Source organism: Lactuca virosa, chromosome 7 (genome assembly GCF_052849685.1).
Source record: "Lactuca virosa cultivar CGN04683 chromosome 7, Lactuca_virosa_CGN04683_v6, whole genome shotgun sequence".
NCBI lineage: Eukaryota > Viridiplantae > Streptophyta > Magnoliopsida > Asterales > Asteraceae > Lactuca > Lactuca virosa.
The window spans coordinates 19,995,718-20,067,806 of NC_136432.1; the positions used below are offsets into that span (position 1 = coordinate 19,995,718).

Consider the following 72,089-nt stretch of genomic DNA (forward strand, 5'->3'; position numbering starts at 1 on the left):
TACTGTCTGCGAGAGGGTATATCAATAAATCATTATTAATCCTAAGATATTCTTAGTTGTTATAAAATTGGGTTGTTGAATTCTTCTTGATTAACAATAGGGTATGCCTTGGATTTACTGACCATCGCGATCGTTCTAGGGCATGTGATAGTTGTATTACGAAGAAATGTAGTTGATCAGGCTACATTCATCCCTAATACAACTGTGAACAATCCTGGCTTAACCGAGATGTCAGGTTCTCCCAATCGTTTTATTCGATTTGTTATTATGTTCATTTTTCTAAGTCGCACAAATAAGAGTGTTTATTAGTATATTTTATTTGTTTTGTTCAGAGTTATTTAGTCCCTCTTTGGGTTTATAGTTGCATATCAATGTGTGGTTAGATATGCTAGTTCACTATAAGCAGAGCTCTGATACCAACCTGTCACACCCCCGAACCAGATGGCGGAAACGTCCGGGGGCTGGCGTGACTAACAATTGAAATATCATTACAATGAATATACATGAAACATAACACATTCATCACCAAACATTACATAGTACAACTGGCATTGTTTACATCAAGTACAAGGTTTACATTACATGATTTCAAAACATAAAGTGTTTGGTGATTAGTAACTACTAAAGAAACTTTCAACACACTGGATGCTTCCTTGTCTAACGATTACCTGAGAATACAAGTTATTTTGAAAACGGTCAACATATATAATGTTGGTGAGTTCATAAGTATAGTTGATGTGAAATAATTTATGTCGCATGTAAATTCCAGAAAATCCGATATTTTCTGTAAAAAGACTGTTTATGAAAAATGTTGTGAAGATCCCATAAATGTATGTGTATATGATTTGTGAAATGATTAACTTTCAAATTTGTTTCATTTAATAGTAGATAAGTGTCTGTATACGTATTGAATATTATTGTTAACCCCAGGAAAACCCGATGTTTTCCATTTTGATAGAATAATGATTTTGTATTACCGAATAACCGCTTGTATGTTCAATATATATGAATTCGCTTTCCCAAGAAAATGAAATGAGCAACGGATCTCTACGTGATTCGTTATAACCATACATAATAATGACTATTTCGCCTGCCTTGGCATTTGTGAAAATGCCGGATTTTTGATCAAGGTTTTGTCACCCTAGACTGGCCGAGTCTAACTATAGCGAACACCTTAGGTGTAGGGGAGTCACCCCCGTATAGATCTATACACAAACTCTCGCTCTCCCTCCAGGAGACTCTGATTATAACTACAGGCTACGCCCAAACACTCGTTGGTGCTGAACGACGTTTCTCGCTAAATCCAAGCTAATAGTTTATGAATATGAATAACCTCGTCCATAATTGTTTAATGTTTTCGTGGATATGAAATGGGCCTAACAAACATGAGAGAGGACCATGACGGACCGTATGTCATGTATGTTATTCTAGGCCTTCGAGCATACGACGGGCCCATTAAGGCCCATTAAGCTCGTGATGAATATTTGAGACCGCATTAGTAATACAAATGGGCCACTAAGACCCAATAGTATTTAAAAGCTAATGAGGGTCTACCAAATATGAAATTGGGTCACCAAGGCCCATTAAACATATTTTAATTATAGTGGGCCCAAGAGATTATGAAATTGGGTCACGAAGGCCCAATAAGCACAAATAGGGAATAATGGGCCCAAATATGGTATTATGTATTTGTTTGTCTATATATTTAGTGATATAGAATTTATTTTGATACGAAACATTGTAACATTCCCTAATTGTTTTATAACGATATTTAGGTTTATGAAATATATATATATATATATATATATATATATATATATATATATATATATATATATATATATATATATATATATGTATATTTTTCATTCTAAATTTATAAGTTATAAAATTTTGTATTTTTGACCCAAGTATAATAATAGTAAAATATTTGACTGGAAAATGTAGGTTTGACCTATTCAGCCTTTCTCTTATTAAAAATGACAACTTTAGTCCCCTTTTTATGTAAAATGACATTTTAGGTCCTTAAACCATTATTCTTGACATTTTGGGCCCAAAGACTTATTTAAATAATACTTTCAGCCCAAACTTTTGTTCTTGAACAGTTTCAGCCCTTATTTGAAAAGATTTATATTTAAATCCTCAATTTTCGCAATCTTTACAATTTTTACCCAAAATCCAAAAACCTTGCATTTTTAGTCCATTTTGATAAATAACATTTTTAACCCCTGAAATCTGTTTATTTACGTTTCAAACCCCTGTTTTGAGAAACTTACAAGTTCAGCCCCTTAAAAATCATGTTTTTCGCAATTTTGGGCCTAAAGGCCGAAAAGCCCAAAAGTTTAGCCCATTAGGCTAAAATTTACACTTTTAGTCTATTAAAAAGCATAGTAGTCATAATAACTCCTACTTTAACTGTTTTGACCTATTGGCCCTTATAAAAATCGTGAATGGCATCTTTTTGCCAAACTTTTGTTTATTTGACAAAAATAGCCCAATAATGAGTTTTATGTTGTAATATGCTTATTATAACTCCTTATATGATATTTTTCTTAACTTGTTAAGTGTGATACTTCATAGATCACTTATTTTTCCTTTTTGAACTATAGATCTCGAAATATCTTTCATTTTAGCACATATTCACCACATAAACACAAGAAATCACACATATCATACAAATACACACAGATCTACACATTTTACTTGTATTCTCCCCAAAAAATTATATGAAAACCAAAAATAGAGGGGTATGAACTCACCTTGCTTTGATGTTTTCGATTTGGAGAAAGAAATGGGAGAGTTTGATGTTATCTTCGGCCCTAGAAAGCTTCTTGAGAAGACTTTGGCTTAGATAGGTTCTAAGAAGCATGATCATGAACTTTCATGAGTTAGAAGGAGATTTATAAAAGAATCAAGAAACTAAACCATGGATCTAAGTACAACTTACCAAGGATAATGATTTCTTATGGAAGAACCTCCTTGAAATGCCCTAGATCTCGAATTTTTGATGAAGGAATGAAAGTGTTCTTGAGGGAATTTGGAAAGAGTTTGAGAGGAATTATGTGTGTGTGTGTCTTCCTTCGGCCGAGAGTAGGAGAGAAGGGAAGGAGAAGAGAGAGATAGATGAAGGGATGGTTGCATGGAGACATGTGAACTTGCATGGAAGTCCAACATGTAATAAGGAGGTGGCTAACCCTCCTTAATCCCCTTAATTCCCCCTTTTTTTGTTTTCTACTTGGGCCGAGAGAGAGGGAAAGAAGAGAGTAGCTTGGGCCTTTTGTGTTTGAGTCCATAATATGAGGCCCAATTTGATGATTTTCGGCCCATTGGGCCTTTAGAGTAGTTCACGGCCCAATTTAGCATAAAGGAATGGATTTGAGTCTATTAAAGTTATTTGGATTTGTTATGGCCCAATAAAGAAATCCTAGTCCATAATGGACTTAAACCGGGATTTCTAGGGTTTTCAACTTTACTTGATGAATCTAAGTTTGAATGTGCTTCCATAGGTTGAATTTCAAGCATAACATAAATTAGGGTTTATGAGTTTACAGTAGATAATGTTTACAAGAGTACATAATTTTCTAGCTAGAATGCTAGTTGTGACAAGCGGCCAGTAGCTATCCTCGAAAGGAAGTCGAAGGATCTGAGGAACAAGAGGGTCGAGTTGGTAAAGGTGCAATGGCAGCACCGCATGGGTTCGAAATGGACTTGGGAGCCGGATTGGGTGTGTATCATGGAGTTACACTCCAGATCTAGAACCATTGAGGGTTCCCATGACATAAAGGTGCCAACTTTATGGCCATGGGAAGACTATGCACCACATAAACCCCATTTCATAGCCTTTTGAGTCAAAAACCCCATGCATGGACATCAAGGTTGTAGCTTTACGTATAAAAGGGACCCTAGGAGGTCAGATCTATGATTTGGATGCATTAAGACCCGCTGACATCGACTGTATAGTTTTGGACAAAGAGGGACTCGACGAATCGTTCTTGGGACTCAGCGAGCCGGGTCGTATTTTTCCATCAAACCCTTTCTGTTGATGGACCAGATGCTAAGACAGAAGAACACACAGTTGTCTAGGCTCATTAGGGACCTGGAAATCATGGAACTCGGCGAGTGGATGAACAAACTCGGCGAGTTCAAGGCGATGTCCCAACCCCATGGAGACGTACTCGACGAGTTCAAGGAGAACCCGGCGAGTCATAGACTGGACACATTCATGCGGATGAAGATGAACTCGACGAGTTCAAGGATGAACTCGGTGAGTCGGTTGAAGATGGTCCTGATGTTATGGTTGAAGGAGAACTCGTCGAGTTCTTGCTATACTTGACGAGCAGATTCGGGGTTGTAGCATTTTGTAAGGACATGGACTCGACGAGTTGGTGGACCGACTCGGCGAGTCGAGTCAACTGGATGTTGACTTTGACCAAAGTTGACTTTGACCAGGGTTTGACTTTGACTTTGACCTGGACTTGAGTTGACCTTTGTAAGGGAGGGTTGTGAGTATGAAATAATAATCGAGAAAGGTTGTTGTGTAGGGATTGAGGAGTTGAGACGAGTGGATTTCAGTACCGAGGACTGTGCAGACACTACACGATATCGAGGTGAGTTACCTTCCAGTAGAAGTGGGTCTAAGGCCACAATGCCGGCCCACTAGTAGGAGTTGTAGTTAGATAATTGTCTGTGTGATAATTATTTGGTATGCCACTATCTGTTATGTTTTATGTCCCAGTATGTTATGAATTTAGGTGGTAGTGGTAGGGGTGAAATAGTCCTTGGTATCCGGTTGAAATAGACCGAAGGGGAGGCCAACACCCATATATGCTAGGCAACTATCCGGTTGAAATAGATCGAATGGGAGGCCAGCACCCAGATATGTTAGGCAACCATCCAGTTGAAATAGACCGAAGGGGAGGCCGACACCCAGATATGCTTGGCTAGATATGTTATTGTATGGTATGTGGTATGATGGGGGAACTCACTAAGCTTCGTGCTTACAGTTTTCAGTTTTGTTTCAGGTACCTCTTCGTCGAAGGGGAAGGAGTCGGCTCGGTAGCAACGCATCACACATACACACCGGATTCCGCACTTTGAGATTCATGGGATTGTACTCTGATTTTATTACTATTTGATGATATGATTTTGAGACATGTTTATTATGATTTTATATCGACAATGTTTTTGGTAAACGATTTTATAAGTTACATAATTAAAAACGGAATTTTTGGCATTGAAAATTGGGATGTTACATATCATGTAAATGATATACAATGTCATATGTGGCATAGTGACAAACTCACATGAATCGCATAAGTTTCAAGTGAAAATTAGAAAATTAAGGAACAATAACAAATAAACTTTAACAATAAAAACAACAACAAACGATAAGTTTAGATTAGATATTAAAGAATTAAGAAAAAAAATATTAAAATGAAAAATACCAGCATAAACTCTAATAATAGAAAACAATATGTAAAAATCAAAAGAAGTTTAACATGAAGAAAGAAATAGAACGAAAGACATAATAATAATATATTTGACGAAAATGTCTATCAAACAACCGTATTATTGTTCATGTTCTATCCCGTTAAGTAGAATTTTGTATCTTCTTAGCTTTTTTTTTTTCAAATCTTTTTCTTGAAATCCTAACAATCTAATCTACATTCTTAATATATATATATATATATATATATATATATATATATATATATATATATATATATATACTAATACATCATAAGTTACAAAATATCTTGAGTTATAATTGTTAATTAGTTGAAAGCTAAATAGTTTTAGTATTAAAATAATATTTGATATAATTTTAAAAATCATTTTGATATGTAGTAATTAGATGATAAGTCAAAAAGTTGTAAGTTTTAAATAAACCATAATAAACTACTATAAATCATGTCATAATATCAAACTTTATCATAATATGTAAAACTTATGATTGCAATCATTATTATTTAAAGAAATTGAATGTTCATTAGAGTTTTATATGCATTAGAGTTTTATATGCATGAGGTTCAAATATTTTGACATTTATTATAATAGATAGATAGATAGATAGATAGATATACATATATTAGGAATAATACATCTACTTATTTGTTTCTACACCAAAAGGCTTTTGACCTAACGATAAGAAACGATCCTCTTATTTGAAAGGTCATGAGTTTAAGTATCGCTTGAAATATAAATAGTAATTAGGAGTAGATTTTCCCATTTCACAGAAAAAAAAAACTTATTTGTTTACTTTTAGAAACGAGATAATATATAAATGCTATATTTTGAGGTCCGACTCTCCATAATTATCCGACTCTCCATAATTAATGTGATCATGAGACTTTGATACGTCATATTATAACTGATTGAAGTACGTACAAGACACTAGGGGTGTGCAATATACCACATTAACCGTACGAACTTCCTGCACCACAACACACCGCACCGCATAATGCGGTTTTGGACGGTCACGGTGCGGTTTACGGTTTGTAACTTTTTAAACCGCACTATGTGGTGCAGTTTATGGTTTATATTTATAGAAGTGCGGTTCAAACCGTACCACATTATATATATATATATATATATATATATATATATATATATATATATATATATATATATATATATATATATATATATATATATATATATATATATATATAGGGGTGAGGTTCAATAGAGAACCATAATTAACCAATGAACCAATCTTTTTTCAACTTTTAGAACTTATTTTTTATAAAAAAAACTAAAAATACAGAAATTCATAACTTTTTATCATTTTTCCAATGATATCAAATTCGATAATTTTTTTTTTCGTCAAATTCACAATGTGAATCTTTGAAGATTCACAATGTGAATCTAAATTCACACGGTGAATCCGAAAAATATATTTAACATTCACAATGTTAAGTTATGAATTTAAATATTTTTAGTTTTTTTTTCGATAAAGAATAAGCTCTATTTTTTTAAAAAAATATTTGGTTCATAGGACAACCAATAATTATGGTTCTCTATTGAATTTATTTTTTATCAAAAAAAAAAAAAACTAAAAATACAGAAGTTCATAATTTTTTATCATTTTTCCAATGATATCAAATTCGAAAAAAAATTTATTTTTTTTTCGTCAAATTCACAATGTAAATCTAAATTCACACGGTGAATCCAAAAAATATATTTAACATTGACAATGTTAAGTTATAAATTTAGATATTTTTAGTTTTTTTTTTCGATAAAGAATAAGCTTTAGAACTAAAAAAAAAGATTTGGTTCATTGGAGAACCAATAATTATGGTTCTCTATTGAACTTTTCCTCTCTCTCTCTCTCTCTCTATATATATATATATATATATATATATATATATATATATATATATATATATATATATATATATATATATATATATATATAGGGAAGGGTTATTTGGAAAACAAAAAAACCTAAAAATTATAAAAATGCATAAAAAAAATACCAAGACATCACAAAACTTTTTTTTTTGAATTTTTTTATCAAAAAATCGCATCGTTTTTTACAATTTCGCTGAAAAAAAAATAAAAAATCAATTATTTTTTTTATTTTTTTTTTGTAAAAAAATAAAATTTTTTAAAATCTTTTTTCAGCGATTTTGACCTAAAAGTTGCGATTTTTTGATAAAAAAATTCAAAAAAAAGTTTTGTGATCTCTAAGTATTTTTTTTATGCATTTTAATGATTTTTAGGGTTTTTTGTTTTCCATAGAACCTAAACCTATATATATATATATATATATATATATATATATATATATATATATATATATATATATATATATATATAATGACCTCATATATTAGTATAATTTTAACATAGATTTTTATGACTTGCTACTCATAACATTCATTCTTGAAAGTTAATATATAAAACTATGGGAAAATGACACAAATGCCCTAAAAGCTTTCTAGGGTTGATCCATTTAGTCTCTAAACTATTTTTGTGGTTTTATGAGGGAACAAAGTCATATTTGTCGGGTCGATTATGTCCTTTTGCAGAAAATGAAGGGGTAACCCGGTTACCCCTTTTGCAATGTACACATTTGTTTGACCAGTTTTCTCTTAAACTACATAAACCCAGTACTATTCATCTTCTTCCCCAACTTTTTTCTCCTGTCTGCTCTCCATTCACATCCATTCGGGTCTCCTCCTGGACATCTCTTTTTTTCCTCTTTCCCAATCTGCTGGACATCTACTTTTCGTTGGAGTCAATAAAAGTCTTAAAAATCTTATAATCAAATCGACAAAAGTAATTTAGTCATGTGAGAAATGAATTGCAAGAGCAAAGGAATCTTTATGGAAAATATTGAATCACAACCACATGTGAAACAAATCCATGCGATGAAACAAGAAAGAAAGCAAACCGCTATCTGAAAACCTCTTAAATTGCCACTAACGAGAGAGACAAACTTTAAAAAGGCATAGACTTTTACACCCTACAAAAGGAAAAGGCAGTAAAAAAAAGTTCTAAATTGACAATCATCCTTTCAAGATTCCGATTTTAAAAACCCAATTTTGGTCGAAGACGGACTATCAAAACTGTTGGTGTTGAACTCGGAAAGCATGCTCTGATCCTAACCAGATAGATTAGAAGGGTTGTAATGAACAATATTAGACAGTTGCAAAATCTCATCTTCACCCATCACCATTTCAATATGCTCAAGCTTCTTGGCTACATCCGCCATATCCGTTGACCTCACCTTGTAACCCAACACCTCCAGAAGCTCATCCATTCCGCCAGAATCCGGCAACGACTGATGAAAATGTTTAGCCTTTCCAATTCCAACCGCCATTGAAGATGGCGACGATGGCTTTGCTTCTTTCTTATGCTCACGATCCCTTTTCATGTTTGATTAAATTTGTAGATTAATTAGAAGTCCCTCCATAATTGTTTAGGTTAATTTAAAGTGTGCTCAAATTAAATGGAAATCGATTTTAAGAAAGTCATAGTATGATTTTGACTTTTAATTGAAAAATAACTGATGTGTCCACTGAAACCGACTTAAAACAGGTTAGAAGGACTAAAAAAACAGTTGCTTCCAACCTTATGTCCCTATAAAGACTGAATCGGTCAACTTATAGGACATTTATGTCATTTTCCCTAAAACTATTCACAAACATATATAAAAAACTTTACTACTAAATTGTTTGTTAAACCCACAACTCAATTGGTTCATTCTTAAATTTACTTTAGAAATTATGATGAAATACTTCTTTACGATTAATATATACACATAGATCTACTTTTATTAGTTAATTGTACAATACATTCATAACTATGTTATAATTTTTAACTAATTTAAATTATCAACATATCATGATTGTAATTGTCTCTAAAAGAATAATTACAGCGTATGATTTATGAAATAGAACAACCGGTACCGCATAATGTTGAAAAACTAATCAAACCGTATTTAAACCGGACAAACCGCGTGCACTAAACCGCACCGCACAACGACGTTTAAAGTTTCCGTGGTGCGGTTTGCGGTTTCTAAAATTCTCAAACCGCATATGCGGTGCGGTTTTAACTATAAACCGCACCAAACCGCACCGCGCACACATTCATGATCCACAACATATATCGTAAAAGACAAAGATAATTGACAAACTTGTTGAAGCGTCGTTCAAAAGTAAAACCGATGTATCACACCCCACAATATGATTTAATGTGACAGTATTCTTGCTCAAACAATGAGTCGTAGTCGTAGAAGTCAAGATATCCAAAATGATCAAATGACTTGAATTTTCTCGAGTGCTCCTCATCAACTAACTCTTCCGGTACTGATATGATCCCTTTGTGGTATGTAAATAACCCTATTGAGTATCTATATGCATGCCCTTCCATGACTACTCGATGATAAGGAGAGTGCACTCTGTCATTACTCCATGCCTATGCATATAACACTTAATGTATCACGTATGTACCTTCTAATTAAGAGAAGTGTTGGATTTCATAGGGATAATCTTACCTTGAATGCATCACCTGCCATGACCAAGAAAGATGAAGGAGGATACTCCACATGGATCCAGTTGTTGTCCTTGTATTTAACCTCTAATCCCTTCACTTGGTTTTGGTTGAGTATGGATATGAATGTCTTGTCCGTGTGAGAAATGGAACCCATTTTTGTCTCGCCTCCATTCGGGGGTCTGTATTTCATTACTCTGAGAAGATATGTCACGGATTCATTGTAGGATTCATGGTACCTATGCATTCCATAGCTTTCAAACGCCATCTTCCTAACGCTTTGTTCAATTTCAGAAACTAGTTTTGCATATGACTGAATCATTCTACTGATCATAAGAGAACCAAAAGAAAGGATTAGTACGTAACCCACCGCATGGAAACCCAAGGTTAATTTTTTCGTCAAAATAAAGTTTCTTCTTGTTGTCTTTTATTTAGATGACAATATGGATGCATGCATGCTTGCTGTATATTTTTTATAGCATTAACTACATAATAATTACCAGAAATTGTCGTTTCCAGAGGGCCACATAACATTTGTGAAGTTATTAACTGCATTAACACTAGTAGCATGCTCAATTCCCATGCTTTCTAACAGTGGAAGAAACGGGATTTGGCCTACATAGCCATGGTAAGCCTTATCGGAAGTGTTTTTTATTTTTGTTTCCAGCGGAAGATCAAATAGGGTTTCTAAGGCATCAAATACTTCCCTACGTGCTTCCTTAGTAACAGTGTCACAAACGACCAAAAAACAACCATATTCTTCAAGTGCATGCCTCACTTCACTGCATGCCGAAGACCAGCTGGAACTACTAGATGTGCTTTGTTTCATATCTACCATGTCAATCACAGGAATCTTGAGAAAGCCCATGATGAGAGAGAGAGAGAGAGAGAGAGAGAGAGAGAGAGAGAGAGAGAGAGAGAGAGAGAGAGAGAGAGACTTCTTTCAGGTAATACCTTAACCGTTATACTGATGAAGTCTATATATAAAGAAAGACGTGGTTAATGAGAGATGCTATATATATTCTTTAAGTCCCTGAAATTAAGCTTGACTTCGTTTTATTATTATTATTTATATTTATTTCAAAGGATTCTTTATTATTGGATACAATGTTTCTTGTAGTGTCACACTTTTGCTGACGTATATATATGATAGCTTCGTTTCAACTAACATTTCCCTCAACCCGAAAATACATTGAGGGAAATCATGGTTTTCCATAGATCAGATGTTCTCTGTTATAAAATAGATCAGATGCAAATATTTCAGTTCATAACCGAACGATTTCTAAAGTATGGTGGAGGAAATATTTCAGTTCATTCCTTTTTCTGTGAAGATTTCCCAAAATTATTACACATTAAAAGACATTAATTGAACATTGCATTGACATATCGTCATTAGATTTCAACACAAATCAAAGCTTATGTATCCTGGTAAATAGTAAATTTTGATACTTGGTTACCACTTCGTCTCAGATATATGAAACTTTATAATGACTTCGTATCAAATTCGAGATTTAGGTAATTATACTGCATGGAATGATTAAAATTTGAAATAATTGAGTAAATTACAAGTTTCGACCATTTCTTAACGCTGTTTCAATACCAAAATGTCAGTATAAATAATTAGTTTATAATAATTTGGTCCTTTTCCAGCTGTTGAAGAGCTGTGTTGATGACATGTCGTCGCCACTGATTCAGCGGGAACGACGATATTTTTCGCGGTCTTCTGAAAACCTACACGACGACAAGTCGTCGATATAGGTTACGACAAATGTAATTTCCATTTAATTTTATTCCATGATGTGGAAAATAGAAACGACGTAGTTTTCAGAAAATTATCTCAACAACTTGTCGTCAGCATGCCACGTGGCGATCCGTGTGAAAAATCTATCTCGACGACTGATACAAACCTGTGTCGATGACATGTCGTCGCTATAGTTGGTATCTATAGCGACGACAAGTCGTCGCTATACCTGTCCTGACGATATCTCGTCGCCACATGTATTTAATAAAACATAATTTTTTTGAAAATCATTTTGGACGGACCCTATACCGACGGCTATTTCCACCTGGACGACTCCGTGCATGGGCATAACTTTACTAGGGCGAGGGGGGCACAGCCCCCTTGATTTTTTGGTTAAAACTAGTGTTTATACTTTAATTTTATACATATTATCACCAACTTTTATATATATTATATTTTCGACCCTCTCAAATCAAATGTTCAAGCTCCGCCACTGACTCTATGTCGACAACACCTATGCCAACGACTATGTGCTGACGACACGTCGTCAATATACCCTATCCCTATTACATGTCGTCGGTACAGGTTCATAAAATGTCGACGCCAAAGGGTGTTAATGTTGTAATGATTGTACGTTGATTTATTTCAAGAGCAATTTAATTTGGTTGTTTAGCTTTCTTCTTATTTGAATTTTGAACTTTATATTCTTCTCCGACCTATTATTCGTTCACATATCATTTTTTCCATAACATACATAAAACAAATTTTCAATCCTAAGAGTTGACGGAGAGCCGGGGGAAGGGCAGCAGGACCCTTTCTCGCTCACCAGAACACCGCATCCGGAGTGCGGGAAAGCCAATGTGGGAAAGGGTTGGGGGGTCCGGGTGCCGCACTCTCTCTCCTATTCCTATTGGCTGATTTTTTTTTTGTTTTTGTTTTTTATTTTTAACAGTAAGAAATCGGAAATGAATATATATATATATATATATATATATATATATATATATATATATATATATATATATATATATAATTTTGTTTTTATTTCTTTCCCCCATTATAAATACCAACCCAACCCAACATTATTTTTAACTTATTTCTACATATTCTTTCTAAGAAAAACATTAAAACACAATGTCATCATTTTCATCATCCGATTCGACGGCTTAAGAGGAGACATTATTTGTCGGTTCCGTCATGACGAAGACTGTTGTATATTTTTAAAACAGACGAGACAAATCTTCACGTTCACAATTTAAACAAAGAAAATTGCCGTTGCGTAGAAATCGCGAAGGTGGCCACAATCCTCTTATAGACTACTTTGCAGATGACGCCGTGTATGCTGAGAAGTTTCGACGGCGGTTCCAGATGAGGAATAAACTATTCTTACGTATTGTTGACGATTTGGAAGACCGTTTTCCATATTTCCAATGGAAACTAGATGTAATCTTTTAAATTGTGTTTTTTCAATATTTATTGTTTTCTAGTTTTTTTATTTTTTATTTTTAATTTTGCTTATTTAATGTAATTTTTAATTAATAAAGTGGTTTTTATTTTTAAGTAATTTTTATGTTTATTATTCATTTAAAAAGTATACATATAAATCATCAAATTCAATTATTTTTATTTGAAAAAAAAGTGGAAGAAACTTTCCACACACCCTGACTTTTGGTGAGGAAAAAAATGAAAGAAAAGATGACATAACAGACAAAAAGTAAAGTAAGCTACCCGGAAACACCCTCCGACCTAACCTAACATCATAAAATTACAATTCTAAATCAAATAACATAAAAAAAATTAATGGGGCTTCTTTATATTCTTAGGGCCAACCATAGTCTATTTGATCAGCTTTTGAAAAAAAAGGAGTTTCATACTTTTTTATTTTATTTTAAAAAGGCCGTAATAAAATAAAGTTTTGTGCCGTAAACTTTATTTTAAACAAAAAATCATAATCCAAAAATTGTTTTATACTACATACAAGAAATATGTCGTCGCTAAAAATCCTAAATGTCATTGCTATTGCCTTTAGTTGTGACATGCCACCGCTTAAAAATCACAGCTATTATACTATCGATGTTTTTGATCATATATATGTTGTTGGTAGTGTCGCCGCTATACATATATTGTTGCATTACTATCGTCATTAATAACGGTCACGACTAATGCCATCATTGTCGCTATTGATGTTGTCATTAAAGATGTCGCCGTTATTATTCTGTCACCGCTAGAGATGACGTTGTTAATACTATTTTTATAACATTTGTTGCGATGCCTAGTTGCAGCTATTGAGGTCACAAATATTTCCATAACGACTACGATCAACCCCATTGGATATATCTCATAGATGTACTTATTTTGATATATTATCTTCAATAATTTATAAAATTTATAATTACTGAAATTTATCCTTTTTCTATTTACTTATATTATAAAGTCTATATATTCAATAATTTATAAAATTCAAAGAAATATTATTATTATTATTATTATTATTATTATTATTATTATTATTATATAGCTAAGCATAAACAATCAAATAACAATAACCAATTTTCCCGGTAACGGTGCCAAAACTTGGTGGGATGTCAAGTTCACCAAGAAAATTACACAATTTGTTTGCAAATAAAACATAATATAATGGTAAAATGAGGTATCGATTATCGGAGAAATTGTTGTATTCAATCACCAATGCAATCCAATAGAACTAGTCGATACCATAGACCTTAACTGAATGGCTCAAAGTTGCAAAAACAAAAAAAATAAAAAAAAATAAAAAAAATAAAACAAATGAACAATTGTTTGTTAACTATCAACCTAAAGACTTCTTTGAATCCCTTATTTAGTGGGTGTTTGAGAGTGTTTTTTAGAATGACTTATTAACTTATTGGTTTTTCAAAAAGTCAATAAGTTAAAAGTGTATGACAAACTCTAACTTTATAGGCAAAAAAAGAGATTGTCCAAAAAGTCATGAGTCCTGGCTTTTCCAAAAAGTCAATAAACACTGAGAAGCGATCCCAAACACACCCCTAAATTTGCCTGAATGAATGATTTTTGACGTTTGAATCGAGTTATGATACAGTGATATTACACAATTGAAAAATTATCCGAAACAATTTTGTCATTTTTAGGAAGACGACATCTATGAACAAGATCTCCCCATCTTCAAATTGAAACCAATCATAAACCAAGAACTCAATACGGAATGGATTCTATCCCATCCTTTAACCCAACGAATATGGTATCCAATCCCTGAACCCAAAGAAAATAGGAGTTCGTCTATCTACCCATATACCAAATCTTTAATACCATAAAGAAAGGATCATATGAGTGTAATTTTCCACTAGGTTTGATAAATACAACGCTAATGATGGGAAGGGAGTCGATAGAAATCAAGAACAATCAGTGATTTTTAAAGGAGTCGAGAGGTGGAAGGGTGGTGAAAGACAAAAAAAAAGGAAGAGATAAGGAGTAATGATGGCAATGGCAGAAATGGGGGCACCATTAAACTCGAAATCATCGGATGTCCAATGATTCACACTGACGGCATCACCATGAGTGATTACCTTACGCAAGACTAGCGGTATTATGAAAATTTTAGGTGGTTGACGAAGGGCTAACAAAGTCTGTTTGTTAAGTCTTTGGACGCAGGCTTGATTAGCGGGGTTTACAGGTGGTGGCATTCTAGCTTATCAGATTGAGAGATAAGGAGAAATATTATGATTTGGGGATTAACCATGGAAGTCAACGGGATCAATAAGGAAAGGGTTATGATTTGGGGATTAACCCTAATATCTATTCTTCTTCCATCAAACACTAACCTCCATGAACTCACACTTATCACCAAAACCATCACTGTCACCACGACCAACGTCGCAACCTACTGTCGCCGCCACCACTGTCGACGTCACGTCTAACCACATAACCAACTTTTTAGCCATTGGATCATTAGATCAGTGGATAAGATTCATAAAGTAGCATTATTGTAAATCCTCTTAAAATTTCCACATATAAAAAATGAATACATATGAGGGTACAAAGTGGGATTTTGCATCCCTTTTTTTATTTTCCCTGGTATCTCTCAAAAACTCTTTCGCTACTAGCATCCAACATGAGAGTTGGTTATTTTAATATGTTTCTTTTTAAATTCAAATTTTAATATTGGTACTCATATACTATTTAATATGTTTCTTTTTAAATTCAAATTTTAAATTTTAAATTTCAAATCTAAAATTTCAAATTTAAATAAATTTTTTTAAACTTTTATATTTAATTTTTATTTTATCAAACTCGTATAACATACGGGTCTCACACCTAGTTTAATTTAATATAATATAATGATTATGAAGTTGGTTATGTGGTTAGGTGATCTTATTTGGTTCGTGTTAAACTATTGTATTAAGATGTATAATATGTTCACAAAATTATTTGATTTTTATATTAATAGATTAAAAACAAAACCTTAAAAAAATACAACATATTCTAATCTAATTATTAAAAAAAAACCATAACATATTCTAATCTAATTATTAAAAAAAACCATCATATTTTTAATGCATTAAAACCCTTATATTTTTCAGATAATTTAATTGAAGGCTTTCCTATTTCATCAAATCATTAAAAAAAACCACTGTATAACTTTTTTAATGCGGTAAAACACTATATTTTATGAAAATTTTAAATCTAAAGATTGTAACCAGTAAATATTTAAGAATCAGTTACCTAATATTTATGTTTCGAAAAATCTTAAATTAAATAAGTTTAGAAAATATATAGGTTTTAACACAGTAAAAAACTAATATAATGATTTTTTTAAAATCTGAATAAATATGTTAAGATTTTTTTAAAAGTTTTGCGGTAAAAACAAATTCGATATTCGATAATATAGGATTTTCGTTTTTTTGGAAAAAAAAGGGCACTAATACGGCAATACCGGTTAAGCCCAATATCAACCACACTAGGCCACCAAGGATTAAGGTGAGGCCCAATTCACTTAATCCATTAAATGAAATTCTTACATCATTTCACCTTCTATATATAATATATGTATATGTATGGCCGACTTGAACAGTAACACCCTACATTTGGACCTATCTGCACTACATTAACCAATTAATCGTGTATTTCTTCACAGAAAAAACCATTTAATCGTGACTTTGCAGTTTGCTCAAGGGAAAACCATTTTAATCGTGACCATATGTGGGGTCGTTGCTTGGCCGTTAACCTTGAAGAACATATTTCATCATTATTTCTACATTTAAATTGTGGGAAACCGATTCAATCCCTATAATTCACTGCGAATTCGCCGGGACAATTGAAATCTACCGCGCTGGTCGTTTTAAATCCATGCTTTTGGAGGTAAGCGAATCGATTGTCTCCTAGTTTAGGGTTCTTATCGGGGATTAAGTAATGAAATTTCCGATTCCTACGTTTATTTTGTGTTTTGTTTTATTGTATTTTGATAACGAATTGTATGATGAAGATAATATTGTGTTGGAGGTTGTTAAACGTTTCAAAATTCTGTTTGTGATTTGGGAAAAGTTGATGCCCCCGTCGTCCGGAAGAAAGACCTAAATTATGATTTTTTATGTCAAACTTACTACTTATAAAATGTAAAGGTAACGTTGGTTTAATTTTGGAGTTTACACTTTTAAGTTGTTGTGTTTGTGGTACTTGTACAAATTTTTCTTGAAAAGTTTATATTCCTTACCCATTTAGAAGTTTGAAAGATCCATTTTTGATGCCTAGAGGAAGTAATTCTTTTGGTGATTGAAATGTAGGGAGAAGTTCTTAGAATAAATGGTAAAAGCCACATTTTCCTTTACTTTTGCTGTCAATAGGATATTGTGTATGTTTATATATTTGAAGCAAGTTTAGTTTCTGGTTCATAAATCCTCCTTGTAATTCAATCATTTTGGCATTGATTTTCCTTGAAGTTTGTTAATAACTTGGTTAATATGTTGTAACTGTTAGTTGTTGCTCATTGAAGTTTAAAAGTTTATGCTGTTAATGCTAATGTGATGATAATTTGTTAAATGAATATCAATGATTGTTTATATAAATGTTACTAATGTTAATGTCAAAATTTGACCAACTAGGCTTGGTTATGTGATAAGTGTTATAGAATTTGTTGATATAATTTGGTGTTCAAGTTTGTGTAGATTAATTGTATTTATACATTTCTGATGTGGTGGTTGTTTGCCTATGTGTGTTTGCTAGGAGGTGGTGTCAGCTATGGATGTTACAAACACCAACAGGGAGGGAGCAGGGATTCCACTTATGGTAATGAACTTTTTCCCTTATATCTATTAAAGTACTACATGCAAAGATAAAAGGAGTTACATGTGATACCCAATCAAGAAAAGCAATGGACATGTGCAGAAATATCTATTGAAGTACAAGAAAGGATGGTTCACACTTAATTAAAACAAGAAAAAATTTACAATATAATATCACAAGATGTACTTCATAGATTATGGGAACATAAAAAGTTATATGAAACATGCCCAACTAACATATACAAAATAAATACAATTGTTTGCAAATACTCAGGTAAACAGCAATGTGATAAGGAACAACCAGACACCTCCCCCTTCATTTCCATCTGTAAATGGAGCTGCAACTTATCTTTCTGAGACAACTTCATATCTAACCAGTTGTTTCCCTGCTATTTCTGGTATGCACACATCCAAAAGTTTCTATATTTTTATTTATTTTTGAGGAGGAGATTAATGTTATAGCTTTATGCACAGATGATGTGCCTGGAGGTCCTGATGCTCCTGAAAAAATGGTACTTGCTTCTGAAGAACTGAGAGAGCCTTTGTTGAGGAACAATGGTGGACCCCCTTCCACAGTTTCAGGATCATTCACAGCTACTACTAATGCACCACGTATTCGTGAGGAAATAACAAGAATTACTGAAGGAGATCATGCTCAAAATAATGTTTCTAGTGTGCAATCTGATGAAACCAGGACACCCGGGATTTCCTTGTTTCAAGGGTAATCATTTACCTCTACTTAATTGATTTAGGTTTAGGAGCTCTTTCTTTTCTTTTACTAATTAAGTTTTATATATATATATCTGTCCAGATTAAATCATGCCTTCATTAGATCATTAAGACATGACCTTTGAATTTATAATTAAATTTAACAAAACATATATTTATTTACTTACATGATGTTATGTTATGTTATGTTATGCTATGTTATCATTCAGACTTGTTGACCGGGTTCGGAAGACAATGCATGGGTCATCTGATGACATTGGTTGGCTACAACGGGATCCGGAGATGCCACCTGTCGAAGATGGGACAGAACGTTTTAATAGTATTCTTGAAAATATTGGGTACAAGGGTTCTTTATTTTTTATATATATTATATTTAATATCACTTGATAGATTTACCTCAAAAATCTTTTATTTTATTTTCTTCTTCCTGCATCAGGCATGGTATACACGTGTTGCCAACCTCAGTGGTGTATCTCTTGGTTCCAGGTAATTTACACATTCCTAGACTTATAGCATTCCACTTTCAATTTTTTTTTCTTATTAAGGCATTGCATTTAACCCTTTCTGAAAAACTATATGTTTATTTGAAATTTTTGAGATGCTAACTAGACAATGTTTTTTTTTTTTTTTGACTTAATGGCCTTAATAATATTGGTACAGGTCTTTTTAGCAACCATGGACCACTTTATTTTACTACTACAAAGGCAACTTTCTCAAAAATGGGATTGACATGTCACATTGCTAAGATTCATAGTGAGGTATTATTAATATGATTATTATTATGACTATGATTATTAATAATAATGTTGTATTATACTATTGTTAACATGAAATATTTCAGGCATCGGTTGAGAAGAATGCAAGAGAACTAAAAGAGTACATAGAGGAGATCTATTGGGGTTCCAAAAAGCGTGTTTTGCTTTTAGGCCATAGTAAAGGGGGAGTAGATTCAGCTGCTGCTTTATCCATTTATTGGCCAGAGTTGAAAGATAAAGTTGCTGGGCTCGCGTTAGCACAAAGCCCATATGGTGGTAGCCCTATAGCTTCCGATATTATGAGAGAAGGGCAAATTGGGGATTACTTCAATGTCCGAAAACTTATGGAAATCTTGATTTGTAAAGTCATTAAGGTACACATCCTTTTCCCTATCTATGTATAGCTATCAAGATTAAGTGCTTAGCTTAACCCATTGAGTAAAAAAACAAACATATAAAACTTAAGTTCCTAAGACATATTTACCACCATTGGTTTTGAAGGGCGACTTACAATCCCTCGAAGACCTAACCTACGAAAAGCGTCGCGAATTCTTAAAAAAACACCACTTACCGAAAGAACTCCCGGTGGTGTCTTTCCACACGGAAGCCAACATCTCACCAACCGTTTTAGCGACGCTTTCTCGCGTGGCACACGCGGAGCTCCCAACATTCCCTCCTCTATCATCAAACCAAGCGGCGACTGTGTTACCGGTTGTTGTCCCGTTAGGAGCCACATTGGCCGCCTGCGCTCAACTTCTACAGAGCCGGTACGGTGAAAAGAGTGACGGGCTCGTGACGTGTCGGGACGCGGAGGTCCCTGGGTCGGTCGTGGTTCGACCCAAACGGAAGTTGGACCATGCGTGGATGGTTTACTCTTCCACTAATGATGACCCCTTGGAACCCGATGCTTCTCAAGTGTGTGAGGCTTTGTTGACTTTGGTTGTGGAAGTTGGACTTAGGAAGAAACATTATCTTAGTGTTAAAGAGGAATGAGGGGTATTTTTGTACATTGACACAACATCGTGGCCCCGATTCGCCTTTGAGTTGTGAAGATCATGTATGTTAAAGTTTCTTATAATGGAAATGATGTAAATGCTTTTTAGATGTGGTTTTTGTTTTTTTGGGGGGAAGGTTATGCTAGTTATTAACATTGAACATGCTAAATGTAAGAAATAACAATGCCTTTTCATGTTTATTATTGCATCCTAATTTTATGTTGCTTTGTTACCTAATAAATTTGTTTAGTATAGCAGTGTCATCTAATTACAAAACAATTTTGTATTACAATGTCTAAATAAGAAAAAGTTTAAAAGTATATTGTTATCATTGTATAGATTTTTAACATAAAATGTCTTGATAAAAAAATGAAAATACAATGCTGTAAAAAAATAAAGTTAAAGTAGAACGTTATGAAAAAGTAAATTAAGTTAAAGTATATTGTTATTTTTTGTATTTAACTCTAACAAACTTTAAAACTTTTTTACTCTAGACGAACATAGATCTAAATGTAAGAAATAACAACGCGTTTTAACTTTTTATGTATTTGTTTATTATAACATCCTAAAGCATAGAATGAAGAAGAAGATTACATTAAGTGTTTCTCAACTTGGAAATGATGCAAGAACTTGAAAGGAATCATAGTTTTCTTCTATAAGCTGAATGCCCTTAAGAAGATGAAGCTTTCCCTTATATACCTCCCTCAAATCGTTCACATGAATAAGAACACGATTAGAGCTTAAGTTTAATAAGGTTTAATAACTTACACAAGACTAGGCTTTCAACTTCATTTGTACCCTAGTTGGGCTTTTTCTTAACATTCAAATACTAAAACTTTTAATTTGACCTCAATATAAATTACGTATTCAATTAAATAAATTCCAATATAAATCAATGAGTGTCAAGTCAAAGAACTTAGTAAGTCACCACCTTCTTCAAATTTTATAAGACACCCACATTAGAATCTACAATATTAGTTTCCAATTTCATTATAATTATTTAGTTAACATTAAAAATCTACCCCAAAGTTGCATGTTACAACTATTTACCTTTTTAAGCAATGTAACTCGAATAGATACACATCCATTTTATAAATACCATTGAGTGTGAGGGTGTATTAATAAGATTGGAGTACCTACACCCAAGGTAGAAAAGATTAGACATGAGACTATTGATTGCATCTTTATTTGAATATCAATAAAGCAATAATATTATCGATTTCTTGTGATGAGTTAAATGCATTTGAGATTCACGAGAACATAACAGTAGAATCCAATAATGCATCATTCTTAGATTATATGTTTCCTTATTTGAATACAAGAGACATGAGTATCCCAAAAGCAATCGATCATGATGGACATTCACATGACGATGAAGTGTATGACAAAGTAGAGTCACAGCATAGATAAAGCATTTAGGAATGACTTCTATACTTATAAGGTTGATAATGAACCTCAAACAATCCAAAAGGTGTTGACTTCATTTAAAGGATTTCAATGGAAAGAGAAAATTCTATATGAAATGAATTCCATCTTGAGAAATCACACATGAGAGCTAGTGGATCTACCCACATGATGCAAATTACTACGTTAAAAATAGATTTTCAAGAAGAAAGTAAAAATAGATGGATCCATTGAATCGTACAAGGTCATGTCAGTATATGTAGAACAATATGGCATTGATTATTTAATGCATATTCTTCCATAAATCGTATAAAATCTATTACATTGTACTTTTGTTGCATCAATTGTAAATACAAAAGTACATCAAATGTAGCGAAAAAACCAAGTGACTACATCACTTCTTGGAGAATATTCCACTATGGTCTAAATCAATCATGCAATTTATATACATTAATTATGATAGTCAATTAACGAATGGATTATAAAAAAAAATGATATGTATATTGGTAAGTCATGACATAAATGAGGAAGACACAATACCATTAGAAAACTAATCTCAATTGGTGTTATCTCTAGTGATGATGTGAAGTCAAACGATAAAAAAAATCATCTATGTAAGAGAGAAATGAGGTCATATTGAAGGGAATTATGTGCAAGTGGGTGTAAAGACATCTGAGACGGTGTATTTTCGTATCAGTTTTGTCTAACATTGTAATTGGTTTTCTCTCCAAAAGAATCTTTATGGGGAGAACTTAGATTTCAATCGTAGGTAGAGACATCAGAGACAATATAACTAGGACATTAACACTCCCCTAGAGACGAAGGTTTGATGAGGATAGAATAAGGTCGTATTAATCCACAAAGGAGTCAGACGTCGACCAATGTAGGATATACGTGGAGCCTAGGTTTTCTTTCTAAAAGAGCTCTCATGAAGAGAGAGTAAACTCGGACATATATAGAAACATAAGGGACTATATGTAACCAATGTGTATAACTAATATAAACATCAATCGACTTTGCATCCGCATCTGTTGTTGTAGTACAAAAGGATGCATACGTATTCAAACTTACTGAAAGTTAGTGATGCTTTGTTATCGGTGCTATAGAAGTGCATTTAGTGTTGGGAATGGAGATTTAGTGACATCAATCCCCCAATGTTTAGCAAAGAAATTGATTATGACTCATTTAAGAGCTCATCGTCTTACAAACATATGGTGTTGAAAGACGAAGCCTTCCCTTGTTCAGTGCAGACTGGTTGTTATGGCGATGTGTGATTAATTTGTGAGGTCAGTCATGTTAATGTTTTTATTCCATTAAACAACCAAAATTTTATTAAATGCGAAAATGATGCGTGTTAAAGAAATAGGATCAAATCAATACACTTACACCAACCAAAAAAATTAAACTATAAATATTACAAAACCAAACAACTAATTACAAACTGTAATCACTTTGTCATATTTTTCTATTGTAATAAGATTTTATGATATGGGGCCTAGAAATCAAATCTTGGAATACCCATCTCTTAAATTCGTAATGACTTTTAGATGACTCTTTTTGTTGTTTTCATAAACAGCAAAGTTAATAATATGAACATCAATATTTTACTATATTTCTTTATGTTTGATAAAATATAGTCGGTATAATTTAACAAATATAAAACTTTATGTATTTGATAAAATTTTTTACATAAACATAGCGGACAAATGAGCAACAAGTTGCGTCGTTAATTATGTTGGACTCTATGGAGGAGCTCCACGTCATCTGACGTAAGGAAACCAAAACTACCAAACGTGAAAAGTATAAAAGTGTCTTGATTTTCCATTCACGTTTTCTCAGGTTTTGTCACTTTGCATCAAACAGCTTTTCAAGCAGTCTATTCCGCACTAAAAAACCCACGAAAATAAAAACTCATGTTAGATCCACACATGTGTTTCCCTCTTACCATCCAAAAACTAAAACTTCTTATTTTGTTTGTTCGCGTTTTTTCTTTTATTTGTGACAGTTGTCCTTGTCGAGGAGTAGAAACATAGGGTTGCTAGCCATAGCTATAAGAATTGAGAATCTAATGAGAATCTATATAGCTAATTTTGCTGAATATAAATCCTTGGAAATTCCATATATCAGCTTAACTGCTTTCTATTTGCAAGTAAAAGGTAAGATTTTATACTTCGAGTATGATTTTCCAAATATTTAAAAGAATATCCATGAAAGCAATTGCTAGCTGTTTTAAATAAAAATTTCAACGAAAAGGACAATATTATAAAATCTATATATTATTTAAATCACGAATAAATTAAAGATTGAAAATGACATTGTCTGATTTAAAAGCGACCCTTCACCCATCAACACAAGGAAAACAAGTTTAGTCGAAATTTACCAAAAGTAATCTTTGATAGTGGCAATTATATATTCCGTAAATAGAACAGATAAACTTTATCCTATAAATGATAAGTAACTTTTTATACAAAGAAGGTATGTATTTTTATCAAATTGTTATAGAAAATTTATCAAATATACATGCATTAATTGACGAGGAATTAACTTTGTTACTTATATTAGTAATTAGTAAAACTTGTAGTAAACTCAATGTTTTAAAAATCGGTTTTTTAGTTGAACCGGTATGGTGAACGGTTTCCGGTTCAACCGGTTTAACCGGTTCGACCGCCGAGTCAACCGGTTTCTATAATTTTCATATTTTTTCATATTTTCCTACACATACATACATATATAAATCATGAATTTGACGTTTACTAGTTCAAACATTAAAAATATACATAAAAATAAGTTGTAGATCAATCCAAATATACCTTAAAATAACACATAACCATAAGTTTTAGTGTTCTACATTAATCCATATACATCAAAAAGAAAATAAAATATAATATCGAAACAAAATATAGTTTTAGATGAATACAAACATATCAAGAAACATTATAACATTACCATATGTTTTTATTTAGAGAAAACTAAATAGATTTGAAAAAAATCACCAAAGTTTATTATGTAAATGATTATTTCCTATGTACTTTTATTCGGGCTAACCGGTTCAACCGGTTTATTTTGACCAGTTCAACCGGGTTTTTCAAAAAACCGGCCGGTTCAATCCGGTTCAGAAATCGACATAAAACCGGTGATAGTTGAACCGCTATCTCCCCCGGTTTCCGGTCCAACCGGTTCGACCGGCCGGTTCAAACCGGTTTTTAAAACATTGAGTAAACTGAAACACTATTGTATAGATTGATAAGAAATCAATTTCTTACAATAAAATAAGCAAAACATGTAATACGTTTAAAAACAATTAAGTCATTAGCTATTTATCACTTGTATTGTAGAAAAAAAAAATGCAATATTCTTATCGAAACTTATTTTTATATGTACATATCTTTTCATTAACAGTTATCTTAAAATGCAATTGCCACCTGAAAAGATTGAAAAACATGTATAAAGGCAGCCGAACATATATCAACTTAAATGTTGGACTTCAGCTTAAACTCACTTGATAGATGATTAGATTCTTTGGTCAATGCTAAAACACTTATATCCTTGAGCGTTAATCACATTTCCATATGTAAATGTTTTTTTAATGTACTCTGACTGACATAGACTTTCGAGTTTCAATATTTGCGGCTTTAATTTTATACAATAAATCTTCATTCGTTTTTCCCTTCAAAAAACTAAACAAAAAATAAGTGCACCACAATTCAAAACAGTCTTGAAATGATTTAATACGACCCTTAAAATTAGAGTTTAGAGAATGAACTAGAACTACTCAAGAAATTCCAGATACATACAGCCATGAGCGGTCCTACAGTGGGGGCAATTGCCCCCACAACAAAAAGAAAATCATTAAAAAATTAGTTTTTTTAAAAAAATATATATATTTTAACTCTTAAAAATTATATATTTTGACTCATCAAAAAAATTTGCCCCCAATAAAAAAAATTTAAAAAAATTTGCCCTCTCTTCGGAAAATTCTTGGGTCCGCCCAGCTCTTATTTCGGTTTATTTGTTGGGTATTTTACAATTTATTATTGTTGTCCATAGTTATTAGTTATATTGCCTAGAACCACATTGGACATGGAATTTATAGTTAATATGTACCTTATATCAAGGTTCTAAAATGTTCGACATGGCTCCAAGGCTTGTATGTGCCGCCAAGTTTTACCAAAACGCCGTCTTGACTCATATATGTGTATAAAAATAAATAATAGTTGAAAATACATATAAAAATATGAATTATATACAAAATTGCCGCCTTAAGTCACGCCTTACAAACAACGTGACTCGCCAAGGCTCGGAAAAGCTTGAGGCTTGACATTGCCGTCAAGTCACGCCTTACGTTATTTAGAACATTGTCTTATATCAATACAAAAATACATATGTGATCGGAGATTTGCTAGCAAAGCAAAAAGATTACCATTTTGTCTCCTTTCTAGCCACTATGGTTATATATATATATATATATATATATATATATATATATATATATATATATATATATATATATATATATATATTATAATGTGAATAAACAACTATTGTGCGGACGTATGGATAATGCTATTCTATGAGAACTACTAAAAGAATAAATTGTTTAGTAATGCGAATACGTTCAACCTCACACAATTATTGTAATTTCCATGCATTCTCACTAATTCTTATTCATTTTTGTTCTTACGCATCGTTTTTCACTTATTTTCATTCATACAGAATACGACTATATAGGGATGAGCATATGGACCGGTGAACCGGCCGGAACCGGTACCGGAACCGGAACCCGATGGAACCGGTCGGGCCGAGACCGGGACGATATTCTTATGGATTTTTGGAACCGGGAACCGGTAGAACCGGCAAAAACCAGAACCGTATGTTGCTATTTCTCAAGGACCGGTTCCAACATTTGAAGACACAGCAAGAACCGGTAGGAACTGGAACCGGTAGAACCGGCGGTCCGGATCGGTTCCTATTTTCCACCAAGTTCGGTTCCCGAGCCGGTTCCGGTTCGGGCCGGTTCCAGCCGAGTCGGTTTCTTTGCTCATCCCTACGACTCAATAAACATTTTGACAGAATGAGAATAATAAAAATGTAACAACCTAAAAATCCAGGTAAAATTTTTCATTTAATAATTAGAAATCTCATTCATATTTGTTTTCCAAAATTTCATTACATAAACACATTGTTCAAAAGATCAGAGTATCCAAAACAACTAGTGCGGATATACCGGAGAGTGCACGCTACGCCACCAAGTCGGGCCCTTGCCCTTAGAACCAGAAGTGCCTAAAACACCCAGCAAAATTGTAGCACATGCTTAGTGAGTTTCTCAAAATACACAAAACACATAACCACATAACCACATAATGTCATGCACATATACACATAAATCTGCCATGGACACCCTACATGGTCTTCAACTGGGATGCCATGGGCTACCTCCATGGTCTTATATCCAAGGGCCATGGGGTCCCCCTCATGGTCTTACCAAGTGTCATGGGCTCCCCCATGGTCTTCACGTAAATCAATACATACCAAATAACAAAACCATTGCATATTTATCTATAGAAATCTCATATCAAGTAATGGGCCGACATTGGTGCCTTCGACCCATCGGTATAGTGAGAAGATTCACCTCAGTCTGCTGAACACAAAAGATGCTCGACTACTAGCCCAAAATCTCACACTGAAAAATATACAAATAACCCTAGTTAGTATTGTGATTACATAGACATGGGGCCAAAATCCTAAGTCCAAGTCCCTTCATAATGGACCAAAGACGTTTCCTTCACTAATGGGCCTAACATTAAAATCCAATTCTATATCGGGCCATAAGGCCCAAAAGGCCCAACATGCCAACCTTGGCCCAAATGATAAATTCAGGCCCAAAACACCATCTGTCACACCCCCAACCCAGAACGGCGGAAACGTTCGGGGGCGGATGACGTCATGTACAGTATCATAACAGTTGAATAATAGTAATCAAAGCAACAACCATCATATTGATAAAGTAGTGTTTACATTGTGTTCGAATCATTGTATGTTTGACTCCAAAAGTATATAGCAACAACTAAGACGTGACGCTACTATGCTCCGTCTTCTTGAAACCTGTGTGTGTAACTGTCTACTGGTTCCCTGAGAATACAAGTGGTTTTGAAAGTGTATCAACATTTAAGTTGGTGAGTTCATAAGCATTTTATATGAAAAGGTATGTCCTTTATTCCTTGAAAATGTTAGTGTGTTCCTCCAGAAAATCCAATATTTTCTTTTGTAAATGAAATGTAGTCTTAGACCTTAAGACCAAAAATATACAAGTTTTCTTATGCTTAAAATTTGTAATACGAAGTTTGAATTCATGTCAGTAGTGTAAACCCTTACTGGTTCCTTCTATGATCACTTAGTGTATAAAAGTTATATATAATTAAGATCGAACAGACATTCGAATGAGTGGTTCTGCCCTAAGCCCACAACCAAACAAGGAACAGGAAGTAAAGCGAAAATCACACATTCGACTGCCTATCAAATCTTCATTTTATATAACCCTAACATATATACTAAGTAATTATAAAGTGAACAATAATGGTCCTATCAGAAATGTAAGTTGCACTGTACTAGAAAATAGTATACTGTAATTGTATTTGTATGTAATCCTTTTAATGTGTGTGCCTGGATTCACCAGTTGCAATGTAAAATATTGTATTGTAGTTTTATTATTAAATATAACTATTTGAGGTTATGTATGTATTCGTACACTAATCGTATTGTTAATACCAAATTGTGAGTTATTATAACCATGCTTGATGACCCTAGATGGCCTGATACGAAGTTCTTTAGGCGTCAGAATTGGTACGACATTTGTCACCTCAGGCATACCGGCCTAACTGTAGCTAACAGTTTAGGTGCGGGATTGTCAGTCCCATATAGATCTATATACAAGTGTCACGCTCTCCCTCCAGGAGAGTCTGGTTATAATTTCAAGTCTTTCGTTGGTACTTAGATAAGTACTTGAAGTGTGTCTCACAAAGCTATATTGACGGTTACGTGTATAATAATGAAAGGTCATTTTGTAATGAATAAACTATATGTATGTCTCATAAACTATACCTATTATAGTTTATATGTTTGTTTTTGTATTGTATTCTGAACTTGGTAAAATAGTACGTATGTTCCATAAACTATACCTATTATAGTTTAACGTGTATGTTCTGTTGAAATGAAAACCTTTGTACTTTTAACAACTTTGAATGTGTATATATGAAATCATGATGTTAGGTCATAAATTTTGGTTTATACTTTGCTTTTCATAAGCTATTAGAGTTCTCGATCTAGGACCGAAAACACCATGTTTTGGTGTTGTTTGGACCGAAATCACATGTGATTTCGGTTAGGTTTTATATTGTTTTGATTGGGTTTTGGGTTGGGCTTTGGTTATTAGGTCTAGGTATAAATAGTGTCATTTGAGCTTGTAATTAGTGTTGGACGTTTTTGGGGGCTGCCATAAGCTTAGAACGTGATTTGGAGAGAAACAAGAGAGAATCAAGTGTAATAAAGAATCTTATGTACCCAACTATTCAATAATAGTGTACATTGAAGATTAACCATCTTGTTCTTATTTTATATTCCGTCTTGTCTAATTCAATTGATTGGGATTCCACACCATCAAGTGAATCCGATTGATACATCATAGCATTTTGGGGTTTTACAATTGGTATCCGAGCTTGGATTGGTATCAATCGGTCATTGCAAACGGTTTTCCTTTGAGTTTCTTGGTGTTTTTATTTTATTTTTGACAAAATTTTGGCCATTGTTCTTCGTGTTCTTCATATTTTTAAGACTTTGATTGAGTTTGGCATTAAAGATTTGAAAATCCTGTGTTTTTGGCAAGTTTTGGGTGTTTTTGGTCAAGATTTGCGAGATCTCGGCGGCAGACTTCAGATCTCGGTCAAATCCTAGAGGTTTTTGGCGGCCAACAGCGTTTTCGGTTAGCAGCGTTCTCGGTCAGCAGCTTCGGTTTTCGGTTGCGAAGTCCTCGGCCTCGTTCTCGGCCCGAAGCCTCGGAGTTCTCGGTCCGTTGTCCTTGGTTCGCATGTTTTTGGTCTCGCAAGTTCTCGGTCTTCGCTTCTCGATCTCGCGATTTCGGTCCAATGTCTTCAGTGCGAGCCTTCTCGGTTAGGGTTAAGAGGCCTTGCAATTTCGGCGCTAATTTCATATTTTCAATATTTTGGCTAATTTTCAGTCTAGAAACTTCGTTTTTGGTCCTAAAGCTTCGTATTTGGTCAAAAATCCACGTATTCGGTCAAATACCCTCATTTTTGGTCAAATACTCTCGTTTTTGGTCTTGAAATTTCGTTTTTGGTCTAGAAACTTTTGTTTCCGATCAAGGTTATTGTAACATCCATAAAAATCATGCCAAATTTAAACTTTTTAAAACATTTTTAAAACCAATGTTTATTACAAAACTTGTTTTCAAGATAGTATAATGTCAGAGTATCCCAAAATCAAATCATAAAGTCATGAAATATGAGGAGTTGTACGATCACGTATTCGCTTTTCTGCGATCATCAGAAGTACCTGAAACAATAATCGATAAATGTAAGCTCGAAGGCTTAGTGAGTTACCCCCAAAATACCAGCGCCATACAGATATAATCATATCATATAAACAAACACAACATGCATAATGAGCCATCAACCTGACTGGACCGCCTCACAGACCATCAGTCTATCTGGACCGCTCTCCGAGCCATCGGCACGTCTGGACAGCCTCTCAGGGCCTTCAGCCTATCCGGACCGCTCGCCTACATCCACCAATGGTTCACATCCATAACTTCTCAAATGACCAAAATACCCCCAGAAGTCAAACTGGTCAACCTTTGGTCAAAGTCAAAGTCAACAGTCCACGTTGACCCGACTCGTCGAGTGCAACTAGCAACTCGTCGAGTTCCTCAAGAACTCCAGAAGTGATAAAACCCTATCTGACTCGTCGAGTCCATACGTGTCCAGATGTCGGGGAAAACCCTAACTGACTCGTCGAGTCCTCTTACTGACTCACCGAGTTCATGCAAAATCAAATACAGGCAACCTTCATCCGACTCGGTGAGTCGGCTAGGCGACTCGTCAAGTTCATGCAGTCCATTACGTATACAAATGATTTTAAGCCACCCCAAAGCTCCATATTGCAGATCCACCCTCCTAGGACATGGTTTCCACGTAAAGTTGCAAACTTAACGTACATGCATGGTTCTAAATGCCAAAACTAGGCTAAGGGAAAGGTTAACTCAAAAGGGAAAGCCCAATCTTGCCAAATCTCGTAGCTTTATAGCTGTAGGGACCAAGGGGAGTCCAGATCTGATGTTACAACTTCAGATCTTGCCCCAATACTCAAAATGACTCCAAAATATGCTAAAGATAGCCCTAAATCCAAACATAAAGAGATTTAGCTAAAGATAAGCCAAGGTAACGACTTGTTACCTTCAAAATGATGCCAAGATGAAGTAGAGTCAGATCCACAAGCTCCTTTTGCTCCAAGCTTCTTATACTTCACACCTTCTTCACACAAAGCACCAAAATCACTCTTTAAACCTCACAATCACTCAAGAACAAGGTTAATAGCGATTAGGGTTTCTCTCAGCCATCAAGGGGATGGTAAAGGACTGGAGGAAGGGACTTAAGGTCCTTTAAATAGGGTGCAAACCCTAAAAATTAGGGTTTCATTTCCCAGCTCCTACTCGTCGAGTAGGTCTAGGAATTCACGCGGGCTATCCTGCCTTTACACGACGAGTTAGGGGCAACCAACTCGTCGAGTAGGTCCATAAACATGTATTTTAATGCTTTAAAACTTATATCTGGGAGTTGGGGTGTCACCGTTATTTTTTGGACAAAAAGTTTGATTTTCATCTTTGACTTTTGACTTTTACATTTGACTTTTGACTTACAAATTTGACTTTTGACTTTTCAAGTTTGACTTTCGAGGTCTCAAGTTAAAGGGCATTTTTCTTGGCTTCACAATCAGTTCTATTTTTTGGTTAATTATCCTTTTTGTTGAATAATGAGTTCTTCAATCACCAAGGTTAATGAAGCTTCATGCTCTCAGTCTTGTAGTGATAAAATTAAACATTATCGTGATCAAAATGAACTATTAATTAGGGAAATTGAGGACCTTAAATATGAAGGCTATACTCTCAGAAAGGCCCAAAAACCTTTAAAAGAAAAAATTAGAGGCCAAGATAAGAGACTTTAGATAGCTTCAGGAAAACTATAGTAACAAATGTGAGAACTATAACTATGTTAAGAGACAGTTTGCCAGCTTGACTGACGAGCTTGACACATTGAAGACTAGATTTGAAAATGCAGATTTTAATTTTAAAAAATTTGATGTGTCAAGTAATAAAGTTGAGTCCATGATTGAAAAACAATTACAATTTAAAGATAATCAGAATAAGGGTCTAGGGTATCACAGTGTTCCACCTCCCTTCAATGATAATTATACCCTGCCCCTTGAAACCAATGAGATAAAACACCTGCACAATATGGCCAAACCCCGGTAACAAATTCAGTTAAGACTGAGCAATCTGGCCCTACTAGAAGTGTTGAGGTGAACGATTCTAATGTTTCTACCTCATGTGCAGATAAGGTCACAGTGCAAGATGGGCATGAGCAGAACACAAATAATTCTTGTACTGTTGATAATGATTCAAAAGCTCGTGATGAGGTGAACGATTATAATGCTTCTACTTCATGTGCAGATAAAGAAGCAGTGCAAGATGGGAGTGAGCAGATCAAAATCAATTATAAGTCTGTTGAAAGTGTTTCAAAAGCTTGTAAAGATGACACTCCCACTGTTGAAAAATCCCAACCACAAAAATCTGTCAAGCAGTCTAACAAATGTTCTTGTGCTTGTGCTTGTGGAAGTTCTTCGAAATGAACTTCTATTGGACAAGGACCAAGTCACAATCAGATTTATATGAAAAGACAGACTTGCTTTAACTGTGGAACTCCCGGTCACATTGCCAGAAATTGCCCACATCGTTTATATGTTCCTTACTACCAACATGGTTGGAAGAACGTGCCAAGAGGAAGATTCTCCAAAAGAAATCCTTCGAAGTCACATTCATGCAATGGTGACTGGAATGCGAAAAAGTCCAAGAATCAAACTCCCAAGGACAAGAAGGAAGTGTCGAACAAGAAGCCAAATTCAAGAGATAGTTCAGTTAAACCAAGATCGGTTAGTTCAAAGTCATCTTGGCTATCGAGTTCAAGTTCTAAAGCAAGTGAAAAGGTATCCATCCGGTCAAATATGAAATGGGTTAAACCCGACTACAAATGGGTACCAAAGGTTCATACTCCCAAATCATCTAATGATTCTAACATTTCTTCATCTTTTGTGTCTGATAAACATGATATGTCATGGCAGAGAGTACCTTGCGTAGATGATAAAGGTCAACCCAGTTTCAAAATGGACCGGGTTCCAAAGACCAACTAATCATGCACTCTGTGTCGGAGCAGCTATGGAGGAATATCATCAGAGTTCGGTTTGGTGATAATGGCTGTTCCAGGCACATGATAGGATACATCTCTCAACTACATTACATTCAGAACTTTAATTGAGAGCATGTATCCTTTGCGGGAAAGGAAGAAAGAAGAGGATCACAAATGGGGATTGTACTTAATGATGTGAAGAATTTTTGAATCTATTTCGGAATTGAAACACAGCTAAGGTTGAATGTGTTGCTGCATCTGCGTGTTGTTCTCAGATCATCTGGATGCAACTTAAATTGTTGAATTACGGTTTGAGTTTTCTTCTCGCTACTTCTGATTTTTCTTAAAATGATTCGTTTTGAAGACAGATTTTGTTTAAATTTGCGTATTTATTTTATTTTCTTTCTTCCCCATGCACAAGTTAAAGGGAGAAATCAAAATATATAAAAAAAAATCAAAAATATAAAAATATGTTTTCTTTCGAAAGAATTTTTGGGAAGTGATATGAAGTTTAGTGCTAAAGGGAAATATGAGATGTGTGTAATGCACTGAAGCTGAATTGTTTAGTCTATGTGCTGGTAGGCACGAAGGATTCAAAATTAAAGGACTAGACACAGCTGACAATGAAAGGACTTGACAATGTTAACTCATCTGGACTTAGATAGTTTTATTTGGACTGACCATACGATGCTTGGATAGATTGAGCAGTGAGATAAACAAGGGAGCCTACGAGATAGATTAAGGTTACTTATCATCTAGAACTGTGGCTCAACACTTCTTCGATGTACAGACTTGTGTCCTTAATTATGGTGCTGATAGGGTGACTGGGGGTTCTGATAAAGTATGTCGGTGTGAAATTGTTTTTCTTTCTTATCCTCTCTGTCAGTTGTATGTTGCCCCTTTTGCGTGATCAGAAGATCCGAACTAGGACGCAACATATGCACATCTATTTCTATACATCTCTATATATGCTTCTCTCTATCTATCTATGTCAGTCATATGCTGCCCCCTCTTTGTGATAGCTAGATCCGACCTGGGACAAAGCATATGCACCTTTCTATCTCTCCAACCCTCTATCTATTTTAGTAATATGTTGTCCCTCTGCGTGATTGGAAGACATCCGAGAGGGCAAGGGAGGCTGAGAGGATAATGGTGTTGGAGGCTATAAGTTGTTTAAATAGGGTGCAAACCCTAAAATTTTAGGGTTTGCATTTGAACATCCTACGCCCCGCGTACGCATGGGTACGCCCAGGATACGCATGGAGCCTCTCCGATGCGTGCCTCTCCTATGTACGCCGTGCATACACCTTGTACGCCCAGCGTACGCCTTAATTCCTCCATTTTAAAGAAACAAAATACAATCGACTTGAATAATAATAATCATAATACCTGATGACTTTCGGGCGTTACATTAGGTGCATGATTGTCAGTCATGTATAGATCTATACACAAGTGTCACGCTCTCCCTCCCGGAGAATCTGGTTAAAATTCCAGGTCTTTCGTTGGTACTTAGATAAGTACTTGAAGTGTGTCTCACAAAGCTATATTTACGGTTACGTGTAGAATAATGAAAGGTCATTTTGTAATGAATAAACTATATGTATGTCTCATAAACTATACCTATTATAGTTTATATGTTTGTTTTTGTGTTGTATTCTGAACTTGGTAAAATAGTACGTATGTTCCATAAACTATACCTATTACAGTTTAACGTGTATGTTCTGTTGAAATGAAAACCTTTGTATTTTTAACAACTTTGAATGTGTATATATGAAATCCTAAGATAAAGATATTTCGTGTAATTTATCATTTTTGTGCAATCGGAAATAAAATAAGTTGCGAAAATATTCTTTTTGTTTAACGTGTTGAAATAATATATATATATATATATATATATATATATATATATATATATATATATATATGACATATATAAATAAGATTGTAAAGACAGTTGAATAAATGATTCTACCCTAAGCCTACAACCAAACAAGGAACATGAAATAAGACGGAATCACCAATTCTACGCCTGTATAATCTTAATTTATATATATATATATATATATATATATATATATATATATATATATATATATATAAAAGTAAAAACAACAATTGAAATAATTTGAAATAGTTTTGATACCAACAAACGATTTCTTGTGTTTTACTTGTATCCCCCCCTAAAACAATGAAAAATCGTGAAAACGTAGGGGTATGAACTCACCTTATGTGTAGTTGCGGTTTGATAACGAGGTGACAGTGACGATCTTTAAGTTAGAATACCCGAAGATGATTGTATCCTATGAGTTTTAAGACATACTAATGTGTAAATATAATGAACTAATATAGACATGTTTGCATAACAATAGATTATAAGAACTTACAATGATTTTCTAAGGAAAAACTTGAAGAAATAAGCTCCAGGAGATGTTTGATCTTTGAATTTGGAAGGTAAATGGCTTGATATTTGAGAGAGAATGGAGATGAATTTTGTTAACTGTGAATGGTTTTTGAAGAATGACTCATATGTGTGTATTATATAGGATATAAGAGATAATGAAGTGACACTTACATTGGTAAGTGTATTATATCACTTTGGGAAGGTAAATAACCAATCAACTTGCATCTTATCTTGACTTTTTAAGGAGGATTTCCCCCAAAAGAGGGTGATTTCGGTCCTAGCATGACCGAAATCACCTAGTGTACTCATCCTTAAGTTGATTTCGGTCCTAGTGTCACCAAGAAAGAGATTTCGGTCCTTATGTGTGGAGTTTTCGGCCTTAATAGGCTTTAAACTTAGTGTTTTCGGTCATGGTGAATCCAAGATATGAAATTTCAGTCAAGGTGTGGGGTTTTGATTTAATACAACTAAAATCTTATAAATAATGTATAATATTTGACTTTTGTTGACTCCTTTTTGTCTTGTTTTGTCTAATGTGATCTTATGTTAATTGTTTTAACTTCCAAGGTTTCTTTAACACATATTTTTCAAAATATATTTATATAATAACTTATATAAACATGCCATTATGGCATTCAAAGTTCTATTGTATCAATGTTATTATGTGAATTCACCGGTACATGGTTACAATTTAGACTTGTTTGTTCTAGCTAGAATTTTTTTCCAAGTTGTCACAAGCGAGTCCATGCCCAAACACTTAGGGCCCAAAGGTTTGAAATCCGCCAAAGGCCCAAAACTTCCTGAGAGCGTACGACCAGCGTACCTCTTCTGTACGCTTAGCGTACTGAGCTAAGGGGTTGTATGTGCATCGTACAACATAGTACGCCTAGCGTACAAACCGTTAATGAACAAAATCCATTAAGTGCTTAATGCATGCAGGCTCTTCACTCAAATTCCAGATCTTGGTGGATATAATGGTCCTAAGGCATAAAGTTGGCATCTTTATGCCGTTGCATGCTATATAAGATCCCAACAACTCAATCTACTTTATTAAGACCTTTCCAATGGTCTTAACTCATGCATGGAGCCAAAGAAGACATCAAGTTTGCAATTTTATACAATAAACAAGTCCAAGAGTCTCAGATCTGACCTTCCTAACCTCTGGAGTTTCCCAAACTCCCAAGAGATGATCTATGGACTCAAAAGTGGACTCTAGCAAACCCTAACTCAACAAGCAAGGAGGATAGACAAGATGCAAACTTTTTACCTTCAAAAGCTCTCCAAGATGCTCTAGATGCAGGATCGAAAGGCTCCTTCCTTGATCAAGGCTAGAACACCACCTTCTTCTTCTTGAACACTCCCTAGAAAAGTCACCAAACACACCTTTAAGCTCAAATCTCACAAGTTCTTGCAAAAATAGGGTTTAAGGACGAAATGAAGCTGTGGAGGTTGATTAGGGTTTGGTCCAAATGATATAAGGTTGTTTGAATTCGGTGCAAGTCAAGAAATTAGGGTTTTAGTCATCTGCCACGTACGCCCCACGAACATGCTCGTATGCCCATCGTACGAGCCTCAGCCACCCGATGCATGCACACACATACGCTAAGCATACCCAAATGTACGCCCAGCATACAAAGGACCTTTTTTGCCAAAATGAAATACTTAAGGGTAAACAATGGAATACCTAGATTGGAGTGTTACAAATCTTCCCCACTTGAACTAGATTTCGTCCTCGAGGTCTGTTGTCGCAAATAGATCCGAGTGATGCTCTCGCATTTCGTCCTCCGGCTCCCAAGTCCATTCAGAGCCCTTCCGGTGTTGCCATTGCACCTTCACTAGCTTCACCACCTTGTTATGAAGAGCTTTAGTTTTTCTATCCAAGACTGCAATGGGGATTCTCCACATACTTCAGGCTCCTGTCCACCTAAATATCATCCAAAGAAATAACTGTGGCCTTATCTGCAACACACTTCCGGAGCTGAGACACATGGAAGATGTTATGGATCTGACTGAGCTCATCCGGATGATCCAACTGATAAGCAACCCTGCCAACTCGGGTATAAATCCTAAATAGACCAATGAATTCGGGCCCCAACTTGCCCCTCTTCTGAAACCGAATGACACCTTTCCAAGGTGACACCTTCAGCAACACAAAATCTCCCACCTAAAACTCGAGATCTGATCGACGCCGGTCAGCATAGATTTTCGGATGGCTCTGCGCAATCTATAGTCTATCACGCACCTACTGAATCAATTCAGTGGTCTTAAGCACCACTTCGGTGCTTCCCATGACTTGATGTCTAACCTCCCCCAACAAGCTGGAGTCCTACACCTCTGACCATACAACATCTTAAACGGAGGTCAATCAATACAAGCATGATAACTATTTTTGTATGAGAACTCTGCTATTGGAAGGTAATCATCCCAACTCCCTCCGAAGTCTAACATGCATGCCCGAAGCATATCCTCGAGTGTATGTGTAGCAGTTTGATTTATCGAGTAATGAAACGAGACCAAAATTGATAAGAAGTAAGAACACCGAGAGTAAATGAGATCTGGTTTCAGCTCTATTATGCTTTCAAGATACAGAGAGATTTTAGACAGAATAGTGGGAAAAGTTCTATCTAGTCTAAATATCCTTCCTTATTTATAGGAAATAGAAAGCATACAAAAAATACAAAGGACTGATCAATACAATTTCGAAAACAACTATACCTTTGTAAATAACATTACATTACATCACGACAATTCAGATACTTTCGACACCTTACAACTAACTTTGACTCTTACAATCTCCCCCTTTGTAAGCAGTGTCGAAATCAAGTTATCAAAACTTGAGCAGCCATATGTAATGTCCTTCGAATCTCCGCATACCAGTTCATGACCTTCTTCAATTCAACCTTATCCTCTTCATTGTTCTTCTTACAACTATTCATACGCACAATTAAGTTCGTATAATGAGCAGTTATGTATCTTTCAACGTCACTTGATTGGAATAAGAACTTCATTTGTTTTCCCTTTTTGCTCTTTCCCACGAAAACAACTCCAAAAGGCTTCAAGCATATTCATCAACATACATCTTCAAATCAACTTGACTCTTCAACACTGATTGGGGAACTGTGATTTCCTTTCCCATTGACAGTGCTAATTCAACATCAGTCAATGCTAGAAAATCATAGTAATTGTCTATGAAAAGCTTGATATGGCCCAATCCCAGATGTAATACTTCTTTACGTGTTCACTGGAGTTTCGAAGCATCCATGTCTTTGAGTATAGTTGCAACTTGAATCAGATCATTCAAGTTCATCAGAGGAAAATCAGCAATTGAGAAGTCAAAAGCAACATTGTTTGCTCTCACAACATGATATCGAAAATTTTGTAGCATGTTTTAGAACAACACATCCTTTGTTATACTTAACACTCGGACAATCTTCACAAGTGACAATACTTCTTCTTGATCATTTTCCAACACAACGTGAAACCTCATCGTCATATGGATAAAATCATCTTTATCCTTGAACTGATCAACAATCTTGTACTGGGCTGTGAGAAACATCATCTCATTGACAGTAAAATCGAGTTGAGTCATATCAGAATTCTCGATAGAGTAACTTTTCCTTGGCTTTTTCTCAAACTCGTACATCTCACTGTAAGCAACTCTCACTTAAATATTTTCATAACTATGCAGCTTTCTTGGATCTCCTTTGTTTAAAGAAGGAGGATCATTTGTCGAAGCCTAAAAATACTCTGTATTTGATGTTGCTTTTCTATCTCTACTTCTATCTCAGCCTTTCTTTCTTCCTTTGATTTCTCAATCACAACCCCCTTTCCTCTATCTCGATTTGTTACAGTTTGCTTGGGTTTTAAAGAACTCCTTTCACCAGTTGATCTAATTACAATGCCTTTAGCAATGGGCCTGGTAGTTGTAACAGTTGCTATCACTGGTTCAGCCGTCGAGATTATCGGTTTTGTTGTAGGAATATGAGTTGAAAACACTTTGCCAACAACTTTTGCTTCTACATTCGTTGTCCCAGAAGCACCATCCCCGCTACCAACATTTCTTCTTTCTCCCCTTGCACCGCTTTGACAAAAAGTGGGGCATTTGTTGGTAAGAGATTAATCAGCTGAGACAGTGGGGCTAACTCCTTCTAAATTGCGGTTTCAAACAGGCTAAACTTCTGAGTAAAGAAATCAGGAGTTAAAAGAGATGATGAGCCAGATTTCAAAACCAGCTCTTTGAGTTCATTCAGCATGGTATCAAGTTTTCCAAAACTACTAATATCATCAGCTGCCTTGACATAAAACTTGGGAATAAGAGATTGATACCATTCCACCAATTTCGTCACAGCCCTTGCAATAATATCTACTTTCGAAAGTAGAGAAGAATAATTGGTATTCAACTCATTTATCTCCTTGGCCACATTAACCTTCAATTCTTCAAGTTTTCGATTAACATCTTCCCTCACAGTTTTCACATCTTTAACGAACATAACATGACGTTCCTTCACAACCATCCTCAGCTCCTTGATTTCATTATTTAACGTATCAGATTGAGCTTTGACACAAAGTTCATTGTTCTTATCCATAACACCCAGCTTGTGTTGAAGTCGAAGCTCCTGAGCTTTGAGCATGACATCGACTTCAATTCCAAATACATAATCTTTGCTTCCTGCATCTGCTTGTGACTGTAGCAAGGAGTTAAGTTTTCTATTTAGGATTTTGAACTGTTTCTCCGACATAAGCATGTGATCCGGAATGTTTTTTTTCTTCAGGATCAAATTCAAGATCAGCAAAGGATCGTCCGAATCCTCCATCATTAGTGTCATCATCATTGATCGGTTTGGGTGGGTCAGTTGATTGAGCTGAAAAGATAGAAGTGATAGGTTGATTGATGACTTGATCAAAAGTTTGTGAATGTGTGGTTGTAGAAACAGTGGTGACAAACAGTGGTAAAGAAGTATTGGTAGTGATGATTGAGCTTTCGAAAATACCTTGAGTAGACACTGAATTTTCTTTGTTCAAGACTCCTTCACCCATGTTGACATTTACATCCGTATTATATACGTGTGTAAGAATGCCTGAGGTTCGAACCTCCCCAGTAAATGGCTTGATTAACGAAACCTCGGTTGGTATGACCGAAGTTTGCATAGGAGTCGATACTTGTGTTGAGTCACCATGAAGAGTAGATGTGTCCACTGTCGAAGTTTTCACAGAGCTACTTGAAACATTACCAAGTGGTGAATCAGGAACTACTTCTTCTTCTTCGTCTTCCTGAAGGATCAATTTTCTCTTCTTCGTTTTCTTTGAGATATGCTTTGCAACATCCTCAGCCCTTCGTTTCTTTGAGGATGGAGAAACTGGTACAGGAATTTCACGAAGAACAACTCCTTTTCGAGTTACATGTGGTTTTCGAATCATTGAGGGTGAAAAGCTTGATGACCTTTCAAGAGATTTTCTTGATCGATGAGCCATCTTTTTAGGACGCTTTAACACACCATATTTCATAGGAACAATCTGCATTGTAGGATCAATTTTTTCAATCTCATTAGGCTTTGCTGACTTCTTCGAAACCTTTGCTCCCTCTCCAACCTTTTTCTTTGGAGACTTAGACACATTTTCATCCTGAATTGGTTTCAAAGGACCAGTTTCATCAACCTTCTTTGACTTTATTGACTTCTTTGAAGAACCTTCATCAGTATGTTGTAGTAAAACACCAGTTCCGTCATTTGGGTTAAAAGTCTGTAAATATGCTAGCAATACTGAATTCGATGGATCAATCTTCTTGAGCATTCCATCTGGAATTCGAGCAACTGAAAGAAACACATTGAAATCATCTTCAATGACTTTTGGGTAATGATACTTCATGAACTCCACCCTTGGTTCATCAGCAGGAACCTGAATACCTTCCTTGTCATATGCATATTAAAGAATCAAACTCCAATATCTAGCATACGAAACCCCATCCACAACATTTGTATTCTCCACACTTTTCAAGAATTCTTTCCACATCTGAGTAGCATAATCCACTGCTAGGTCATAATAAATCCCAGCCACCATAGTATATACCTCCCGTCTTCCTTTATCCAAACCAACACTTCGACCAGTGAGACATCGAAGATAAATTCCAAACAGAAAATTGCAGATACAAGGAAGGCTTGATTTCTTGAACTCACTAATCTTGGTAAGAGGGGGTTGATAACCCATCTCATTGAACATATGTATTACCTATTCAGTAGTGACCTTAAACAAAGGTGGAGAATTAGGGATTTCAAGAATCTTCGCAAAAAGCTTCTTGGATAGACGAAACTTCTTGTCATTGATCAGATTGAATGTAACTGTGTCCATCGTCTTGCTGTAGGAAGCAGTAGAACCAGCCATGGACAACCAAGACATCGTAACAACAAACGAACTAAACATCGCAGTTGATAAAACTGAATGTTGCAGAGTAATAATCAACATCTTGAGTTCTTCTGGATAAACAGTGACATCGCCATCAACTTGATAATTCGTACTTTGGATCTTCATAATGGGTTGATAAGATACATCTTCAGTGGTGTTAGACTGAAGTGCAGCCATTGATAGGGTTTGTTTGAAAGCTTTGAACCGCTCGCGCTGACCATCAGTCCGGGGGTTGTAAACAGTGTTGAAATGCAACTGAGTACCCAACTCCGCATGAAACTTCCTCCAGAATTTGGAGGTGGATCGAACATCACGGTCCTAGACCACAGATACCGGTACTTCGTACCTGACCACCACCTCCCGCACACAAATATATGCTAATTTATCAGTGGAAGTACTCTCGAAAATCGGAATAAAATGAGAACTCTTGGTCAACCTATCCATAATAACCCTAATGGAATCAACAACCCGCGCCGTCCTAGGTAACTTCGTGATAAAGTCCATGGTGATCTCCTCCCATTTCCACATGGGGATGGGTAACGACTGAACCTTACCGTGAGGCCTCTGATGCTCGGCTTTGACCTTCCTTCAAGTCAAACACCGCTCAACAAACCAAGCAACTTCCCGCTTCATGCAGGGCCACCAGTAGCTCGATATCAGGTCTTGGTACATTTTCATGGCCCTCGTATGAATAGAAAACTTGGACTTCTGCACCTCCTCCAAGATCTTTTGCCTCACACCCCAAATGACGAAACCCAAATCCTGCCACACCGAGTGAATAATCCCCGACTGTCTCGAACAAACAGTGGAATCTGCCCCCAGATTCGCTCAGTCTTCCAATTCTCCTTTGTCAATCCATCCACCTATGCCCCTTGATCATATCCATCAAAGGTGAGGTGACCGTCATCCTCAAGCAAACATCTCGGATCAGAGCACCTTCCGTTTTACGGCTCAAAGCATCAGCCACCACATTGGTCTTCCCGGGATGATACAAAATCTGGTAGTCATAATCTTTCACCACATCTAACCATCTCCTATGTTGCATATTTAGATTTTGCTGATCCATCAAATACTTCAAACTCTTGTGATCGGTGAAGATGGTGCATCGAACTCCATATTAATAATGCCTCCAAATCTTGAGGGCAAACACCACCGCCCCCAATTCCAAGTCATGAATGGGGTAATTCGTTGGACTAGGTGTCTAAGCCCATAACTATAATTGGTATGTACTTGATTTGATAGTAGCATGGTCCTTTTGGGTTGCCTTCACCCTAGCAACTTGACAGGATGACTTTTGGAGAGAGAGGTTAAATTTATTATTTGTAATAATAAATTAATTTATTAATGTATTATGAAAATAATATATTAATTAGAAATCATGTTATTTAATTAGTATTTAATCAAAAATTAATTTGGAATTAATTTTGGGACTAAAGGAACTAATTAAAGGAACAATGGTTGTTTTGCAAATCATTGATAGTTGTGAAACTGGGCTATTGGACTCCTTAGATGGGAGTGGACGAAAACTATAGGGAGGCCCTATAGATTTTGTACAATGCTCCTTAATAAGGGTCCATAGGCTGCTTAAGCTTAATCAGGAAATTAGGGTTTCCTCCAGCAAACCCTAGCAGCCCACAACTATATAAAGACCCCACCACTTAGGGATTTCGGCCACTGCTTGCATCTGGAAAACCCTAGCCAAAATTTGGTGTTATTCCCTCCTCTCTCCTCTCATCCTTTTGCTAGTGGTGTTTGTAAGCCATTACAGGTGCAACATTTGAGGCACTAAGCTTTCAAGAGTCAAGGATCTACAAGGTTTCTTGTTATTGCTACATAACAAGTGAGGTAAACATCAAAACCATTTTATTATGTAATTTTCAAATTATATGCTAGATCTAGGGTTTTTCTTTGGTGTTCAATTTGTATGTTCAACTAGTGAAAAACTTAGATCCAAACCAATTAGGGTTGCATGAAAACATAGGTTCCCTCGTTGGCACATATCAAGGTTTGGGGTTGTGAAGCTTTCGTTAGATGAGAGACTCACGGCAAGCTTGAACCTCAAAGTGAGCGATGTATTTTCATCAGTTACCCATAGAAATCCTTTGGATACTTGTTCTACAGACCTAATAAGAACGTGATCTTTGTAGCACGAAGGGGAGTTTTCTGCGACAGGGAACTCATATGCAAAGAGGACAGTGAGAGTATAATTGATCTTGAAGAAATTCAAGAGTCAAGCGATGAAGGAACCTCTAACACTAGCGCTCAACCCGAGGAAGAAATTCTTGTTGAACCAATCGACGAGTCGTTACCTCTTAGGAATTCCATTCGAGTTAGAATGACACCAGAGTTTTATGGTTTTCATATTACTATGGATGGTGATACGTTTATCAGTGATAGTTCACTGGTAAATTTGGATGAGCCTTCTAACTACAAGGAAGCCATGGCGGGCCCTGAGTCTGCTAAACGAAAAGAGGCAATGGACAGCGAGATACAGTCCATGTATGAAAATCAAGTTTGGAACTTGGTTGACAATGTACCAGGTCGTAAGATAGTTGGGTGCAAATGGATCTTCAAGAAGAAGACCGACATGGATGGAAAGTTACACACATTCAAGGCACGGCTGGTTGCGAAGGGCTTTACTCAAACCCCAGGGGTTGACTATGATGAGACATTCTCACCAGTGGTCAAGATCAAATCTATTAGGGCTATGCTAGCCATAGCTGCGTTTCATGATTATGAAATTTGGCAGATGGATGTCAAAACTGTTTTCCTTAATGGAAAGTTGGCTGAAGATGTTTACATGAGTCAACCAGAGGGTTTTGTGGATGCTAAGTACCTCAATAGAGTGTAAGCTTGAATAGTCAATCTATGGATTGAAGCAAGCTTCTCACAGATGGAATCTTTGCTTTGATGAGAAAGTAAAAGTGTTTGGCTTCTCTAGGAGTGAGGATAAGTCTTGTGTATATGTTAAAGCTAGTGGGAGTATAGTTAGCTTTCTAGTACTGTATGTTGATGACATACTGCTCATAGGAAACGCCGTTCCAACTTTGCAGGAAGTTAAGTTCTGGCTTGGATAGTGTTTCGCTATGAAGGATCTAGGAGAGGCTGCTTATATTCTGGGAATAAGGATTTTGAGAAATAGGTGTAGAAGACTAATTGGACATAGTCAAAGTACTTATTTGGATAAAGTGATAAAGCATTTTAGCATGGAGAATTCCAAGAAAGGAGAATTACCTATCCAGGGCAACACCAAGCTGAGTAAGACTCAGATTCCAAGTACCGATGTCGAGATAGTAGAAATGAGTTGAGTTCCATATGCTTCCGTCGTTGGCTCGACCATGTATGCTATGGCATGTACTCACCCTGATGTGGCTTTTGCTTTGAGCATGGTCAGTCGATATCAAGGAAACCCGGGTAAGGCCCACTGGATAGCGGTTAAGAACATTCTTAAGTATATGCGAAGGAAAAAGGATTGGTTCCTTGTACTTGGTGGCAGTGATGACTTGAGAGTTACTGGTTATAGTGACGCCAGTTTTCAGACAGACCGAAACAACTTCTGTTCTCAGTCTGGTTGGGTGTTTACTCTCAATGGTGGCTATCTTTTCGTCTGATCCCTTCTCGGGAAACAAACTGTTGGACAATGAGAATTATTATATTCCATTTCTTTTTCCACATGATATCTTGCAGAACGGAGTATTATACGATCCCTTATCCAAGGACACACAACTGACTAGGTCAGAGTTCGACAACAAATTTTGAAAGCTACGATTGCTAGTCAAATTTTGAAGTCATACTTGCAATTATATTTATTAGACTTATCCAAGTGGGAGACTGTTGGATTAGGTGTCTAAGCCCATAACTATAATTGGTATGTACTTGATTTGATAGTAGCATGTTCCTTTTGAGTTGCCTTCACCCTAGCAACTTGATAGGAAGACTTTTGGAGAGAGAGGTTAAATTTATTATTTGTTATAATAAATTAATTTATTAATGTATTATGAAAATAATATATTAATTAGAAATCATGTTATTTAATTAGTATTTGATCAAAAATTATTTTGGAATTAATTTTGGGATTAAAGGAACTAATTAAAGGAACAATGGCTGTTTTGCAAATCATTGATAGTTGTGAAACTGGGCTATTGGACTCCTTAGATGGGAGTGGACGAAAACTATAGGGAGGCCCTATAGATTTCGTCCAAGGCTCCTTAATAAGGGTCCATAGGCTGCTTAAGCTTAATCAGAAAATTAGGGTTTCCTCCTGCAAACCCTAGCAGCCCACAACTATATAAAGACCCCACCACTTAGGGATTTCGGCCACTGCTTGCATCTGGAAAACCCTAGGCGAAATTTGGTGCTATTCCCTCCTCTCCCCTCTCATCCTTTTGCTAGTGGTGTTTGTAAGCCATTAGAGGTGCAACATTTGAGGCACTAAGCTTTCAAGAGTCAAGGATCTACAAGGTTTCTTTTTATTGCTACATAACAAGTGAGGTAAACATCAAAACCCTTTTATTATGTAATTTTCGAATTATATGCTAGATCTAGGGTTTTGATTTGGTGTTCAATTTGTTGTTCAACTAGTGAAAAACTTAGATCCAAACCAATTAGGGTTGCATGAACACATAGGTTGTAGTTATGCTCAAAACCCATCATAATTCGCCTCATGAGGCTTCAACTGCCTCGAGGCGTAAGCAATCACATGCCCCCTCTGCATCAGAACAGCTCCCTAACCCGAAATAGAAGTGTCACAATACACCACAAAATCATCCAATCCCTCGGGTAGCGCCAGAATCGGGGCCTCACATAATTTATGTCTCAAAGTCTCGAATTCTAGTTGCTGATCTGGACCCCACCTAAAGGTCACACTCTTCTTGGTCAAGCGGGTCAAAGGTACGACAATCTTGGAGAAATTCTGGATAAATCTCCGATAGTACCCTGCTAAACCCAAGAAACTTCAGATCTCGGATGCGTTCTTCGGAACTTCCCAATGCATTACCGCCTCAATCTTGGCCAGATCCACCAAGATACCCTATTGGTTGATGATGTGCCCCAGAAACTGCACCTCACACCACCAGAACTCGTATTTGGAGAATTTGGCATATAGCCTCTCCCACCTCAAGGTCTCCAACACCTCCCTCAAATGTTGTTCGTGCTACTCCTTGGTCTTAGAATATACCAAGATATCATCAATGAAAACGATCATAGACCGGTCCAGTATCGCCCTGCAAACATGGTTCATGAAATCCATGAATGATATTGGAGCATTGATGATCCTAATTGGAATCACCACAAACTCATAATGACCATAACGAGTTCTGAAAGTCGTCTTCGGTATACTCTCATCCCTGGTCCTCATATGATGATACCCTGACCGAAGATCAATCTTCGAAAACCAAGATGCACCCTGAAGCTGATTAAACAAGTCACTAATCCTCGGAAGCGGATAACGGTTCTTCACCGTTAGCTTGTTCAGCTACCGATAATCAATACATAATCCTGTATGACCCATCCTTCATTTTCACGAATAGGATCGATGCTCCCCACACGGAACTGATCGGACGAATAAATCCCCTGTCTAGCAGCTTTTGAAGCTGCGTAGACAACTCTTGCATCTCAGGCGGAGCTAGACGATACGACGCCTTGGCTATCAGAGCCGCACCAGGCATCAAATCAATACGGAACTCTACTTGCCTCTCGGGAGGCACCCCAGGAAACTCCTCTGGAAATATATCAGGAAAATCTCGCACAATAGGTATCCTGCTCATCTCTGACATGACCTCCACCCTCGTATCCGAGACATAAGCCAAAAACCCAGAACAACCCTGCTGAAGGAGTCTCCTAGCCCTCGCAGCCAAACAAAGGGTTGGCTCATGCGAGGCTCTCTCTCCATGGATAACCAGTTCTCCCCCAATTAGGGTTCTAACTCTTACCAGCTGACGCTCGCAATCTATCATGGCCCCATTGGGCCCCAACCAGTCTATCCCGATGATTACTTTCAATCCTCTTATAGGAATCGAAACCAAATCAATAGGAAGCCTCTCGTCGAACATATTCAGAACATTCCTTCGAAATACCCTTGCAACACTCACGGTGTGGTCATCCGTAATCTCCACCTCAAGCAGGGAGTCCAAAGTCCCTGGGGCATCTCGAAACTTCTTGCGGAGCGCAAGAGATACAAATGATCGGATAGCCCCCGAGTCGAAAAGAACATGAGTCGACAATCCATTGACCAAAAAGGTCCTTATACAAGATCATAACAACATGAGCATAACAATAAAATAAATAAGACATAAATAGATCACATACCATTGACGACGTCTGGTGCTGCTCGGGCCTCCTCTATGGTTAGCTAAAATGTGCGGCTCTTCACCGCAGGAGCCTTCGCCTTGACCGGGCGGTTATTAGTAATCCTCATTGTGGCGGGAGCAGGCGCCGCCACTGCTCTTCCCATCAACCTCAGACATTCAGCCTTTTTATGGTCAGTCTGGTTGTATTGAAAACAAATCGAGCCCTTCTTGGGGCAATCCCTGCTCATGTGGCCCAGCTGGCCACAAGCATAAAATGCCGAGCCTGTCGCCCGACAAGCTCCACTGTGCAGCTTACCGCACTTGGCACATCGGCCCGGCCCTGCTGCCCGTACTGAGAAGATCGGAGGTCTTAGGCTTCTTAGCCTGACCCACTGCTGCCTGAACCTGCTCCGGCTTCCGCTTCGTCCGGAGTTCCAACTCAATTTCCCGTTCCCGGGCCTTCTCCACCATGTCATTCAGGGTCTTGCACCCCGAAAAGCTCACAAACTCACGGATACCATCCCTCATCATGTAATGATACCTCGTCTTCTTCATCTCCTCATTTGCAGCATACTGCAAAACCAAAAGCACCCTCTCTCTGATCTCCGCCACAGTATTTGTTGTCTGCTGAAGATCCTGAAACTCCGTCACCAATCGCTGCACCTCAATGAATGATGAAAATCCAGATCGAACCTCCGCACAAACTCCTCCCAAGTCATCTCAGCCACACCCGCTGATCCCACCTCGCGGGTAACCTCCTCCTACCAGTCTCGCTCCAGATCCCTCAACATACAAGACGCGAACCCCACCTTTGCCGCCTCGGGGCAAAAGCTCGTGCGCTGGGCATTCTCCATGTCTTCCACCCATCGTCGACTAGTGATGGGGTCCCTAACCACAAAGAACTCAGGCGCACCGCATGCCTTGAACTCCGGAAATGAGGGAGTTCGAGTCCCAATCTGACCCGCAACAATCTCGGCTCGAAAGGACCTGAGACGCTCCTACATAATCCTCATGATCCCCTCCTTGACGGTATCGGAGATCATCGGGGTACGTCAAGAATGCCACAAGTAACCTTAGCCACGATGAGATCGTGCAGCCTCTCATAAATGAGCTCTGCACCAGAGCCTGAACCTGATCCTGATCCTAAACTCGAACCTCGCGTGATCATCACCTCCTCAACTGAAGAAAGATACCACATAATATAAATTGATAAGGAAGTTCGAAGGGGTTCCTCCTCGCCGGAGTCCTTGGAGCTTCCAAGTCTGACATTGTTTCGGGTACAGGTCATGTGCTTTTAGTAGTATGGGCCCAATACTACCTTCCACACCTACCTGTACCTTACCTAAGGCCATACCTGATACCTCTAATTCACCCAAAAACAATAACATGACCCAAAGAATACAACATAAACTCAAATCCTAAACTATTCTAGGATTTCTCAATCCTCACCGAACCAGAAACATAAGTCAATCATAGTAGGTTGCCCTATGCATTCAAGTTACACACAAATAGAATCATATAGACTGTCAAATAAAGCTTCTACCCTAAACAACAACCAAACAAGGAACATGAATAAGGTAGAATCCATCATTTTAGGGCTATGCAATCCTAGACATATACAACTTTGAAAGCATACACTTAGCAAAAAATCAATTCAACATTAATTTCCAAATATAATTATAGCATGGCTAATACATTGGGAACACTTACTTGAGCTCGGCCGATTACGCGCATTGCACTCTCCCCTTTTAACTTACGAAAACCGTTTTCAAGAAAACTTTAACTTTTGGTTTCTTTTGAAAAAGGGTTTACCATTTCCTCAGTTTGAGTTCTGACAAACCCGAGAGTGTGCCCGAATCCCTCAAACCAAGGCTCTGATACCATCTTGTTACAGCCCAAAAATTCAGGTAAAAATTTTCATTTAATAATTAGAAATATCATTCTTATTTGTTTTCCAAAATTCCATCACATAAACACATTGTTCAAAATATCAGAGTATTCAAAACAACTAGTGCGAAAATACTGGAGAGTGCACGCCGTGCCATCATGTCGAGCCCTTGCCCTTAGAACCAGAAGTACCTGAAACATCCAACAAAACTGTAAGCACACACTTAGTGAGTTTCCCAAAATACAAAAAACACATAACCACATAATGCCATGCACATATACACATAAATCTGCCATGGACTCCCTCCATGGTCTTCAACCGGGATGCCATGAACTACCCCATGGTCTTATATCCAAGGGCCATGGGCTCCGCCTCATGGTCGTACTAAGTGTCATGAGCTCCCCCATGATCTTCACGTAAATCAATACATATCAAATAGCAAAACCATTTCATATTCAACTATATTAATCTCATATCAAGTAATGGGTCGGCGTTGGTGCCTTTAACCCATTGGTATAGTGAGAAGACCCACCTCAGTCTGCTGAACACAAAAGTTGCTCGACTACTAGCCCAAAATCTCACACTGAACAATATACAAATAACCCTAGTTAGTATTATGGCATAACCTATACATGGGCCCAAAATCCTAAGTCCAAGTCCCTTCATAATGGCCCAAAGGCCTTTCCTTCACAAACGGACCTAGCATTAAAATCCAATTCTATATCAGGCCACAAGGCCCAAAAGGCCCAACATACCAACCTTGGCCTAAATGATAAATTTAGGCCCAAAACACCGGCGAGTCCATGCCCAAACACTTAGGGCCCAAAGGTTTGAAATCCACCGAAGGCCCAAAACTTCTTGAGAGCGTACGACCAGCGTACCTCTTCTGTACGCTTAGCGTACTGAGCTAAAGGGTTGTACGCGTATCATACAACATAGTACGCCTAGCGTACAAACCGTTCATGCACAAAATCCATTAAGTGCTTAATGCATGTAGGCTCTTCACTCAAATTCCAGATCTTGGTTGATATAATGGTCCTAAGGCATAAAGTGGGCAACTTTATGCCATTGCATGCTATATAAGATCCCAACAACTCAATCTACTTTATTAAGACCTTTCCAAAGGTCTTAACTCATACATGGAGCCAAAGAAGACATCAAGTTTGCATTTTTATACTATAAACAAGTCCAAGAGTCTCAGATCTAACATTCCTAACCTCTGGAGTTGCCCAAACTCCCAAGAGATGATCTATGGACTCAAAAGTGGACTCTAGCAAAACCAAACTCAACAAGCAAGGATTATAGAAAAGATGCAAGATTTTTACCTTCAAAAGCTCTCCAAGATGCTCTAGATGCTCTAGATGAAGGATCCAAAGGCTCCTTCCTTGATCAAGGCTACAACACCACCTTCTTCTTCTTGAACACTCTCTAAAAAAGTCACCAAACACACCTTTAAGCTCAAATCTCACAAGTTCTTGCAAAAATAGGGTTTAAGGACGAAATGAGGCTATGGAGGCTGATTAGGGTTTGGTCCAAATGATATAAGGTTATTTAAATAAGGTGCAAGTCAAGAAATTAGGGTTTTAGTCATCTACCACGTACGCCCAACGTACGAGCCTCAGCCACCCGATGCATGCACACGCGTATGCTAAGTGTACCCAAATGTACGCCCAACATACGGAAGGACCTCTTTTGCCAAAATGAAATGCTTGAGGGTAAACAATAGAATACCTAGATTGGAGTGTTACAAAAAAGTCTATAATAACCTTATAGACGATTTAATTGTTGAGAATGCGTGATAATGACAATAATTATGTAAGATTGAACGTATTCACATTATCAACCAACATATTTTTCTTTGTCATTCTCACAGAATAGCACTGTCCACATGTCCGCACAATAGACATCAATCCACATTTGAACCTAACTCTCTCTCTCTCTCTCTCTCTCTCTTTATATATATATATATATATATATATATATATATATATATATATATATATATATATATATATATATATATAGGCAAGATCAATGGATAACTAAATTAAGGGAGAGAACCAACAAACTTTTTATCTACAATGAATTTAGTTACCAAATTTCAGATGTGCATGTTAATACATATATCTAACAGGAGTGCGAAAAAAACTGAAAAAAATCTATCTGCTTGTATATATGCATATTTTTTTTTTGAAAATATATGTATGCATAAAAAAATATAAATATGCATTAAAAATGCATTTTTTTTTGAAAAACTCTTTTTTTAAATGTTATTTTCGAAATATAAGACATATATTCATATATTTGAAAGTTTTTTAATTTTTTTTAAATTATTTATTTTTATTTTTAATTTTTTTAAATCTACAAAAATATTCCTTAAATTTCGAAATTAATATTTGAAAAAAGAATTTTTTTAAAAATGCATTTTTAATGCATATTCATATTTTTTTTTGTGTATATGCATTAAACAAATCCATTTTCACAGACCACAAAAGCCTTCAACACATATTCGACCAGAAGGCGCTCAACATGAGACAACGACGACGGGTAGAACTACTAAATAACTACGAATGCGAAGTTCGTTATCATCCAGGCAAAGCCAATGTAGTAGCTGACGCCCTTAGCCGAAAGGAGTACTCAGGTCGTAGAGTCAAAGCACTGACCATGACCATCCATTCACATCTGTCTACACAAATTAAAGAGGCTCAACAGGAAGCCTTGAAACCCAAAAATGTGACAAGTGAAGCCTTAAGGGGAATGGAAAAGAACTTAGAAGTCAAGGGTGACGGAGTTCGTTATCTCATGAACCGGATCTGGACACCGAAGTTTGGTGTATTCAGAGACGTTGTCATGAACGAAGCACACAAGACTTGATACTCCGTTCATCCACGTTCAGACAAGATGTATCTGGACCTCAAGAAGTTATATTGGTGGCCAAACATGAAAGCAGAGATTGCTACCTTTGTGGGCAAGTGTCTGACTTGTGCCAAGGTTAAGGTAGAATACCAAAAGCCCTCAAGTTTACTACAACAACCAGAAATACCTGAGTGGAAGTGGAAGCGGATTACAATGGATTTCATAACCAAGTTACCCAAGACAACGAGTGGTCTCGATACCATTTGGGTGATCATTGAAAGGTTAACCAAGTCCGCGCACTTCCTACCAATTAAAGAAACTGACAAAATTGAGAAACTGACCAGAACATACATTAGAGAGATTGTACGACTACATGGTGTGACCATATCTATTATCTCTAGTAGAGACAGTAGATTCACCTCAAGATTCTGACAGTCACTACATAAATCCCTAGCAACTAGGCTAGACATGAGTACAACCTACCATCCACAAACCGATGGGCAGAGTGAGAGAACGATTCAAACATTAGAAGACATGCTGAGATCTTGTGTGACCGACTTTGGTAAAACATGGGATACCCATTTACAACTGGTCTAATTCTCATACAACAACAACTATCATACCAGTATCAAGGTTGCCCTATTCGAAGCCCTCTATGGCCGAAAATGCAGATCACCTATGTGTTGGGCTGAAGTGGGTGATACACAACTAGCTAAAGGGCAAGTCCCTGACAACACTCTCACTGGTCCGAAGATCATCAGGAAAACAACTGAGAAAATTGTTCAAATTCGAGAACGATTGAAAGCCTCTAGAGACAGACAGAAGAGCTACGCAGACAAGAGACGAAATCCCTTGGAATTCTAGGTTGGTGACCGTGTGCTATTGAAGGTCTCACCCTGGAAGGGCTTCGGAAAGCGTGGCAAACTGAATCCAAGGTACATTGGGCCTTTCAATATTATCGCTAGAATCGGCCCAGTAGCTTATAAACTCCAACTACCCCAAGAACTTAACAACGTACACCCTACCTTTCACGTGTCTAACTTAAAGAAGTGTTTATCGGATGAGACTCTTGTGATCCCACTCGATGAAATCGAGATAAATAAGAGCCTAAACTTCGTGGAAGAACCAATAGAAATCCTATATAGGGAACTCAAGAGAACCAAACAAAGACGTATACCAATAGTGAAGGTTCGCTGGAATGCCAAGCGAGGACTTGAATTCACTTGGGAGCGGGAAGATCAAATGAAACAAAAGTACCCGCATCTTTTTCCCTAGTCCATATGTATCACTATAGACTTAATTTCGGGACAAAATTCCCTTTAACGGGGGGATGATGTGACAACCCGTTATTTTCAAGTCTATAAAAGTCAACAAAAGTCAAACTTGTTAAATAAAAGTCAGATTTGTTGATTTATTTATTTATTGAAGCTAAACTAATATTTTAATATAAATACACCTTTTATTGGATAAGTGTTGCAAAATATGAACCAAATGTGAGGACCAAAATCCCCACCGAAAACCGTCGCATGGATGCCCTCCCCTCGTACCGCAATCATGTTTGCGGTCAAGACCGCAATTGTACGAAGCTGATTCTTCAGACCGCAAACCCGTTATCGGCCTAAATCTCCTTTTCTCGGGTAGAGTTCCACACCGAAATCTCCTAAATTCTATCCTTTGGCACGCAATTCAAGTGATAAAATGTGAATTTCAATGTAAACATCCCATCATGTTTCATCCATAATTATATGTTCAACCGAAAACTCTTCCTTATTCTCACACTTTCTTACCGAAAACCTCCATTTTTCTCCCAAGTATCAATCGAAATCAACATCCTTTCTCTCAAGTATCATCTGAAAACTCACTTGAATCTTCATAAGATCTTGCCAAAATCTTCAAGTGTTCTTAATACCAACTGAAAACACCCCAATCTCCTTATTTCCACCAAGAACACCAAGAACACTCCTCACGTCTTCAAGCAACCGAAATCACCCTAGGCACACCGAAAACGTCCTTCATACTCTCGGTTCATTTCTAAGACTCATTTTTGTAAGTAATTCTTACATAATTCATTATTTTATAGCATATTTACTAATTATTTCCACTAATTATACACATATTATATGAATTAACAACTATTAGGATACGGATATTCCTACGGGTTCTAACTTGAGGATTAGCACTACTACATCGTATCCCCTCTCGAACACTCACTTAAGTTGAGCTCATACCCCCATGTTTTACCATTTTCCAATGCTTTTAGGGGGAGAATACAAACCAAACACAAAGTATTTGTGTTAACACTTAAATGTAGTTACAAATCATCTCAAGATATTTAATGCTTTTATAAACTTTGTCAAATCATATTAAATTGTTTTTCAACTACTTAAATTACTGTTTTTATCAAACTATATATATATATATATATATATATATATATATATATATATATATATATATATATATATGATTTAACTGGCTTAGTACCAGTGTTTCTGCCTTAACTCATGTTCCTTGTTTGGTTGTGGGCTTAGGATAAGAATGCTTGTGCGACTGTCTTTTAAATTATATTTATACATGCAGCATATATATATATATATATATATATATATATATATATATATATATATATATATATATATATATATATATATATATATATATATATATATATATATTAGGGGTGTGCATCAAACCGCATAAACCGACCGCACCGCACCACACCGCACCGCATAATGCGGTTTTGGACGCTCGTGGTGCGGTTTGCAGTTTGTAGTTTTCATAAACCGCACTATGCGGTGCGGATTGCGGTTTATAGTTACCAAACTGCGGTTCAAACCGCACTACAACATACCATATATATATATATATATATATATATATATATATATATATATATATATATATATACACACACACAACACGCTAGATGTTTACCACTTTTGATACCCTTAATAATGTTTATGAGATTTCGATTGATAAACATGAGTCAAAATGGGAAGCCAACTATATCAAAAATATGTGTTTACAGTACCATAAGTTCATATTATAATTTTAAAATATTGTAAAATATTTTGATGTTATGCATAAAGAAGATGCTTATACAGGCAATTAATCTTTTCTTCATAGAATATAAAGCACCACACAATTATTATGTTTAAAGCTAAATTTAATATTTATGTTTATGAAACCGCACAAAAACCGCAAAACCGCCCGCACAAAACCGCACCGCATAACGCGGTTTATTACCTTTGTGGTGCGGTTTTGAGGATAAACCGCACCAAACCGCACCGCGAACACCCCTAATATATATATATATATATATATATATATATATATATATATATATATATATATATATATATATATATATATATATATAAGTATAAAACTTATTTCAACAATAATTTATAACCCTTTTGTAACATGCCGAGCAAAGGGGTATTTTCCTTAATCATTTTCAGTACAAACATAACAACTTATAAACTATAATAGGTATACTTTAGGGATCAATTCACACTATTTTCTAGGTCAAGAATACATCACATGAATAATTACATAAGTATAATTACTTTTCACTGCAAGTACACTATTCATTTACAAGAACAAGGAAATATATACACACTATACGTAAACAAGTTAATACTAAAATGTGAGCCACTACTTGATGGTACCTACTAGATTACATGCTAAAAGTCCTAAATTATAACCAGAGTCTCCTGGAGGGAGAGCGTGAATTTGTGTATAGATCTATACAGGACTGGCAATACCGCACCTAAACTGTTAGCTACAGTTAGACCGATAGGTCTGGGGTGACAAATGTCATAACATTTCGACGCCTGAAGAACGTCGTGGAGACCACTAGTCATTTTAGTATGGTTATAATCCCACTCACATTAAACATTAACTAAACATTTTGGTTTACCAAACAAACATCACTTCAGTGGTTTTATTTTAAGTAATAAGACTACACATCATTACTTTCCAGTACATGCGTACAACAGAGTTTATACAAGTACAATACACTATTTTTCTAGCAAAGAAAGCATACATTTATGGAAAACATACACTTACACTATTTCAGAGTACAATAACATACAAACATTTTGGTCTTAAGGCCTAAGACTACATTTCAATTATTATAGAAAATATTGGATTTTCTGGAGAAACACACTAACATTTTCATGAAACAAAGACAAATTTCTAATACTAAATGCTTATGAACTCACCAACTTAAATGTTGATACTCTCTTTTCAAAATAACTTGTATTCTCAGGGAACCAGTAGACAGGTACACTCACTTAGGTTTTTGAGAAGACGGAGCATATTCAAGACTCGTCTTTTATTTTTGCTATACATTTTTTTGTCATACAAACAATATCAAGAACACAAATTTAATTAATATATTTTCAATACTATGGATGTTGTTGCTTGTTTTACTATTACTCATTGTTATGATACTGTACATGACGTCCTCCGCCCCCGAATGTTTCTGCCATCTCGGTTTGGGGGTGTGACAGAATTTTTCAAAACAATTGTATATTTTAATGCATATTCATATATTTTTTTGTATATGCATATTTTTTAAAAACATGTGCTTATGCACATGCATATTTTTAAAAAAACATGTGCATATGCACATGTACATTTAAAAAAAACATTTTTAGCGTCATTATATGCATAAGAGTAAGCATATACATATACACATGAATAACTATATGCATATGCATATGAATAAGTATATAAATATGCATATGCATATGCATAAGAAAAAGTATATACATAAGGCAATTAAATACATATGATTATTATGTATATGCATATGCATAAGAATAAGTATATGACATATAGATATTCATAAGTATATGCATATTAATAAGCATATGTATATGCATATGAATAAGTATATGCATATATATATATATATATATATATATATATATATATATATATATATATATATATATATATATGCATAATAATAAGTGTATGTGTATGCATATGAATAATAATAAGTATATGCATATGCATATGAATAATAATAAGTATATGCATATGCTATACATAAGAATAAGTATGTGCATATGAATAAGTATATGCATATACATAAGCATATGCATATGCATAAGAATATGCATAAGCATATGCATAAGAATAAGTATATTTATATGCATAAGAGTAAGTATATGCATAAGAATAAGTATATGCATATGCATAAGAATAAGTATATGTGTATACATATGAATAAGTTTATGCATACGATTATTACTTAAATTTCGAAATTAATACTTGAAAAAAAGATTTTTTCACAAAAATGCATTTTTAATGCATATTCATTTTTTTGTGTATATGCATATTTTTAAAAAACATATGCATATGCACATGGATATTTGAAAAAGACATTTTTAATGCCTCTATATGCATAAGAGTAAGCATATGCATATGCATATACATATACATATGAATAAGAATAAGTATATGACCTATACATATTAATAAATATATGCATATTCAAATGATAACTATATGCATATTCATAAGTATATGTATATGCATATGAATAAGTATATGCATATATATATATATATATATATATATATATATATATATATATATATATATATATATATATATATATATGCATAATAATAAGTATATGCATATGAATAACATATGCATAAGAATAAGTTTATTCATAATAATAAGTTTATGCATATGCGTAATAATATGTATATGCATATGCTATGCATAAGAATAAGTACGTGCATATGAATAACTATATTCATATTCATAAGTATATGTAAATGCATATGAATCATATCAATATGCATATTAATATGCATATATGGTTAAACTACCTTCTTTTATAATGACAAAATAGATGAATCATGACTATGATTAACACCATCAAAGATTTGTAATACTAATAATTGGCAAATACGTTACTTTGCTTAAAATAAGAAAAGGGTAAATTGTAATTTTTATGAAACGCATAATTCAGTTTTTGGTCCAATCCCATGTACAATATGAATCATTTTAGCATTCTATTTCCCTATTTTTCCTCCTTAATTAGTGTGACCAAAAGATTCAAAGTAACAAAAGGGTGTATGAAATTGAATTAATATGCATATTAACATTTAACCAAAGCTAAAGTATCAGTTAAACTACCAAAAAAACGAATGTATATGGTTTATAGGCAACATAAAAAACATTATAATATGAATATGCATGGCCAAGAAAGGCAAAAACATTACCATCGTCTCCATCTAACAAAAATTACTTCCCAATCACAAGCATATAACTTTTTAATGCATCAAACATTTTGAAGACACCAAAAATCTTTGCATTGAATATATCAGTAACAACAGATATGAAGCTGCATTTTCTTACTATTGAAACTTTAATAATATTTTCAATTACTTGCAAAGAAGAATAGTGAAGAATTTTTTATCTATTCTAAACTCGTGATGACATCAACATAATGCTACTAAAATTTATTATTTATACCTTCTTCTTTTTATCTTTTTTCTAAAAGCAACACGACCTTAAATACTCACCTATATAACCCATCATCACATGCCACCAATTTTGTTTTAAGCATATATATAATAACACTTACTATCTGTCAATTTTCCATCTGTAATTAAAGGGTAAAACGGTAAAAGTATCAAGATCAGCTTCATCACGTTTACCTGATCTACCTAAATGATCTATCATACATGAAAATTGTTCTTCTGGTGGTTTAATGTTAAACTTTTCAATCATTAAAGTGAAGTATTTTCATCCATCTTTGACTTTTCCTGTATGTGCACATGCTGATAAGACGGATATAAAGGTTATACTTGTAGGGGATATGTTTGTGTTAAGCATGTGTTGGAAAAGATCTAATGCTTCTATTTAAAACCCGTGATTTGAGTAGCCTGTGATGAGGGATTTAAGTGTGACTGTATTGTGCTATGACATTTTGTCGAACAGTTGTTGTGCGTCCTGTAAGTTTCCACATTTTGAGTACATGGTGATTAGCGAATTGTGTATAGAGATTTTGTTTGATGGTATGTTGGATTTAAAAGCGAGAGAATGAATCAGTTTGCCTTGAGATGGATTGGGAGATGAGAATAGAAAATTTAGAATTCAAGAAAATCATATGAATACAATGAAATTACGGAGATTGGAAAAGATAAAACCCACATTCTTTCTGATTTCTAAAGAAATAAAAATAAGGACTTGAATTTGGGGAGAAAAGATATTCTAAAAATAATAGGCAAAGAACCCTACGAACTAGAACTAGAACGATATATAGATTTGAGAAAATCAAGTTGGTGACTGTTTTCTTAGAGAAAATCTAAATTTGGTTTTGGATTAAATTAATCAGATAGATGAATGTTCATATTAATACAACTAGAGAAAAACTCAATTTCCACTAATTACACAAACAAAGGAGAGATGACATTGATATTGATACAACCAGAGCTACATGAGGAAACTTTCCAATTAATAATGAAAGCTTGAAAAATATAAAATCTTATGCATCTAATAGATGCATTAATTTTTTATTGTTTTAAATATGAAGTTATTTGATGGTAATCTGGAAATCAATTGACTTTCTCTAATTAGGGTAAAATTTATGTGTGTTGTTGAATACCAAAAGCGATTATAACAAAATTAGAACCCATAATTTTTAGAAACATATACCTGAAAAACAAGAGTGTCTCTCAAATGGGTGTGCTGATCCAATTTGATGGGCATTTGAGTGATGTGGCATCCTTGGAACAAAAAAAATGTGTTGTAGATGGAAGCAGATAATAACTATTTATATAGAAGATGAAGCGTTGAAGGAGAAACGAGGTTACGAAAGATTGAATCGGCGTAGTGGAGGTTGGGGTAATTGGGATCGATTGGAGGGTTTGAGAGAGAAGGAAGAGAATAATTAGGATTGATTGGAGAGAATGAGATCGATTGGAGAGACTGAGAAAAGAAGGATAGAACCTGCTATGATCTCCAAGAAAGAAAAGGTTGGGGTGTGTCGATCAAAGCAAGGAAATTGATACAAAGCAAGGAAAGAAATATACAGTTCGTTGGTTTGCTCATCCAAAATAAGTTTGATGCTCATCTTTTCTCTCTCTCTCTCTCTCTCTCTCTATATATATATATATATATATATATATATATATATATATATATATATATATATATATATATATATGAGGAGGGTTCGGATGGGTTTTGAGCACTACATCATTCCTATGGTGCACATACAACCCTAATGCTTTGGATCTAGGTTTTTCTCAAGTTATACATGAAAAATTTTATTACTATTTTTGGGCTGTTACATCATTGTCCAAGCAGTTAAACCTACTGAAGGTTTGGGTAAGTGACTCACCTTGTTGAGTAAAGAAATGCTCATATCTTCGATTGAGGTTGTTAATGGTTGTGGTTTGGACTTCCACGGTGCCTTCGTAAGCCACTGTCAGGCATATCCATCATCTCTTGAGCTGAATCACAGTTTTGTACAAGATGATACACGTGATTAGGAAGAGGCTTTCATATCGCATCCTTGTTTTTCACATCAAGACAAAGTAACTTCTTGTCATCATCGTCATAACTCGTCTCTGGCTTTTTCTTCAAGGGACCAATGTGAGCATCATTAACCATAGGTTGATACATTGGATCGTAAGGGCCTTTTTCAACAATGTTACACATCCCATAGTCCATGGTTTCAAGAACAACCATGGCCTTAGTTTTCCACATGGAAAAGTTGTGCTCATCAAATGGAGGAATCTTGTTGAGACCAAAGGTTTTGAGATTGTTGGAAGTCGATATGATTACTGGAGTGTATCAAAAACCTACTCTGATACCAATTAAAGGTTTGTATCGATCGGATACACTTCAAGTATAAAGAACGAAATCAAACTAATCTAAATAAAGAAAGAATAAAAAGTAAAGAACACAAGATATTCTCCCAATTGTCTTTCACCAAGAAAGAGTTTGTTTTCACCAAGAAAACGGGTTTGTCACAAAGACGATCACAAAGACGATTAACAACACCAAGTCGTTCAAGATATACATTAGGGTTTCACCCTAATGTTGAATATATACTAGTCTATACAAGTATATCTCTTGATTGAAGGGATTGTATCTTATCTATACTAAGAACCGATCTCCATAACAAAAATATCGGATCTGCTATCTATTCTATAGTTATCTGAATCATTACCTAATATACAAAAGATTACATAGAATAGATTATCTTCACATTGATGCTGATAAACTTTATACGCTTGTGTTGATGGTAAGATGTATACGCTGACGTTGACCGATAGTGTGTAAAGTGTTTGACTCATCAGATCATAAAATGTGACCTTACATGGTGCAATGTACTTATCCTCCAATCTGGTTTAACATCAACGCACCAAAGACATCAAAATCGACATCCACTTTGTTTATTTTAATTTGTTCGATTATGCAAATAAATTGTGAACACGATCCAAGTAATAAAGGCCTAAGTTTCCTTTGGATCCCAAATCCATTATGATCCTACATATCTCAACTTTGTTAGAGTATGTTGGTGCAATGTACTTATCATCACCAATCTCTTTCGGCATATTATGGTTGTAAGTAATATATAGTATATTCTCATACATGTAGTATAGCTTTTCTATTCGGCCCATGTCCATATTTGTATCCTATATATATATTATGTTTAATAAGAAGATATTAGATATACGAAGATATTCGAAGATAACTATTTACATTATCTACCATGCAACCATTAGCCAAGTGTGCGGAGAGAAAAGTTTGTACTTATATATTTTGCTAAAATGACATTACTTTGAATGATTGGGATTCAATCTGCCGATGATGATATTTGCTTTAGCAAACGAGATGATGTCTCCTTCTTGAACACTCTTCACATGTGTCATGTGTGACAAATAGGAAATGTCTTAATCAAATTATTAATTTATGTTACACCTGTTTGAAACTAATATTCTTTTTTTTAGATGTACAATTATTAACATTGTTTGTCTTATAAGAAATTGTAGTTTTATTATTTGAATATTATTTTAAAAAATAATTTGATTATGTAAGATGTTAAAATAACATATTAACAAAAACAATATATAAAAACTTTGTTACCACCCTCATATTATTCATATATATTAAAAAAAATGGTCAATATGCTAAAAAAAGGTTAAACCCAAGTTACCCAACACATGATAAATCCAGAAAATTGATGTATAATGGCTGAGATTTTAATTAAGCTACATGGTATAAGAAGAAACCATGGCAAATTCTTGTTTTAATTAAGAATGAAAATGATGATAAAGAAACATATAGGATTGATATCCATAGATTCTAATTAATATATCAAAGATCGATTTTTGTATTTTATTAAATAACAACATATAATGGCCAAATTTAGAATTTTACCATAAATAGTTTCCATATCCAAACCATTATTAGTTCATGGGAGATTTGGAAAGAAAACTAGAAATATATTTCTTGTAACCCATACGAAATATAGTATGGTATTACAAAACACTACAAGATTAAATAAATATTTTTCCTCTAATAATTATCCTTTATTTTGTAAAAGATCTACAAATATAAAAATACAGGTGATGTGTCCTACAATAAATCAATCCTAAATTTCTGGCTTTTGCTATGTTGGCTGAATTTACAGGGATGTGATTAATAAATATGGTAACTTTGAAGAATTAATGTATAATTTTTAAATAACCATATCTCTTCCCTGGTAAATGTGCCAAAGAAACGGCTCTTCACTTTCAAGCCGAAACCCTGTATCTGCTCCAGCCTCTAATTGCCAAGATGAAGGGTAGAAATGGAAAGCATCACTTCGATCGGCGTTTTCAAGAGCAAGATCAGGCAAGTCGAAAAATGTGTCATCTTCTTGATTTGATGTCGATGTGACTGAATCTTGAATGTTACATGATGATGATGATGATAAAGTTGTGGACGAGTGGGAATGAGAAAGCATGGGTTGACATGGTGGCTCAGCTTCATCTCCACCACATGTGGCGGCAGCCTTGGTGGCAGCTTCCCGGATGTCCTTTGGTGATGTGGTGGCTGGTTGTGGAAGTAGGTGGGATAATTCAGGAAAGTTAAGGTAAGCCGAACGACCTTTTATGGCTATAGCCGCTACATCATGAGCCCGAGCTGCCATCTCAGCTGTTGGGAAGGTTCCAAGCCATATTCTTGATTTCTTTCGTGGCTCACGGATTTCAGACACCCATTTGCCCCAACTCCTCATACGTACACCACGATACATCGGATGTTCACCACCATCACCATTTTTATTCTGTTTCTTTTGTTCGTTGCCATTGTTTCCCTTTTGAGCTCTTTTTAACCCCTTTTCAGGTTTCACTTCCTTTCCACCGCATTTCATGATCTCTGTGGTTGATGCAGAGGAAGTGGAGGTAGACGACACAGAGGAACAACCGGTGGTGGTGGTGGTAGAGGTGGAGGAAGTGGTGGTGGTGGTGGTGGTGGTGATGGTGGTAGAGGTGGAGGGAGTGGTGGTGGATAATGATGCATTCTCCATGTTGACGTGCGGTGCTTCTGTGACCAAAGAGGTATATTTATGATATTTAGACATTGATACCTACAAGAACATAATACGGGTTATTGCTACATATAAATAGAAAAATCATGGGTTTTTATATTATATTTAAATTTTTATTTATAATAAAAAAGGCGATGTAGTCTTATTGGTAGAATAAAGAAAAAGAAAAGCCAAAAAGGAAAGGGAATATGGGGGCCATGATATGAAGGAGGAGACTACCCAACAATGCATCAAATTTGTTCCTATGCATGTGGATACTTTTCCTTTACAAATTATGCTACAATTAATTTATTTTTAGTAAATCAAAGTTTAATTTAACTTTCGAGACTCTATTATCATATATATCTTATATATGTTTCTTGAAATTAAACTGTCCTTTGTTATAATAAAAAATGTAACAATGTGTTTTTTGGTTTTCAAAAACTTATGATTTTGTTTTGATAATTTGTGGACTCATATTTTTTTTACAAATTAGTAATATTATTTCATTTTTCTTGCATATGTATGTCTTCGTTAAAGATCTTATCTATGGTGGTAATCGAGTATGTCCTCATCTTTGGTGTGAGTCCATTGAATCTATTAGCAACCACCCCCGCCCTCTTGCTCCTCCTCTACCCTTGCTCTACCCTGATAAAATCTTCCAACGTAAAAAAGCATGTCTTATTATTTCCTTCACTGTTCATGAAGTTTGGCTTAGCCTTCGGCCGAACGAGTCAGACGTTGACGGGCACCACCTCCGGTGGTTCTCAAAATATCATCTGGCATGCCTTCATCTTATGGGTTGTCTTTAAAGATCGTCTTAAAACTCATGAAAGAATATGTATATGGGAGCCTCGCAAAAGCTTGTCTTGTAGCTTATGTCACCTATTCTCCGAGTATTCTTATCCATCTCAGATATAGCATGAGATGATATCAATGATAAAACTCAGCAATGTTACCAACAAGTGGATCTACGTCATCAACCTCCTCAAGCAGGCCTCAATAGGTAAGTCAATTTGGTATGTTATTCGTCGTTTAATTCTTGCAGGTATTGTCTACCATATTTTGATTGAGAGAAACATAGGATCTTCAAGAATAAGAAAATACACTACGAAACTATGACCAAGACTATCACTAACGATGTTCGCTCGAGACTCCTAAGCCTTACTCTAAAGCCCTCTCAAATGTTTCTAAAGCTACGATTTCTTTAAAGGCTTCATGTGAAGAATGAAGATATCACCACTCTGCACCGCATTGACTTTGTTACAAAGGTTTGTTTTTTTTCTTTGTCCTTGAGGATGGTTGTGCTTTGTTTTGTGGTTTAGAGCATGTTCTTTCCCCTTAAGTTTGTACTTTTGTTAGTTAGGTTGTTATGGTCCCTGCGATCTGTCCCGGTCCCAATCCGAGGGACCCTTTTCTTTTTAATGGGTGGGGAATCTCCAACATGCAATGGGTGGAGAATCTCCAACATGCAATTGTATTTATTCGCTTTTGTTAATAAACTTTTAATGGAGGTATCACACTACTTTATCAAAAACAAATTACAATTAGTGCACATAGAATGGCCTTGTGAGATCATTTCATGTAGAAGACAAAACATATATACGATATAGATCTGATAAGAAAATATTTTTGGTAAAAAGGTAATAAGTTTTTCTTTTTGCATATGAATAAAAAATAACATGATTTAAAAAATTCCGAAAAAAAAATCTCGATGATTCGTTTTTACGATGATTTTGTTGATATTCACTAAAATTGTCAAAAAATTGAATTTTTTTAATTTACTTAAAAATGAATAATGAAAGTGTTTTTTTAGGAATTTTTCTTGTGAATCATCTAATGATTCATTTTGTTTGTTTGCTAAAAAATATGTATACAGAAAATTTCTTATCTTCCTATCAAAATTTTCCTTTTTCTTTGATATATATATATATATATATATATATATATATATATATATATATATATATATATATATATATATATATATATATATATATATAGGCTTAGGTTATTCTATTCTAACTAATTATTGTGTTGTAGGAATAATTTGGGCCAATCATTTTACTTATTTTTGGAAAGTGAATAATACATATTATTAAATTAAAGATAATTAAAAAAATACCATCTAATTTCATTCTAAGAGTATTTTAGTCGATTAACATAAATTTAAAAAAGGAAAATTACATATTTTAAGGGAAAATAGATTCTATTAATTTTAAAAATCTGATTGTATGGATGATAATTCTCCTAATTCAGAAATTCTGACGGAATATGTTTATCAATATATTGAAAAATAAAAAATATGATTGAACCATACAAGAATACACATTCTGACATAATGTATATTTTGATTTAATGAACTTCTTGAAGAATAACAAAACTTTGGATACAAGTTCAAAAAAAATTTCATTACATTCTTAGAAAATAAAAAATATATATATACTATTCTATGATGATTCAAGGTATGTGCAATGTTTTTTCACTTGATTTTTCCATTATCTGATTGGGTTAATAGCCGATTTTTCCATTATCTGTTTTCACTTGATTTCTTTGTTTCTATTTGATTTTTGATTTTTGAGTTAGGATTATGTTAACTATTCATGTAACTGTTGCCTCTGTAGAAAGAAGTTTTTCTAAATTAAAATTGTTAAAAAATTATTTAAGATCTACAATATCACAAGAAATATTAAATGGATTTGCTATTTTGTCAATTGAAAAATATTTAGCACAAGAAATTGATTATGAAAAATTATTAAGGAATTCGCATCTAAAAAGTCTAGAAAAATTAACTTTATGTCCTAAATATATTCACAAAAAACATATATACATAATAAAAAGAAAATTAACTTCGCCATTTATAAGCTTTTTAGTTTATTATTTCCGGTCCTAAGCACGGATAAAGGAGGAGGGTTTATAACATTAAATATAGTAAAGGTCAAAGTGCCCCAAATTTTTGGTTCGCTAACAGCCCCCAAACTGATTGAGTCGCCCCTGCTAAAAATTTCTATTATAAAAAAGGCTAACTAAGAAAACTAGGGCTGACAAATATGTACCACGGAGAACCAACCAACATGTTACCAACCGAACCAATAAAACCGGTAGCCAACATGTTTGGTAGCCAATATGTTTGGCCGGTAATACCATGCCAATTAAGTAGTCTTAGTACGGTAACGGTACAAATTTTTTGTAAAACCCAATCTAATGTATCAATCGAAATCACTAGAATTGGTGCGGAATCCCGAACTAATGATTAACTTAAAACAGTTATAACGAATTAAGAACACAATGTCGAATCTTCAATGCACACTATATTGATCAATAGTTTAGTACATAAGATCTCTATGTCTCTCGGTTCTCTCTATTTCTCTCTAAACGCGAAATCAACTAATTAGAATGACCAACGCCTTACACGGCTGAAACAATACAATATATACCTAGACCTAATTACAAAGGCCCAACCCAAAGCCCAACCGAAATCATCATTAAGCCCACCGAAATCACATGGTGATTTCGGTCCAAACACCACTGAATTCATGGTGTTTTCGGTCCTAGACCAAGAACTCTAAAAGCCATATAAAGTAAAGTACAAACCACAAATCATATCCTAACAATCCCCCCCCCTTGGTTTATAGCTTTCTTTTCTTTTTAATCTTCTCTTTGTTCTTGACTTTCAGCTTTTATCTTCGATTTCTTCACGACTTCAAGATGAACATACGAACTTCTACATGAATGAATTCATCTTGACGAGTTGAACTTCCTTTAAAATTTGACTTTGAACGCACATTGGGTATAGAGGATTCTTGTATAGGTTCTTGAAAATCAGCACTTACAGCTTTGAAATACTTCAGAGATAATTACAGAAAGAACGATTCTTCTGGATCTATTCAGCAGGTTCATAGATAACAGCAAATTGATTGAGGAGGCTTCAATGCAATTCGTCACATAATCTTCAAATACAACTTCACCTTGCTTCTGGGGTTGAAAGGTTGTGTGTAGAACGATAATATTCACTTATTGTTCCTTCGGATAAATATTCTTCGTCGATCACAGATGTGTCTTGAAAAGTAACCATGACTAAAAGTCCATGTGGATCACAGAATCATAAAGACCCTTCTCACCACAGTTCTTCAAGGACCTGGCCTTGGCTCAGATGGAGACTACTCGCAGTATCTGTGTGAACACGAAGGAACGCACTGCGATTTGTTATGTATCGGAGAACTACTTGTGGCTATTTTTGATGTTAGCCCCTGCATATCCTCGATCAGAGATCTCAATACAGTTTTTCAAGTTAACTTGGCCTTGGCGAGACTTTCAATGGTTTCTGAATCTCAGCTGAGTGTACCATTCTAGTGTCAGTGAGAGTTAATTAGGAATAACTCACAAAACCATCATGTGATAAAAATATCCGAGGACATATTTCCACAGTTTAGCATGATACGAGGTCAAGGCCCTTTGGCGGGACATTCAGCAATAATCGTGCCTTGCGAGGTGCATCACTGTGACATCCCCAATTTCACGGCCAGAAAAGACCGATTTGTTTATGCTTTGTTTTTAAAATCAGAGTAATCTTTTATAGAAAACAGATGCGGAATTTGTTCCCAAAACAAAATATGATAAGAATTTATCAAAGCATTTCTTTAAAGAAATGTATTTTCATTATATAACAAAATCTCGGGATGTCATGTTCAATACAGACCAAAAGCATAAACGGATCAAAATTGACCTTACAACAGTTATTTATAACTACTGACCTATAATCCATTAGCTCTCGTCATGTCAACCAACTTATGCCCTTGCGCCACTACCTGTAATACAAAGAAACTGAGTGGGTCAGGCTTGGGAGCCTGGTGAGCATATAGGGTTTTCAACCCACAATAATATAATTATTATATTTAATCATCAAACAATCAACCCAATTATCCATCCCCATTATCTTCTTTATTTCTTAAGGTTTTACCCTAAGAATCAACTATCCTTCATTCATTCATTCCTAAGGATTGACCTAAGGAATTGGCATAAAATCCATTGCTACATAAGGCGCATCTACCAACTTTATCCTTTAAGCGCCTCTGCCAGGATTACGACATTCACTATTAGGCGCCACTGCCTGGATTACGACATATACTATTAGGCGCATCTGCCAACATTACGACATACACTATTAGGCGTATCTGCCAACATTATCCTTTAAGCGCATCTGCCAGGATTACGACATTCTCTATTTGGCGCATCTGCCGACCTTATCCTATAAGCGCATCTGCCAGGATTATCCTATAAGCGCATCTGCTAGTATTATGACATTTACTATTTAGCGCATCTGCTAAGATTATCTATAACATCTTTCATACCACATCACTTATCTACCCATGTTTTACCCGACATATTCGTTGATATAAATTACATATATGGTTTAGTTCATTTAAAAACCTGTATAAAACATTCATTCCAACAACCATCTCAAGTAAACAAACAACATATAAACACATAGCACGTATTTCATAGCAAATACTTCATATCTATGCGGTAGAAGAAAGTAACTACACACTCACACAAAACATATACTTAATACCTCCAAACAATACTTGTATTAAAATCTTATTTTGAAAGGGACTATACACTCACACATATAAACAACAATATATATATATAAACACATATCACATATTTCATAGCAAATACTTAATATTTATGTCTTAGAAGAAAGTAACCACACACTCACTTGATCAGAAGATGATCGGGCAGCACTACGGCTCTAAGAGTAGTATTTCTTGGGTGAAACTAGAAGATCTTCACACACCGGGCTTCTCGCGGGCAGAGCTTCGGCTCGGAAACTCTTTTCTTCTCGGGATCTTCGGGCTCCGAGACTTACTTCAGGTCTCGGGATGATACCGGGGCTTCGGGGGGTTAAAATAGGGCTTAGAGAGGGTATCGGGAGTGGGAGAGAAGAGATAGAGCAACCAAAATCGGCTGACCCTCGATTTCTATTTATAGGGTGAATTTTCTGAGTTCACCTCGTGAGTTTCTAATATTCACCTCGTGAACTGGCTCACCTCGTGAGTTTCTAATATTCACCTCGTGAGCTCGATACGTCATTGCGTTCATCACGGCCACTTGCCCTGGAAGACGTCCATCATCTGTTCACCTCGTGAGTCACTAATGCTCACCTCGTGAACTGACTCACCTCGTGAGCCACATATGCTCACCTCGTGAGCTCTGACACAACCTTGGGGTTCACGCCCCGAACTTCAGAAATTCATAACTTTCGCATACGAGCTCCGTTTTTGACGTTCTTTATATCCACGCGTAGGTGAGATTATGATCTACAACTCTCGTTTACACTTCGTCGGCTAATTTTGAATTTATGTTTAATATATTTTATTATATTATTTTTAGTAGGCCGGGACAGGAAAACTCCGTTAGAAATCCATAACTTCTTCGTCTGATGTCCGTTTTCGTCTGTCTTTTTACCATTGGACTACTATCAACGAGATCTTCAATTCTCGTTTAGATTGTTTCGGCTAAATCCGCTCGATCTCATATTCGAACTTCGGGCTGTACACTGCTAAGCCGAAACTTCGAAAAATCATAACTTCCTCATACGAAGTCAGATTTGAGCGTTCTTTTCACGCACGCTCTCGGTTTAACGTATTTTATGACTTTCGTTTAGATTGCTAAAGCCAAATATCGTTGTAACGTAAATTCACTATTTTCGTCGCGCTGTGTCGTGCCGGTTTTGTCGCGAAACTTCGACATGTCATAACTTCTTCGTTATAACTCGGATTTCGGCGTTCTTTATATTTTCGGAAACCTTGAGACATATACTATAACTTGGTTAAGATTAATCCTTCTAAATAATCTTCCATCAAAAGTCATTTTTGATGCTTATCGTCTCTAAATTGACTAGCCCGGATCTACGGGCGTTACAATTATCTCCCCCTTAGGATGATTACGTCCCGGAATCATCAACGAAATAAGGCTTGTGTAATGATTCCATACGTTATTTCTTGATCCTAGGTAATAATCGTAGCTCCTATGTTTCCTCGAAAGAGCATCTAACTCTAGGGCTTCTTGACTGCAGACGATGCTCAATCTTGCATCTGCTTTTCGTACTATGTTGGACTTTCAACCATAACCTTCAGGTTACAAAATAAATCCTTACTAAGGACTCCTTCTTCTTCTTAGAATAAGTACTTTCCTTTATCTATTGCAACAGACCGATGAGTCGTGTTCTAATGACCTCTCATCGTATGATGCACCGCTTAGACTCAAGTCTCTTAGAGTCAAATTCCAGAATGGAATATACCTTCCTTCATATTCTAATGTGATATA

General features: G+C 35.5%; 3 protein-coding genes across 3 annotated transcripts; 1 reads left to right on the forward strand and 2 right to left on the reverse strand.

The window, feature by feature from the left end:
- Positions 1 to 9,449: 9,449 nt before the first annotated feature.
- LOC145126142 (putative 2-oxoglutarate-dependent dioxygenase AOP1) lies at positions 9,450 to 10,867 on the reverse strand. The gene is made up of 3 exons (XM_079061545.1): positions 10,500 to 10,867; positions 10,004 to 10,325; positions 9,450 to 9,924 (listed from the first exon to the last, which is right to left on the reverse strand). The coding sequence occupies exons 1-3, from the start codon at positions 10,865 to 10,867 to the stop codon at positions 9,679 to 9,681; spliced, it is 936 nt and encodes a 311-aa protein (XP_078917671.1). The 3' UTR covers positions 9,450 to 9,678.
- A 6,087-nt stretch (positions 10,868 to 16,954) lies between these two features.
- LOC145125019 (alpha/beta-Hydrolases superfamily protein) lies at positions 16,955 to 20,694 on the forward strand. Its single transcript, XM_079060510.1, has 9 exons — positions 16,955 to 17,095; positions 17,957 to 18,019; positions 18,290 to 18,413; positions 18,490 to 18,736; positions 18,954 to 19,082; positions 19,181 to 19,230; positions 19,405 to 19,502; positions 19,586 to 19,873; positions 20,001 to 20,694. The coding sequence occupies exons 1-9, from the start codon at positions 17,084 to 17,086 to the stop codon at positions 20,490 to 20,492; spliced, it is 1,503 nt and encodes a 500-aa protein (XP_078916636.1). The 5' UTR covers positions 16,955 to 17,083; the 3' UTR covers positions 20,493 to 20,694.
- Positions 20,695 to 63,669: 42,975 nt separating this feature from the next.
- LOC145125765 (Integrase-type DNA-binding superfamily protein) lies at positions 63,670 to 64,841 on the reverse strand. Its single transcript, XM_079061185.1, has one exon. The coding sequence runs from the start codon at positions 64,809 to 64,811 to the stop codon at positions 63,927 to 63,929; it is 885 nt and encodes a 294-aa protein (XP_078917311.1). The 5' UTR covers positions 64,812 to 64,841; the 3' UTR covers positions 63,670 to 63,926.
- Between the last annotated feature and the right edge of the window lie 7,248 nt (positions 64,842 to 72,089).

What these genes read in the sequence shown, in the direction of transcription:
- LOC145126142 (XM_079061545.1), bottom strand. Translation starts at nt 10,867, where the DNA reads ATGGGCTTTCTCAAGATTCCTGTGATTGACATGGTAGATATGAAACAA. An exon ending in TCTGGAAACGACAATTTCTG is followed by an intron (nt 10,326 to 10,499) that starts GTAATTATTATG and finishes TCTTATGATCAG; the next exon opens with TAGAATGATTCAGTCATATG. An exon ending in TGGCAGGTGATGCATTCAAG is followed by an intron (nt 9,925 to 10,003) that starts GTAAGATTATCC and finishes TTATATGCATAG; the next exon opens with GCATGGAGTAATGACAGAGT.
- LOC145125019 (XM_079060510.1), top strand. An exon ending in AGTATTCTTGAAAATATTGG is followed by an intron (nt 19,083 to 19,180) that starts GTACAAGGGTTC and finishes TTCCTGCATCAG; the next exon opens with GCATGGTATACACGTGTTGC. An exon ending in GGTGTATCTCTTGGTTCCAG is followed by an intron (nt 19,231 to 19,404) that starts GTAATTTACACA and finishes ATATTGGTACAG; the next exon opens with GTCTTTTTAGCAACCATGGA.
- LOC145125765 (XM_079061185.1), bottom strand. Translation starts at nt 64,811, where the DNA reads ATGTCTAAATATCATAAATATACCTCTTTGGTCACAGAAGCACCGCAC.